The sequence below is a fragment of the Haemaphysalis longicornis genome, unplaced genomic scaffold (assembly GCF_048455015.1).
Source record: "Haemaphysalis longicornis isolate Haplotype H1 unplaced genomic scaffold, Haemaphysalis longicornis Haplotype H1 scaffold_5, whole genome shotgun sequence".
Classification (NCBI taxonomy): domain Eukaryota; kingdom Metazoa; phylum Arthropoda; class Arachnida; order Ixodida; family Ixodidae; genus Haemaphysalis; species Haemaphysalis longicornis.
The window spans coordinates 207,307,981-207,380,069 of NW_027526385.1; positions in this window are offsets into that span (position 1 = coordinate 207,307,981).

The following is a 72,089-nucleotide window of genomic DNA, read 5'->3' on the forward strand; positions in this document are numbered from 1 at the left end:
CCTGTAGGGGAGGATGCAAAGCGCGTGAGTTGGGAGACGCGGTGGGTGTCTGGGTGCTCCCGTATAGTGTTGTGTATGCCGAGGTCGAGTAAGCGATGTGTTGGTGCGTAAGGGGGTAGCATCAGTGCATGCCTATACGTCTTCTTGTGGAGGGCATCAAGTGAGTCGAGTTGGGTTCACTCGACTTATGGTATGGTAGCTGGTATGGTAGCTGGTTAATGTATGGTAGCTGGTACAAGATACGGTTGAGTAGAACACTGTTTACGAGACAGAGCCGGTCCTGTTCCGTGATGCCGTGGTGTTTGCTGGCGATCCGTCTAATGAGATGCGTGGCTTGGGTAACGTATTTCTTTACCTGCTGGAGGGTGAGTGCGGGTGATCTGTTCTGTGTTAAGGTGAGGCCTAAGACTCTAAGTTGCTGTGTGTTGGGTATTGGGTCAGAGTGTATAAGAAGTGGTTTGGAGGGGGCTTGCTGCGAGGGGGCGTGAAAGTTGGGAGAGCAGATTTTTGTGCAGAGGACTGGAGCGTTAAAGGTTCGATGTGGTCTAAGACTTGGTTGAGGCCGTGTAGGAGTGTGGTTTCAAAGTGTTGGTTGGAGCCAGAGAGAACCCAGAAGGCAATGTCATCTGCGTAGAGTGTGCTTCGTAGTTTGGGAATGGTGAAGAGTCAGCGGCCAAGTGGGATTAGGGTCAGGTTAAAGAGCGTGGGAGAGGACTGCTGCTTGTGGCGTTCCGCGGTCTGGCATGTGGAAAAGATCAGACTGGACATGGCCCAAGCGGATGGTAGCAGTACCTCGTGTAAGAACGTTATAGGTATAGTGATAGAAGTGTAGGCCTAGGTTTTGGGATGAAACTCTGTGAAGTGTGCTACGTTGTGAGACATTGTCGAAGACTTTTTGAAGGTCCAGAGAAAGAATAGAGCTGTGGTCTTGTTGCGGAGGGTGTTGGTGGAAATCATGATGGTTCTGTATAAGGGCGTCTTGAGTGGATAAGTTGGGTCGAAAGCCGATCATGTTAGGGGGATAGGCGTGAGTGTGTTCAAGGTGTGCATTAATACGACTCAGCAAGATGTGTTCGAAAATGTACGTAGTCCAGGGTTCGATGGAAGTCCGCCTGCTTAGGTGGTAAGTTCTTAATAAAGTTGAGGTCGCCTTTTCTGTGCACAGGAAGGCGACCCACACCGGCCAGTACCTCAACTTTGCCTCCTGCCACCCCGTTGCACACAATACATCTGTTGTTTCCTCCTTGGTAACCCGCGCCAAGCGCATTTGCACCGGGGAGAAGCAACTAGATAGAGAAATAAAGAAGATTCAACAAGAACTACCTCAAAACGGGTACCCGCGGAAATTCTTCAAGTAAATCGAACAGCGAATTTTGCATCCTGCCGAAGATGCACCGAGGCGAACATTCCACTCCAGGGCAGCAATCTCTTACGTGGCCGGCATCAGCAAAGCCCTTTCCAGAGTATTTTTCAATTGTGACTTGCGGGTTGCCCACTTGCACTGCGCAAATCTTCGTGGCAAGCTAGTGAACGTGAAGGACAAGCTCCCGAAAGAAAAGTACCCTGGTGTCATTTCCAGGATCCCCTGAGGCGACTGCGACTGCGTATACATTGGTGAAACTGGAGAGTTCCGGAGACGCCTCAAGCAACACCAGGGTGACGTAAACAAAAAGAACGTCACTGCGAATGCTCTCGCAGAACACGCGGAAGCCCATAATCAACAAATTGACTGGGACAGTACCACGATCATCGCCAAAAAAAGAAACGCAACAACCAGGCTCCTCGGTGGATTACTTTTTATTCAAACGACGTGAGATACCATCAACCGGACAGAGGGCAATATGCCCGGTATCTAATCACGATCATTACGACACACCATTACAGCATGAAAACCGGGCGACGTCTTGCCTAGCCTGATTGCGCACAAGGATTCTGTAGGGGATCGGAAACGTCAATTTTATTCTTATGACTTGGTCAGTGACCACAATTTTATTATGAACTTACCACCTGACGCGACGGACTTCCGTCAAACCCTAGAATACGTACATTACCGGACCATTCATGGACAATACGTCGTCACCAAGATTCGCCGATTCGTGTCGCTAACGTCCTGGACCGAGGCGATCAGGACATACCTGTAATTTAACCTGACGTGCAAAAGGGAGATCTTAACGGCAAAATCACTACGCCTGAAGACGCCCGTTCAGACGACCTATGGCCACCAGATAATTCGGCAAGCGCAGTAGAGGTTGCTGCAGGCAAGAATTTTGGAAGTCCAACAGAAGTTACGGGATCTGGAGATGGAAACATTCTTCGCCCGACGCCGGCTAGAGCACCTGATACCTGGGGAGTTCTGTGACGTACAGATACACGCTAACTGCAGCTCTACTTTTAGTGATCGCGAGTGCAAGAGTTCGAGGCAAAGGCAACTGGAAGCATTACGCCAAAAGGCCACGGAAGAGGGACGGCGGAATGTCATTAACCTCTCCTCGCACGAGCGTACATCAGCCGAGTTGTCCGTCCTACAGCGAAGCCTCAACTTCAACACGCACACTGCACCAGAACCGATGAAGGTAATCAGCGCGGTGGAAAAAGCCATCTGTCAACTCCCGCCAAGCGTGCGGGACGAGGCCACCACTCAGGCAATTGGAGTGCTCTCGAAATGGCGAAAACAAAGGTGGTCCCGCACAGGATTCGAAGCTGCCAAAAAGCGTGTCATACGAAGACTTCAAGACAACAGCGATGTGGTAGTCCTTCAAGCCGAAAAAGGGAACGCCACTGTTCATCTAAGCAGGAGTGACTACAATACAAAAATGATGTCTCTGCTGAACGACGGCCCAACGTACGTGGATTTGCCAAAGGACACGACAACAAGCGTGCAAAGTAAGCTTCAAAGGGTTGTTGCTGAACTTTTCAAGCTAGTGCCTCCTGAACAAAAGAACCTCTATTACCGACTTCTATGCCCCAATGATTCAGCCCCTGCAATTTATGGCGTACCTAACATACACAAGCAAGGATGTCCTCTCCTCCCAATAGTAGACTTTACAAGGTCGCCACTCTACCGCATTTCTGGATACCTGCACCAAGTGCTGATTCCGGTAGCGGGTAAAATATCGACGCGCATCCAAAAAGGATGCGACTTGTTGAGAGAGTGCGACATGTTACCTTGAGTCCCGACGGCGCTATGGTGTCCTTTGACGTCGCAGTCCTTTTACCAGCGTCCCTCTCGACCTTGCTGTGACCGCTTGCCGGGATGTTTTGAACCGTGACACCACACTCGCCGACCGCACCCCCTTTGACGTGCGTAGCTGTGCAAGCTGCTGGACTTGTAATTGAGCAACACGTACTTCACGTATTTCAACAAATTCTGCAAGCAGGCCAGCGGCACGGCGATAGGAGCTTCAATATCGGTAACTACAGCTAACCTTGTGATGGAGGCCATAGAAGAAAAAGCTCTGAGTTCTTTCACGCCCACCCCAAAAGTTTTCTACCGTTACGTGGACGATTGCTTTTGTGTACTCCGAAAGGATGACGTTACAACATTTCAGCAATTCTTGAATTCTGGGGAACCCAGTTCCAGTTCACTGTTGAACAAGAAGAAAATGAACGCCTGCTCTTTCTTGACGTAATCGTGAGGCACACAGATAATGGACCCGCCTTTTCTGTGCACAGGAAGGCGACCCACACATTCAAGTACCTCAACTTTGCCTACTTCCTCCACGTTGGCCACAAGACATCTGTTGTTTCCTCCTTGGTAGCCGCGCAAAGCGCATTTGCACAGTGGAGAAGCAACCAGATAGAGTACTAAAGAAGATTCAACAAGAAATATCTCAGAACGGGTACCCGCGGAAATTCATCAAGCAAATCGAACAGCGAATTTTGCATCCTGCCGAAGATGCACCGAGGCGAACATTTCACTCCAGGGCGGCAATCCATTACGTCGCTGGCGTTAGCGAAGCCCTTTCCAGGGTATTTTCCAATCATGATTGGGGGTTGCCCACGTGCCCTGCGCAAAACTTCGTGGCAAGCTAGTGAACGTGAAGGACAAGCGCCGAAAAGAAAACTACCCGTGTGTCATTTACGAGATCCCGTGTGGCGACTGCGTCTGCGTATACGTTGGTGAAACTAGAAAGTTCCCGAGACGCCTCAAAGAACACCAGGGTGACGTAAACAAAAGGAACTTTACTGCGAATGCTCTCGCAGAACACGCGGAAGCCCATAATTACCAAATTGACTGGGACAGTGCCACAATCATCGCCAAAGAAAGAAACGCAACAACCAGGCTCCTCGTTGAATCACTTTGTATTCAAACGACGTCAGATACAATAAACCGGACAGAGGGCAATATGCCCCGTATCTACGCACGATCATTACGACGCATCTTGACAGCATAAAAACCGCGACGAAGTCTTGCCTCACCTGACTGTGAACAAGGATTCTGTAGGAGATACGAAACATCAATTTTATTCTTTTGACTTGGTCAGTGACCGCAATATTATTACGAACTTACCACCTGACCAGGCGGACTTCCGTTGAACCTTGGACTACGTACATTATCGGACCATTCATGGACAAGACGTCGTCACCGCGATTCGTCGATTCGTGTCGCTAACTTCTAGGACCAAGGCGTTCAAGACACACCTGGAATTTAACCTGACGGGCAAAAGGGAGAACGCCAAAATCATTACGCCTGAAGATGCCGGTTCAGACAACCTATGACCACCAGATAATTCGGCAAGCGCCGCGGAGGTTGCTGGAGGCAAGAATTTTGGAAGTCCGACTGAAGTTACGGGATCTTGAGACGGAATTATTCTTCGCCCAACGCAAGCTAGAGCACCTGATACCTTAGGAGTTCTGTGACGTACAGCTACACGCTAACTTGAGCTCAATTTGTAGGGAGTGCGAATACAAGAGTTCGCAGCAGAGGAAGCTGGAAGCGTTACGCCCAAAGGCCACGAAAGAGGGACGGCGCAACGTCGTGAACCTCTCCATGTACGAGCTTACCTCAGCCGAGTTGTCCGTCCAACAGCGAGGCCTGAACTTCAACACGGACACTGTACCAGACCCGATGAAGGTAATCAGAGCGGTGGAAAAGGCCGTCTGTCAACTCCCGCCAAGCCTGCGGTACGAGGCTCACACTCAGGCAATAGGAGATCTCTCAAAATGGCGAAAACAAAGGTGGTCCCGCAAAAGATACAAAGCTGCCTAAAAGCATACCATAAAAAGCCAACAGAGATGTGGTATTCCTTCCAGCCGACCAAGGGAACGCCACCTTGCTTCTAAGTAGGAGTGACTACAATACAAAAATGTCTCTACTGAACGACGGCCCAACGTACGTGGGTTTGCCCAAGAACACGACAACGAGCGTGCAAAGTGAGCTTCAAGGGCTTCTTGCTGAACTTTTCAAGCTAGTGCCTTCTGAACAAAAAAAGAAGCTCCATTACCGACTTCTATGCACCAACGGTTAAGAACCCGCCATTTATGGCGTACCTAAGATACACAAGCAAGGATGTCCTCTCCGCCCAAAAGTAGACTTTACAAGGTCGCACTGTACTGCCTTTCTGGATACCTGCACCATTGCTGAGTGCCGTTGCGGGTAAAACATCGATGCACATTCTAAACGGTTCCTACTTTGATGAGAGTGTGCGACATGTGACCTTGAGTCCCGAAGAAGTTATGGTGTCCTTTGATGTGACATCCCTCTTTACCAGCGTCCCTGTCGACCTTGCAGTGCCCTCTTGCCGAGATGTTTTGAACCGTGACAGCACACTCGCCGACCGCACCCCCTTTGACATTGCCTGAGCTCTGCAAGCTGCTCGACGTCTGTTTGAGCAACACGTACTTCACGTATTGCAATTATTTTACAAGCAGGCCCGCGGCACGGCGATGGGAGATTCAATATCGGTAACTACAGCAACCTCGTGATGGAGGCCATAGAAGAAAAAGCACTGAGTACTTTCACGCCCGCCCCAAAAGTTTTCTACCGTTACGTGGACGATTGCTTTTGTGTTCTCCGAAAGGGTGACGTTACAACATTTCAGCAATGCTTGAATTCCGTGGAACCCAGTATCCAGTTCACTGTTGAACAAGAAGAAAATGAATGCCTGCCCTTTCTTGACGTTCTCGTGAGGCGCACAGATAATGGACTCGCCTTTTCTGTGCACAGGAAGGCGACCCACACATTCAAGTACCTCAACTTTGCCTACTTCCTCCACGTTGGCCACAAGACATCTGTTGTTTCCTCCTTGGTAGCCGCGCAAAGCGCATTTGCACAGTGGAGAAGCAACCAGATAGAGTACTAAAGAAGATTCAACAAGAAATATCTCAGAACGGGTACCCGCGGAAATTCATCAAGCAAATCGAACAGCGAATTTTGCATCCTGCCGAAGATGCACCGAGGCGAACATTTCACTCCAGGGCGGCAATCCATTACGTCGCTGGCGTTAGCGAAGCCCTTTCCAGGGTATTTTCCAATCATGATTGGGGGTTGCCCACGTGCCCTGCGCAAAACTTCGTGGCAAGCTAGTGAACGTGAAGGACAAGCGCCGAAAAGAAAACTACCCGTGTGTCATTTACGAGATCCCGTGTGGCGACTGCGTCTGCGTATACGTTGGTGAAACTAGAAAGTTCCCGAGACGCCTCAAAGAACACCAGGGTGACGTAAACAAAAGGAACTTTACTGCGAATGCTCTCGCAGAACACGCGGAAGCCCATAATTACCAAATTGACTGGGACAGTGCCACAATCATCGCCAAAGAAAGAAACGCAACAACCAGGCTCCTCGTTGAATCACTTTGTATTCAAACGACGTCAGATACAATAAACCGGACAGAGGGCAATATGCCCCGTATCTACGCACGATCATTACGACGCATCTTGACAGCATAAAAACCGCGACGAAGTCTTGCCTCACCTGACTGTGAACAAGGATTCTGTAGGAGATACGAAACATCAATTTTATTCTTTTGACTTGGTCAGTGACCGCAATATTATTACGAACTTACCACCTGACCAGGCGGACTTCCGTTGAACCTTGGACTACGTACATTATCGGACCATTCATGGACAAGACGTCGTCACCGCGATTCGTCGATTCGTGTCGCTAACTTCTAGGACCAAGGCGTTCAAGACACACCTGGAATTTAACCTGACGGGCAAAAGGGAGAACGCCAAAATCATTACGCCTGAAGATGCCGGTTCAGACAACCTATGACCACCAGATAATTCGGCAAGCGCCGCGGAGGTTGCTGGAGGCAAGAATTTTGGAAGTCCGACTGAAGTTACGGGATCTTGAGACGGAATTATTCTTCGCCCAACGCAAGCTAGAGCACCTGATACCTTAGGAGTTCTGTGACGTACAGCTACACGCTAACTTGAGCTCAATTTGTAGGGAGTGCGAATACAAGAGTTCGCAGCAGAGGAAGCTGGAAGCGTTACGCCCAAAGGCCACGAAAGAGGGACGGCGCAACGTCGTGAACCTCTCCATGTACGAGCTTACCTCAGCCGAGTTGTCCGTCCAACAGCGAGGCCTGAACTTCAACACGGACACTGTACCAGACCCGATGAAGGTAATCAGAGCGGTGGAAAAGGCCGTCTGTCAACTCCCGCCAAGCGTGCGGTACGAGGCTCACACTCAGGCAATAGGAGATCTCTCAAAATGGCGAAAACAAAGGTGGTCCCGCAAAAGATACAAAGCTGCCTAAAAGCATACCATAAAAAGCCAACAGAGATGTGGTATTCCTTCCAGCCGACCAAGGGAACGCCACCTTGCTTCTAAGTAGGAGTGACTACAATACAAAAATGTCTCTACTGAACGACGGCCCAACGTACGTGGGTTTGCCCAAGAACACGACAACGAGCGTGCAAAGTGAGCTTCAAGGGCTTCTTGCTGAACTTTTCAAGCTAGTGCCTTCTGAACAAAAAAAGAAGCTCCATTACCGACTTCTATGCACCAACGGTTAAGAACCCGCCATTTATGGCGTACCTAAGATACACAAGCAAGGATGTCCTCTCCGCCCAAAAGTAGACTTTACAAGGTCGCACTGTACTGCCTTTCTGGATACCTGCACCATTGCTGAGTGCCGTTGCGGGTAAAACATCGATGCACATTCTAAACGGTTCCTACTTTGATGAGAGTGTGCGACATGTGACCTTGAGTCCCGAAGAAGTTATGGTGTCCTTTGATGTGACATCCCTCTTTACCAGCGTCCCTGTCGACCTTGCAGTGCCCTCTTGCCGAGATGTTTTGAACCGTGACAGCACACTCGCCGACCGCACCCCCTTTGACATTGCCTGAGCTCTGCAAGCTGCTCGACGTCTGTTTGAGCAACACGTACTTCACGTATTGCAATTATTTTACAAGCAGGCCCGCGGCACGGCGATGGGAGATTCAATATCGGTAACTACAGCAACCTCGTGATGGAGGCCATAGAAGAAAAAGCACTGAGTACTTTCACGCCCGCCCCAAAAGTTTTCTACCGTTACGTGGACGATTGCTTTTGTGTTCTCCGAAAGGGTGACGTTACAACATTTCAGCAATGCTTGAATTCCGTGGAACCCAGTATCCAGTTCACTGTTGAACAAGAAGAAAATGAATGCCTGCCCTTTCTTGACGTTCTCGTGAGGCGCACAGATAATGGACTCGCCTTTTCTGTGCAGGAAGGCGACCCACACAGGCCAGTACCTGAACTTTGCCTCCTGCCACTCCATCGGCCACTACACATCTGTTGTTTCCTCCTTGGTAACCCGCGCCAAGCGCACTTGCACCAGGGAGAACCAACTAGATAGAGAAATAAAGAAGATTCAACAAGAAGTATCTCGGAACGGGTACCCGCGGAAATTCATCAAGCAAATCAAACAGCGAATTTCGCATCCTGCGTAAGATGCTCTGAGACGAACATTCCACTTAAGGGCGGCAATTCTTTACGTCGCCGGCGTCAGCGAAGGCCTTTCCAGGGAATTTTCCAATTATGACTTGCGGGTTGCCCACGTGCCCTGCGCAAAACTTCGTTGCAAGCAAGTGAACGTGAAGGACAAGCTGCCGAAAGAAAAGTACCCTGGTGTCATTTACAAGACCCCGTGTGGTGACTGTGACTGGGTATACGTTGGTGAAACTGGAAAGTTCCCGAGACGCCTCAAAGGACACCAGCGTGACGTACACAAAAAGAACGTCACGGCGAATGCTCTCGCAGAAAGCGCGGAAATCTATAATCACCAAATTGACTGGGACAGTGCCACAATCATCGCCAAAGAAAAAAACGCCACAACCAGGCTCCTCTTTGAATCATTTTTATTCAAACGACGTCAGAAACCTTCAACCGGACACAGGGCAATATGCCCGGTATCTACGCACGATTATTACGACGAATCATGACAGCATGAAAACCGCGACGACGTCTTGCCTCGCTTCATTGTGAACAAGGATTCCGTAAGTGATCCGAAACATCAATTTTATTCTTTTGGCTTTGTCAGTGACCGCAATTTTATTATGAACGTGTTCGTAAAGTTTGCCGAGGCAGGAGTTGAGGGAAATAGGGCGGAGGTTGCGTATGGAGGGTTTTTTTTCCAGGGTTTGGAAGGAGGGTGATTTTGGAGTGTTTCCAGGTAAGGGGGAGGGTGTGGATAAGCCAGTGTTGGTTAAAGAGTTGCACAAGGTGTTCGAGAGCCTTCTCATCTAGATGTCGTAAGAGGGCGTTAGTGATGTCAGTGATTACATTTGACGGCTTGGATCGCCTCATGTAGCTCTGCAAACGGGATAGGGGCATCGAGCTGTGGATATGGGTTGCCAGTGTATTGTAGGGAACCAACAGGGTGTGCTGAGGGCGGTGGGATGTACATGGAGCGGAGGCTGTCGCATAGGGCAGTGGGTGAGAGTCAGTATTGCTATCAGTTCAGTGGTTTAGTTCCGAGTTTGGGTCTTAGTAGAGCGCGGGTAGAGTAAGGCACGGAGGATGTACCAAACTTTCTTTGTGGAGAGCTGGCCTCGCATTTCGTCGCGAATGTTATTCCATTTCTATCTGCCTAAGGTGAGTGCGTGTGCTTCGATCTTTGTATGGACGGTTTGTAGTTTAGGCGAAGGTTGCGTCGGTATTTGTTTCCGCCAGCTATCCTATATGCTGGTGTAAGCCTCCCTAAAGTTACGGAGGTGGGAGTCTACATATTGCCCTGGAGGAGCAGGGTCGATGCTTTTTGTTGCCAATTGTTTAGCTGATAAAAGGTGGGTCGCCCATTGTTCTAGGTCGGAGTCGGAGGTGGTAGTTGGCTGGAGGGGGCATTCAGTACTGAAGAGATCCCAATCTGTGCATATACGTGGTGGGAGGGGGGGCGTTGTGGTGATGCCGTTAAGGGTAAGAGATGTGCTTATAATATAATGATCGCTGCCGAGTGTGTCTGGTGTCCTGGAGGTATGATGGGTGAGTTTTCCAGTGCTAAACGTGAGGTCGGGAGTCGTGTCGCGCTGGGCACTGTTGCCAATGCGTGTGGGGGATGAAGGGTCGGTTCTGGAGGGTGAGTTCAAGGGTGTGGCCAAGTTTAGATAGTAAACGACCTTTGTGAGTCGTGTGAGAGTAACCCCACTCCACACTAGGGGTGTTGAAGTCGCCTACAATTATGAGAGGGCCATGTTTAGCGAGAGAAAGGGCTTGGTGGAAGATGTGTTTGAAAGAGATGCGTTTGGATTTAGGGGGGCTGTAGATGTTGAGAACGTGCAGGCATGTGACCGAGGATTTGGGAAGGTGGAGAGTAGTGAGTATGTGCGGGATTGGTGAGGCGAAAGTTTGATGCTTGGTCGCAATATTTCGGTGTAGAAGGGTGGCTATCTGGGGGAAGTCTGGTGGGGAGTGAGATGAATAGTCTTTTAGTTTGGGTGGGTGGTACATTTTCTGTAGTGCCAGAAGGATGTGGTTTGGGTATGTCTGCGATGTGAGCTTGCAGGATGACTCTTTTAGTTCGTAAACCATGGCAGTTCCACTGCCAGATGTGTAGATGATTACAGGACCTGGTCATTTTTGAGAATAGAGGTATGGTGCTGACTGTGAGCATCGCTTGTGTTATGTGTATTGGTGTTGGGACTTGGTTGGGCTATTGGTTGGGCACTCTGATGCGAGGAGGTCGGGTGGGGCTTCCTTGCCAGCTGACCAGCAGGAGGGACACAGAGAGGGCACTGGTGCCCGGTAGGGGCACTGGTTTACTGTGTGTGGCTAGGCACAGTACCCGCCACACCTGAACCGGTTGCGGCAGTGCTTTCCAACATGGCCATTGGTAGCACAAAGCTTGCATGTGGGGTGTTGTGGTGTTGGAAGACCGCGCACGAGACCCAGATTATGGTGAGGTGTGTCAGCTTTTTCAGTTGTCTGTAAAGGGAGATTGAGGTGGCTATTAGCACGATTCGTATTCAGTTCCTAGTTATGTAGACAGAGGTGACGTCAGCGTCATGCGGTGTTCCTTGGAGGCGAATGTTTTGTGTGAGAATTTAGTTTGTGATGTCGGCTGCCGGGAGCCCAACCGGAACGCCAACGATTCGAAACATCGGTTTTTGTGGGGCAGGATGTGCATGCTGTAGCCTTGTGCCCGCGGGTCTTGCTAGATGGATTGTTTTAGGCGAGTAATTCCATCCATGCTTGAGGATGAAACCACCACCGTGCTGCTCGTAACCCTAAGGCCTACATCTACTAACCCCAGTTGTTCTGAGTTGATATTTGTGGTCGAAAGTTAGCTATGGCGTTTGTGTTTACACTTTTCTGGCTGGTTGTATTGATAACCATTGCTGTCGTTGGTCTGGGGGACTGGGGTTGCTTTTAGGATTGTGGATGATGTTTGAGTTTGTTTGTGTAGGTGTTCGAAGGAGTGGGTTGGGCTGTGGGGTTTTGGGTTGGTGCAGGTACAAGGTGTTGGTAACGTGAGGGTTGGGCAGCAGGAAAGATTGAACACGTGGTGGTGGCTGAAAGGCCAAGCGGTGGGAGGGGGTTCTTTGGGAGGCAGGGACGTGAGTCGAAAAGCGGGTTGGTCGGAGTGGGTGGGGTTATTCTGCGGATTTCACGTTGGCATGGCAGGAGTGGGAAGTAGGGGTTGTTTCGGAGGAGTGTTTGAGGGCAGGGTTGAAGAAGGTGATGGGGTGCTAAGAATGTTGTGGGAGGGTTTGAAAGGAACCTGGTAAAGCGGGTGGGCTGGAGGGGTTTGGGGATTAAGGTATTTGGGACGAGAGTGTTTCAGGAGTGGTTTGTTAAGAGACGAGTAGTAGGTCGTCTTTACTACGCGGTGTTACGCCTTCATGCTCAGCAATTTGTAGAGAGAGACCCAACAGGATGCTTTTTGTCTTTTGGGAAGCATCCAGCAGGCGTTTACTTGTCTGTTCCGGGAGGCCATCCCGTTGAGCCGCAATCAGTGCACTCATGAGTTCCGTGTCGCCACCTGATGAGTTCCGTGGCACCACCTGATTTTTGTGTTTTTTTCAGTGTTGTAAGGTTGGCTCTCTACTTGTGCCTTTTTAGGAGGCCGCTACAACTGCTGTGCGCAAGAGTTCGATAGAGAGAAAGCTCGGACTTGATCGTACCTATCCGCACTATGCTTAGATTGACTTTCCGCCTTTCGCATGGCCTCAATTTCAGCTAGCTGTAAAAGGACCAGCGATTTTTGTTTTTCAATTAGTTCTCGCGCCTATTTATTTCGGCTCATTCCTTGAGGACTTGTAATTCGAGGGCTACATCGTCGTACCAGCATTCATGCTCAGCGGGCACCCACTGTGTTAGCTCTTTGCCGCTCAAGCCTAACCGGTCCTCCAGTTCTAATTTCTGTGTCCATTATGCGTACTTAGGACTACTATAAAAAACGGACTAGCCCCACCGTTTCGCAGGCGCCATCTGTTGTCAAGTTGGGCAATATTTGGACAATATTTTGACAATCTTGGAGACTACTTATTTATTTAGGTATTTATTGATTTCTTTGTTTATGGCATTCTACCGACGCTAGGTCCAAGGAGGGTGGGCGATACAACTGAACACATTTCAACAGTAATGCACCACTTTATGACAGCACATTTGTGCTGGCTAAAGGCCATTTCACTCACTCATGATGCGTGAAAAAAAGCAAGCTTGAAAAAGTTAGTTTGTGCAATTTAAGGAGTAAGCGCGTGGGGTTGGCGGAGCCGGGTAACTATTGTTGTTAAGGGCGATACAAACATTGAAGGGTCGAGAGGTAATTGTTATCTACAGGCAGGGGAAGAAAATCAAGTCTTTTTTGCTTTCTTAGAATTTTGAGTAAAGATAAGTTGTTAATTTTTATTATATCGGCGGGTGAGTCAGTTCAGTAAAGTTTGTTGTCTAAAAACTGCAGAGCTTTCTTAACTTCTGTATGCGGATCCCGAACGGCGCATGCGTATTTGAACTTAGGTCTTAATAATGCTACGTAAGCTATAAGTTCAACACTTGGTAGCGCAATTTTAAGCTGTGTTTTAGATAACAAAACTTTCTGAATGCAGAAGAACAAACGTTGTTTAATAAATTCAAACGTCATTTAACTAACCCTGTTTGAAGAGAAAACGTTGTTGAATAAACCAATGCAGTTGAAATAAATAAAGGAGAAACTATTTAAAGAAGACTAGTTTATGTAATAGCCAAAGTCCACGCAGAATGCATGCAGTTACCACACACAAACTAAACAAGGGGGCTGCGACGACGCGGTATAGAAAATAGAAATATTCCCCCAGGCGGAAAAGTAACAATATGGGAAGGAAGGAAGAGGACATAGTACGTGGTTGTTACCCGAACAGGTCGCAGTAGCATTGAAATAAGCAGGGTAGGCCTCGAGGCCGCGGCGGTCAAGCGCGCTTCCAGCTCCCGTTGCCGAGTACGGTACACAGCTCTTTGCGGCGCCCCTGTCGGTCCCCTATGACTGGCGAGACGACACGCTTGCGGAGAGGACCTCCTGGAGGTTGCAGCCGTAGAGGACCTCTTGAGGTACGGCAGGCGTCCGGTCGCCCGACCCCTGCGCCTCCCGCTCACGCTGCACACTTTGACTGTCTTCTCACTTCGGGTTCTCTTTCGGGATCGCTTCTATTTCGGTTTTCCTCGCTGGCAGCTTGCGATTGGCCGGTTCATGAGTGGGGGTGAATGACAGCGCAAGACGCTGATGATGATAGTTGCCTCGGGTTGATTAACCTTTTAATGCCCAATGTTACTCAGGAGCAACAACTCAAAAACTTTTTTTCTCTCTCTTATTTTGTGGTTTCTTCAAACTTAACACCGCCATGTAACAGCCAAATGTTCCTGGACCTTCAAAAATCAAAAAAGGGAGGGCAGCCCGTATTTTTGTGTGCTAAAAAAGTATTGGTTACGCGTGTCAACACTCATCGATCCCCAGGGGCTGATGAAGATGATGGTTAGAGTTTTTGGCGCAAGGCCACCTGAGACAAAGAGCGTCAAACAAAAGTATTTAAAAGAAAATACTGGCACCTAAAGCCAGAATAACAATAAAATCAATTACGGCAATGGTGATAGCTGGTGTATAGGGTCAGTTTTCTTTATGCGGGATAGGAAAAGAGGTTTAAAAACTTAACGTCTGACAAATACTCAAACACACGTTTCACAGAAACCATGCCATCGTCACCCAGAAATAGCCTTGGATGTAGGGGAGTATGTTCTCTGTGGAGTTCTCTGAAGTGCTTGTGTCGTGTTGTGTGAAGTGCCTCGCATGTGATTAGTTTGTGCACTATGTATAGGGCCTCTCCGCACCTGCTGCACTGGGGTCTAGAAGATCCCGTCAGCAGATACGAGTGTGCTGCATGAGTGTGCCCTATCCGCAGCCTACCCAAGGCGACTTCCGTGTGTCTGTTGTGTGAGTCAGCTGTGTACCGTCCCAAGTGGGGCTCTGTTACATGTAGATTGTTGTCTGTTCATTCCAGTGGGTTTGCCATGTTCTGCGCAACTGTTGTCTTATGTGTGGCTTGAGGTCTGTATAAGGTACGGTTTTTATGTCTAGAGTGTTCCTGAGTGCAGAAGCATCGGCCCTCTCATCTGCCAACTTGTTCCCAGCGATTCCAGCGTGTCCTAGCACCCAAAAGAGGAGCAGCTGATGCTTCTGTGTATACACAGACATGATAGTGTTGAATACAAGAATAACTATGTGGGTTTTTTTTGGGTGTATGCGATGATAGTGCGCGAACGACACTCAAGGAATCTGTGTAGATGATTGATTTCGGAATTTGATTTACAAGTATGTTTCGTACAATCAGTAAAATTGTATACTCTTCAGATGAAAAAATTGTTGTGTGCACGCTCATGGTTCTGGCTGAATAAATATTCGGACCATGGGCAGCGCAGTAGACCAGAGTGCAGGATTTAAAAGCGTCACTGTAAAATTCTGGAAGAAGGTATTTCAACTGCAGAGACAGAAAGTGTTGGAGCATTGCAGCTTTAGGTACCCGATTTTTATCAAGTTTTATAAAAGAAACGTCACAGGACACAGGGCGAACTTGCCAAGGCTGTAAAATGTTTGAAATGGATGACCTGTACACATCTAAAATCGAAGCACTAAGATCCGAGGCTCACTCTCTCACTCTAAGTTAAAAGGGCAGAGAAACGGATGTGCGATTTACAAAGAGAACAGATGTGGATCTGTTGTTAGAGACAGGATAAAAATGTCGGTTATTCAGCGATGAAATTTTAAAAGCGCAAAGTAGGTCCATGTACGTCCGTTGGGTCTCAAGGCCCCACATATTACACTCGACATGCAGACTCTCGACAGGGCAAGTGCGAAAAGCACCCGACACAAGCCGTAACCCCAAGTGAAGCACTGAGTCAAGCATTCGCAACGCTCTTTTAGTCGCCGACCCATATACCACACTGCCATGGTGTAAACAATAACCAACCAAAGCAGTATAGAGCGGTAGTAGGAGTTCTTTGACAGCCCATAGGATTGGTGCGAAAGAACCTTAAGGATATTCACTGTTTTCAGACATTTATGTTTAAGTTTCTTGATGTGTGGGATAAATGTGAGTTTGTGGTCGAACACCACACCTAAAAACTTGTGCTCCTTGATCACAGGAAGCGAGACGCCATTAAGAGTTATATCTGGGTCCACATAGACCCCGCGCTGCCTTGAAAACACAACCCAGGAGCTTTTTGCAGGATTCAATTTCAAACCATTCTTCTCTGCCCACCCGGCAAGTTTATTGACGCCAAGCTGGACTTGAAGTTCGCATATTGACATATTACAAATTTAAAACATATCTGCACGTCATCTACATACGTGGAACAGGAGATTGTTGGGGGCAGTGCCTTTCCAAGAGTGTTCATCTTTACTATGGAGAGAGTGCTACTCAACACTCAACCTTGCGGCACGCCAATTTATTGGACGTGAACCTTTAAGAGTGCACAGCCAATTCGTACTCGAAACGTTCTCTCTGAGAAGTAACTAGCAAGGGTGTTCAACATGTTACCCGAAACACCGAATGACTTGAGGTCCATAAGGATCCCATAACGCCAAGCGGTGTCGTAGGCCTTCTCGAGATCAAAACAGACGGTAAACAGCACTGCTTATGCACGAAGGCATCATTTATGCATGAGACATATGGTACCAGTTGATCGTTTGTCGATCGCCCCATCCTGAAGCCTGCCTCGCAGCTCTCGAGAAGACCGTTGTACTCAAGGAAGTACACGAGCCTGCGATTGATCATCTTCTCGAAGAGCTTGCACAGGCAGCTCGTCAAGGCTCTAGGACGGTAGCTTCAGGGAGACAACGGGTCCTTTCGCACATTCAAGAAAGCCACTACTATGGCCTCCCTCCAAGAGTGGGGATTGTGCCCCGAAAGCCATAATTTATTATAAAGATTTAGAAGTGTTTCAAGTGTGTCTGCGTGTAGGTTTTGTATCATTGTATATGTGATGTTGTGTGGGCCTGGAGCTGAGGGTTTAAACGTGCTCAAAGCAGCCCTCAGCTGATGCAGTGAGAACTCTGAATTATAAGAAGATGCTGACCTATTTGTATCTAGTATAGGCTTCTTTTCGGCCCTTTCTTTGTGTTTCACGAAAGTGTTTGTGTAGTGTGCTGAACTGGACACGTGTTGGAAGTGTGCGAGTGTGTCAGCCTGGTCTTCGAGTGTGTCCCCTGTTTATTTATACATACGTCAACCCGTAAGGGCTTTGGCAGGAGTGTGGTACAGGCCAATACAAAACAAACATGGTATAATACTTTGCGAAGGAAAGTAAAATACAAAGTGGCAAGACATGGCAGCACATGGTGGCTGTTGTGCTGACGAGAGGCAGGCTCTGTGTTTGTTGTCCTTTGAGTTCGCGTATTCTTGACCATAGTTTCCTTGTGTCTGTGTATGAGTTTATTGATATTATGAAGGAACGCCAACTCTCTCGTTTTGCCTCACGGCGCACACGTTTTCCTAACGCCTTGGCCTGTTTGAACAAAATAAGGTTACCTTACGTAGGGTACCGACGAAGGACACCCCACGCCTTGTTCTAGGCCTCTAGCGCCCACCTACAGTCCTCATTCCACCACGGCCTCGGGTGGTTGCGCGGGGCACCAGAGGTGTGGGGAATGGACTTTTCGGCAGCAGCAAGAATGTGTGCCGTGAGTAGTTGGGTAGCTTCTTCAACGTGTAGTTGTCCTATGGATGTTTGGTGTAGTTTGGATGTCTGTGTAAATGTATTCCAGTGCGCTTCCTTCATTGAACTTTTATGGGAAGATGGACTGCTCGGGCCTTTATGTATATACGGTAATGAACTGGGAAATGGTCACTACCATATGTGTCCGTGCCCACACCCCACAAAAGACATGGAAAGAGAATTGCAGACTCAATAGGCAAGTCAATATGTGAGTATGTTTTGTGACCTATGTTATGGTATGTAGGCTCTTTATTGTTGAAAAGGCATGCTCCTGCAGATGTAAGGAATTTCTCTATCAGGCGACCTCGGGCGTTCGTTCTGGAGAAGCCCCAAAGACAGTTTTGAGCATTAGGGTCGCCTGTAAGATTGTATGGCTCGGGCAGCTGGTCAACCAGTGCCTCAAAGTCAGAGGTCGTAAGAGCAACATCAGGAGGAATGTATATAGAGCACACCATTATCAACCTAATTAAATTTATTGTGCGGATGGCTACAGCCTCAAGCACTGTGTTCAAGCAGACAGGGTGCCATGTTAAGGATTAGCGGATGATTATGGCCACACCGCCAGAAGAGTGTGTACAGCCAACCCTGTCCTTTCTGTATACCACGTAACTACTCAAGATATTTGTGTGCTTGGAATTCAGATGTATTTTTGGACACACATTAAACATGGCTGGTTGGTATGCAGAATCTCACGCACGTCGTCAAGATTATTTAAAAGGCCTCTGCAGTTCTATCGAACTATGTTTTCTCTCCCATTATGATGTGTTAGAGCTACGGGAGTGTGACTATTATGTAGGGTATTTCGGGGCTTGGACTTTCGGAAGGGGTTTTTTACCTTCTCTGGATGTTTAGATGAAGGGACCCGCTCCTTCCACTGCAAAGCCGACACGAAAGGTGACACATCCACCTCATCATCAGATTTGGATGGGGTACCCAGCATACCGGATCCCCCGAACTTGGCAGCCTTTGCGGTGCCCTTCGTTTTGGCCGCGACGGCCGAGGGCGTAAGAGCACCCCGGGTTGCAAAGGCGGTGCGGCGGAGGTGCGAAATGCTGCGGTTTTCTACGTCTCTATCTCCTCCGTGCCCTCGCGTGTGCTTCGGTCCGGTGGATAGGAGGAAACGGTGGGTGCAGCAGCATCCCCAGCGGCCGTGGATGCCACCACAGCCGCTGCTGGCTCAGCGAGCCGTGCGGAGGCGGGTTGGGCTGCAAAGAGCAACCCAAAGGGGGGGTGGAGGGCGGCGGAGGGCGGGACCAAGTTCGACCCTTGGTACTGGGTTCCCGCCGAAACAAGACGCCACTCCGCCTCGCGGCGAGCAGCGTCGGCGTACCTCCGCAGGGGAACGAGATAAACCTCTTTTGCGCCTCTGGGGAGATGACGTTTTCAGTGACTTTGGTGTTGAATATTTTCTTTTCAAATTGAAACATTACACATTTTCTGGAATAGGCCGCATGTAGACCCTGGGAGTTTACGCAAAGAAATTCTGGAAGATTACAGTTGTCGGACGGGTGGTCGTGCTTGGAGCATTTTTCGTAGGTAAGTCGGCCGCGACAGGAGCTTGAGCCATTTCCGAACCGTTCACAATTGAAACAGCGCCGCGGGTTCGGGATGTACGGCCGGACTGAACGTCGGATGTAACCTGCGTTGATGAATTCTTGACGGGTGTACTTGTCAAAGGTTAGGATGAGGTGCTTTGTCGGTATTCGTTTATCTTCTCGGTGGATGGTTATGCGCCTGACCGCTGTTACGCCCTGACTACGAAGGCCCGCCAGCAGGTCAGCTTCAGGTTCATTTAGTAGGTCATACTCGGAATTCACGCCCAGGGAGCTGTTTAGGCTGCGGTGGGGCGTGATCGGATTGGCAGATCGGCAATGCTGGTTTGAGCAATACGTTTAGTGGCCTGGTCCTGGCTACTGACCTCGACGAGCAGTTCACCGGTTCGATGTTTTTTGGCCTTATACGAGCCTCCAACAATACCGTCAAAAAACTATGAAATTCGAAATACCGACTGTGAAGAAAGAGGTTTTGATTGGTCTACAGATTCCTGCACGATGAAGCGAGGATAGTTGTTCGGCTTCAGAGGAGTGGTGGAAAAGAAACTTCGGTGTGGACCCTTTCTGGGGGCCAACCACGTTTCGGTGGGGGTTTTGAAAATACCATACAGCATATATATAAGCAGTGGACGGGGGTACTTCCTTCGCTCGGGTTACCCTGATACCGAGAGAGGTGCCGCAGCTCCCTGCCTGGTAAACAGACAGAGAGCCCATCCGCCGGAGCTTGACCTGGCCTCCGACAGCCACCGTTTGAGGTTTCTACCCTTCACCTTAAAACACATCGCCAGGGTTGGATCCAGCCTATGTATGGGGGCTCGGGGTTCGCGGTGTCCACAACACCGTCACAAAGATTGCTCAAGGTGCCCCGTGCGGGGAGCCCCGGGGGCTCAATAGGCTCGTGACAGGTAAGCGAAATTTTGTGATTTTGTTGTTATTAGAAATGACAGCGATACAAACTTGATGTTATAATCCTCACTTGAACCACAAATCATGCCGATCAGTGTAGCTTTCTTTTTCAACTGATATATGGGCAGCCAGTGCCCAGTGCTTCCCATTGCCCATTGTGTCCTAGGGTCCATCCTAATTAACTAGGTTTTTTTCTTACTTCATATTTGTAATGTCAGAAGTCCTCTAGGTAATAAAGTTTTCCCATGCTTAAGCAGCATAATAAACTTTTGTTCATCAAAGGGTTAAATTGTACCTCGCAGAGAATTTCTTTGCGTCATTGTCATCGTCGTCTTCTGTTCTCGTTTTCTGTTCTCGTGGTGGCCCTTTTTGTGGTGGAGATTTCTTCCCGTGACAGATATGCGACTCATTATACCTAATTATCAGATTGAAACAATGAAGTGTTGCTCTCACATAGATTGTATATTTCCGAATTTTTGCGAATAATTACTTACTGTGCTACAGTCCTAGGTTATGGGGAAGATTTCTGTTCTTAACATGCGGAGTGAACAGCGTCAAGGGATTTAGGTCTACATTACCCCAAAGATACAGTGAGGCATGTTTGAGAAAAAAACTAATTCTGTAAGTGTTGTCCGACTCTGTTTCAGCATTATGTTTAAAACATTAATTATTAGATCTCAACAAAATAATGTATGCGTTGGTGATGGCTGGATATATTGTGAATTTAAATGCGCTAGCACATAAAAAGCTGTTTGACAAAGTCTTCATTCTGTTTTATATAGGTGTCGTCATTGGGAGATAAATGTGAATCTTTCAAAATGTAATACTGTAAGGCATCAAAAGCAGACATGGCATTGCGGACGATGTTTGATGATGGCGATTGCTGCATTTTAGTGACGCAAGGCCAACTAGGGCAAAGTGTGCCACACACCGATGGTTAGTTACCACAGATTAAAGGGGAGTACGACAATCAAATAGCAACAGAGCTAAAAACAAAAAAAGACAGTGGAGATTGCTGGTGTAGAGGGCCAGGATGCGATTAGGCATGATACGATATGAGATTCAGAAAGTTAACTGCAGATAAATACTTATAAACACATTTGACAGAAAACGTTGGTTCATCGCATAAGCAGTGCGATGGGTGGAGTGGGATTGGTCCTCTGTACATTTATGGAAAGTGTGCGTCGTGTGGTGTGAAGTGCCTTGCATGTGATTGGTATGTGGACTACGGATAGAGCCTCTCCGCACCTGCTGCACGGGGGTCTAGAAGATCCCGTCAGCAGATACGAGTGCGTTGCATGGGTGAGCCCTATCCGCAGCCTAGTCAAGGCGACTTCCGTGTGTCTGTTGTGCGAGTCAGCTGTCTACCGTCCAAAGTGTGGCTTTATTACATGTAGTTTGTTGTCTATGTGTTCCCTCTAGTGTGTTTGCCATGTTCTAGGCAAGTGTTGTCTTATGTGTGGCTTGAATTCTGTATTGGGTTCCGTTGTAATGTCTACATTGTTCCCGTGTGCAGCAGCAACTGCCCCCACGTCTGCAAACTCGTTACCAGAAATCGCATCATGCCATGTGACCCAGCAAAATTGCTGCTCATGCTTTTGGGCAACCACAGACATTACAGTGGTGAACACAAGACTAACTATTTGGTTTTTGGGGGGCTTCTGCGATGATAATGCGCCAACAACACTCTAGAAATCGTTATAGATGACGGCGTTCAGAATTTCATTTTCAAGAATGTGCTGTACGGCATGTAAAATTTAATACGCTTCTGCTGACAAAATGGTTGTGTGTATGCTCATGGTTATGGCTGCACTCACATTTGGACCATAACCAGCACAGGACACTATAGTGGAGGTTTTAGAAGCGTCACTGTAAAATTCTGCCCATGGGTATTTCAACTGCAGAGACAGAAAGTGCTGCAGTATTGCAGCTCTGCGTACCCGATTTGTTTGAAGTTTCATAAAAGAAAAGTCGCAGGACACAGGGCGAACTTTTCAAGGAGGTAAAATGTTTGTAAAAGATAATCTGTACACATCTAAAAACGAAGCACTGAGATCCGAGGCTCTATCTCTCACTCTAAAAGAAAAAGTAAGAGGAACAAATGGGCAATTTACAAACAGCAAATATTTGGATAAATTGCTAAAGACTGGATAAAAAGGATGGTTATTCAACGCTGAAATTTTTAAAGCATAAAGCAAGTCCCTGTACGTTTGTTGGTTCTCAAGGCTTCACATGTTACATTAGAATTACAGTCCTTGGACCGGACAGGTCCGAAAAGCACCCTATGCAAGCCGAAGCCCCAAGTGTTGCACCTGGTCAAGCATTCGGGACGCTGCCTTAGCCGCCGACCGATACCTAGCACAGTCATAGTCCAAACGAGACCCAACCAAAGCAGTATACACGTACAGCAGGAGTTTTTTGTCTGAGCCATAGGATCCGTAGGAGAGAACCTTAACGATATTCATTGTTGTGCGACATTCATGTTTAAGTTCCTTGATGCGGGGAATGAATGCGAGTTTGTGATGAAACACAACACCTAACATCTTTTGCTTCATGTTCACAGGAATCGGCACGTCCTCAAGAGTGATATCTGGGTCCGCGAGCACACGATGCTTCCGGTAGAACACAAGCCAGGAAATTATTTCAGGAATTCTTTTAAAACTGTTCTTGTCAGCCAGCTGGAAAGTTCGTTCACACCAAGCTTGTTGTTTGTTGACATATTACACGCCTTCGGAGATATCTGCACGTCGTATATATACATGGAATAGGAGATTGTAGGTGGCAATACCTTTGCAAGAGGGTTCATCTTAACTATGAAGAGAGTGCAGCTAAACACACCGCCTTGTGGCACGCACTTTTCTTGCTCGCGGACCTTTGAAATTGCACAATCGACTCTCACTCGAAACGTTATCTCCGACACGTAACTAACAAGGGTGTTTAGCATGTTACCAGAAACTTTGAATCACTTGAGGTAACCGAGGATCCCAAATTGCCAAGCGGTGTCATAGGCCTTCTCCAGGTCGAAAAACCCAGTTAAACAATACTGCGTATGCAAGAAGGCATCTTTTTTATATGATTGAAGAGCTACGAGTTGATCGTTCGTGGATGGCGCCACCCTGAAGCCCGCCTGGCAGCTCTCGAGGTGACCATTGTACTCATGGAAGTTGACAAACGTGCGATTTACCATCTTCTCAAGAAGCTTACACAGACAGCTCCTCCGGGCTATAAGACGGTAACTTGAGGGGGATGACGGATCTTTTTCCTCCTACAAGAAAGCCACTGCTATGACCTCCCTCGAAGAGTTTGGAATGTGCCCCGAAAGCTTTTTTTATTATATAGATGTAGAAGTGTTTCAAAGGTGTGTGAATGTGGGTGTTGTATCATTGTATATGTGGTGTTGTCTGGGCCTGCAGCTGATGGTTTACACGTGCTCAAAGTAGCCTTAAGCTCGTGCAGTGAAAATTCTGAGTTATAAGATGTTAACCAATTGTTATGCAGTATAGTTCTTCTTTTCAACCGATTGTTTGTGTTTTATGAAAATGTTTGTGTAGTTTGCTGAACATAATACGTGTTAGAAGCGCGGTTCGAGTGTGTAAGCCTGGTCTTCGAGTGTGTCCCCTGTTGTGGTGCCCATAGGCACCTTATGTGTTTGTTGTCCTTTGAGTTTGCGGATTCTTGTCATTATTCGAGTATCTGTGTATGACTTTATTGATGCTATTAATCAACGCCAACTCTCGCGCTTTGCCTCATGAAGCAAACGTTTTCCGAACGCCCTGGCTCGTTTGAACAAACGGAGGTTACCCAATATGGGTTATCGATGAAGGATACCCTACGCCCTGTTCTTGGCATCTCGCACCCGCCTACAGTCCTCGTTCCACCACGGCCTCCTCTGATTGCGCAGGGCACCAGAGACGTAGGGAGTGGATGCACCTGTCTGTGTAGGACTTCATTGATGTTTTAAGAAACGCCAACTCTCGCGTTTTGCCTCATTGAGGAAACGTTTTCCGATCGCGTTGGCCCTTTTGAACAAAAGGAGATTAGCCAACATGGGTTAGTAACGAAGGATACCCCACGCGTTGTTCTTGGCATCTCGCACCCGCCTACAGTCATCGTTCCACCAAGGCCTCTGATTGCGCAGGGCACCAGAGACGTAGGGAGTGGCCTTTTCACGGCGCCGAGGATGTGCGCCCTGAAGAGTTGGGTAGCTTCTCCAATGTGTACGTTTCTTGTGATTGTACAGTGTAGCTTGGATGTCTCTGTAAATGTATTCCAGTTTTTTCTTGATTTATTGAACCTGTTCTGGGAAGAAGGACTGCATGGGACTTTACCTATATATGTAAGTGAGGTGGGGATGTGGTCACGACCATATGGGTGAGTGCCCACACCCCACTCAAGATATGGAAAGAGAACTGTGCAGCCAATAGCCAAGTCAAGAAATGAGTGTGTATTGTGTCCTATGGCATGGTATGTAGGCTGTTTCTTATTGAAAAGGCATGCCCCAGAGGGTGTTAAAAACGTCTCTATCAGGCGGCCTCGGGCATCCGTGCGAGAAGAGCACTTATGAGAATTGTGTGCATTCGGTCCGCCTGTTTGGATGTATGGTTCAGGCAGCTGGGCGATCACCGCCTCGAATACAGAGGTCGACAGTGCAAGATCAGGAGTGTATATGGAGCATAACGTTATCAAACTATTGAACATTTTTGCGCGAATTGCTAAAGCCTCAAGGACAGTGTTCAAAGTTACAGGGAGACGGGTTGGGCTGGCCGAGGCAACCCACGGGGGATGGTACTGGGTCCCCGCTGAAACGAGACGCCGCTCCGCTGTACCCCCTCTCCCCCCCCCCCCGAGCTGTTTCGGCGTTCCTCCCCAGGGGAAAGAGGGGAACCTCTTATGCACCTCTGTGTAGGTGATGTTTTCCGTGATTCTACAGGTGATGTGGAGCTAGAGCATGGCGATAAGATCCAAGTTGCGGATGTCATAACGTCGGGACCCAATTCCCTCAACAAAAGGTTACCCGAAATTGTGGGGAGGGTGTCTGAGGAAGCTGTTGTCTGACCAAAAGACGAGGACAGAAGCGCACTTGTCGTGCAGGAATACCCCGTTTGAAAAGGCCAACTCTCTGGGCAAACTGTCGCCGTGTGCGTAGCTGACAGTTCGAGCAGCAAATCTACTGCCTCTAAGCTCAAGGTGATACCACCATGCAAAGCGGGGCCGCATTCTACATGGAGTCCTCCCCGTGCATCAGCGTCGGCGACGATCATCTGACTCCAGCGGTCGAACAGAACCCACCCGCCGTCACAAAAGAAGAGACAGTTATCGGGATACCCTGATTCGATGCGTTGCGTAGAGGCGACGCCATGCTCGTGGTAACACGGGCAGCAGCAAATGCGAAGCCAGCAGGTATCCGGAACTCGAAATCGGCGGCCCCTGCGACGGAGCCGCCTTGAAGTGAAAGGAGTGCCGAAGGGCAGGGAAAGAACAATTCACTGAAAACCAGCAATTCAAAATTCGGCAAGCAAATGAACTGCCGAAAGAATAAGCGCAGAGTCAATCTCAAGCGCCGGCGCAAACGTGGGTGCCAGCATTGCACACATCGGGCAGGTGTAAAGAAACACCGGTCAGTTTCTACAGAAGAAAAGCCGAGGGAAGGCCAAGTCGCTAGATCCTCCGATGTTCACCAGAGGTAGGCCCAGATCCTGAAACATATTCGGGGGTACGGTATCACGGTGGACACAGAAGAGTTGGTCGCTTCGCGTGACGTTTGGAAAAGAAGTTCTCCCAAGAGAAAGGGAATTTGCAGCCACGAGTGGCAAACAGATAACACGTGCCCTTTCCTGTTGTAGGAATACGAGGCTCCCCTCGTGCAACCAGCCCAAAGCCTCCTGGCCGCTACTCATCACCGAATTCGACAAGAACCGACAGCTATCTGCCAAAACCAACGTGACAGAACCAAGACGAGACCTCCTCTGACGTCACAACCAAGCAAGAGCCAGCGCAACCAGGACCCTACTTAAACGCTTGGAAGCAGCTCATCTCTGGGATTTGCGGCCACGAGTGGCAAACGGATAACACGTGCCCTTTCCTGTTGTAGGTAAGAAACGTTTGTTCACATTGAGTGCGATTTTAACTAACATATTTTATGAGGCCGTAAATCCCACCGCGAGTGCGTTTACAGTTGGGCCATTGATTTTATGAAGCTTTTGGCCTAACCCGAGTTCTTTGCCCTAGACCAACTCTGCTATTGTCTGTGTGCCTTGCGATGCTGCTGTTATCTGCTGAAGATATCGAAGCAAATCCGGGGCACAAAATTGATGATGTGATCAGACTTCTCAAAGACTGCCACGACGAACCTAAAATGGCTCAGGAAGATATAAAATGGCAGATAGGGAGCATCGACACTCGTGTTAGCGCTATCGAACAAAGCATGAACAATGTGTCTGACGGTAAGGGGAACATCGACGCCGCCGCAGACTCAGTTCAAGAAGTTAAAGTTCAAATTATCAATGCCAACGAAGAGTTCGTAGATCTTGTTGATGATATGAATAACCGCATGCGCAGAAACAATCTTATCATCAAGGGTCTTGACGAGGTCGAACATGAAGACTACGCGGAACCAGAGCGTATGGTTAGGGAATTTTTTTCTAGGCATCCTAAACATGACGTTGGCGACATTGAACGGGCTCATCGCGTAGGCCGCAGTCGACCTGATTTTCATAGACCACTTATTGTGAAATTTTTTAACTTTAAATCAAAAATAGATGCTCTGTGTCTTGGTCCTAAATTAAAAAATCTGAATTCACCAAAAGTATGGCTTGAAGAAGATTTTTCACCAAAGGTTCAGCATTCTAGAATGAAACTGCGTGAATTTGCAAAGGAAAACAAAAAAGACGGAGAACAATATTATGTGCGCTTTACCAAGCTTCACATGGAGTACGCCACATATCGTTATGATCCTTCCACTAGCCAAGTCGTCCAAGTCTCTGGAAAAAATCAGCCTCCCCCTAAATGGCACCCTGTAAACCACACGCGCAGCTCCAAAACGTAGAACCAGTTTCCTTGCTTCTAGCAAACTTCCGCAGTATTTTTCCCAAGCTTGATGCCATCAAAGCTATTATTCACACGTGTTCAGCCGATATCATTATCGGCACAGAACTTGGCTTTCTGATGAAATAGCGTATAAAGATCTTAAGCTTCCATCGACCTTTGCCCTTTTCCGCAAGGACAGGTGCTGCTCTCGTGGAGGCGGCGTACTGATCGCAGTTAAAATAAAATATCGCCCAGCGCTAATTGAAGTTGATTTACCTTTAGAGATGGTCTGGGTCAGTGCTCACATTGACCATACACCCTGTGTTCTGGGCGCCTGATACCGTTCTCCCGACAGTCGCGCAGATTTTGTGGACTTTTTAAATGAAGCAATAGGCGTAATCATAAAGAAATTTCCAAGTAGTGTACTAATTATAGGAGGCGATTTCAACTACCCGGGCATAGATTGGTCCACATATTCCGTCACTACGCAAAATAATCGTCTCGATTACCTCAGTGAAGCAATTCACAGTATCGACTACCATCACCTTGCCCAAATAGTACGTGAACCCACGAGGGGCAATCACCTATTGGATCTCATCCTAACAAATCAACCCGACATTACCAACGCGCACGTTATGGATGAAATAAGTTACCATAAGGCCGTTCACTGCGCGGTATCAATGCCGCTTGTTATCAAAACAGAAACACAAAAACAAATCTTCAACTACCCTCGAGCGGACTTAGAAAGAATGAACCATATGCTACTATCTTTACCGTCGTACTTGAGACTAACTTTCAAGAGCGTACGACGAATGAAAACTGGTGTATCTTTCGTGACAAGTTAAAGATGATAGAGGCAGCTTGCGTGCCCAAAATAGTAATAAGCTGTAGAACGAATGACCCATCCTTTTCTCGTGATGTTAAACGGCTTTTAAACAGGAAAAAAAGACTGTACAGAAAGGCAACTCGATCCAGTGATTATGAAGATTGGCAGAACTATAAGACTGTTTCTACTTTAACTGAACAAGCAATTCGCGAGGCAAAACAAAAGTATTTTAATGTTACGCTCCCAAGTATTATGAAAACCGACCCCCAAAAGTTCTGTAATATCGTGAACCCGAAGGACAAAAACTCGGTACCGGTCCTAAACAACGCCACGGGGGATACCTTATCACCGGAAGATCGCGCCGAAGAATTTAGCCATGCCTTTGCTCAGGTTTACACCGTTGAACTGCATCTCAGTGACTCTTGGACGCCGTCGCAGTCCAACATAGTCAACAGTTTTACACCCATTGTAGCTGCAGCCCATGGCGTGGCATGCGCGATTGACCGACTAGTTTCTAAGACTAGTCCAGGGCCTGACAGCATAACAGCAATGCTACTCAAAATAACTAGCCCTCACTCAGCTTACCTGCTTTCATTATTATTCCAACAATCACTGAACACAGGATGCTTGCCGGACGACTGGAAATTCGCTCACACCCTACCTTTTTTTAAATCCAGCGACAGGTCTGCTCCCATAAACTATAGACCTATTTCACTTACCTCAATCAACTGCAAGTAACTTGAACATATCTTTTTCACGCACGTAGTCACCCACCTTGACCGGAATAACTTCTTCATCAGCAATCAACATGGGTTTAGGAAAGATCATTCATGTCAAACGCAACTTTTTGAGCTGGTTACAGATCTCCACGTTTCACCGCATAAGACCATCTCCACCGATGCAATGTTTATTGATTTGTCGAAGGCTTTCGATCGAGTTTCCCATAAGCGCCTAATGATGAAAATTCAGAACCTTAACCTTGATGAAACATCAACAACTTGGATCGAAAATTTTTTAATAAACAGATGGCAATCTGTAAAATAAATGAGCATGTTTCTAATCCTGTCGGCGTTTCTTCTGGAGTCCCTCAGGGGTAAGTGTTAGGTCCTCTCCTATTTTTAATTTATATCAATGAGATAGTAACTAATATTTCTGCGTCGATTCGCCTATTTGCTTACGACTGTGTGATCTACAGGAAAATATTAACAACAAATGATGCTAGTGCACTTCAGCTTGACGTATCAACATTACATAAATGGTGCCGAAAATGGCAAATGCAAATAAACGTAGAAAAACTAAAAACGTCCGATTTTCTTCCGTAACAAGATCAGATAGTTATAATTATCTAATAAATGACTCCGAAATTCAGACCGTTTCATCTTTTAAATACCTGGGCGTAACATTGACCTCCTACCAAAACTGGGGTCCCCACATAGAAAAAATCACTTTGAAGGCTTTTAAAAAGCTTGGATTGCTTAAACGTCGCCTTCATCTGGCTAATTCTTACACGAAGCTTCAGGCGTATAATACCCTGATTCGCCCTTCTCTCGAATACGCGCAAATGATATGGCATCCTCACTAAGTAGAACCTAATAACACAATTGAATTAGTGCAAAACAAACCCGCTCGATTTATTATGACTTCATACTCGCAATATCTATGCGTTTCTAGCTTAACAGAGCAACTAAATCTTCCCCTCTCACTCTGCGCAGGCAATTTTTAAGGTTATCTTTCTTTCATGCACTGTACCATAACCCATCGGCCTTCGCTCGCAAATTTATCGTTCCGGCACCATATACTTCGGCACGCGTAGATCACGCTTACAGAGTTAATCCCGTTTTTCCCTGCACAAACAATATCAGAATTCTCCTCTTGTATTGGCCATAAACGAATGGAATTATTTACCTGCAAACCTTGCCACACTAACAGACGTTTCCTCTTTTCAAACAGCACTTCTCTACTTTTTAACGACTGAAAGCAGTATCTAACTTTAATTTGATTGCGTCCGTTATGTTGTAAACATATTGGTTCTTGCCTGTACTACATCGTATCGCTTGTTATTGTTTGTTTCATAGTTTTGTTTTGCGTTGTGCTGTGCGATTTCTGAGTGCAAATCTTGTATTATTGTTTTTCTTGCAATTATGTTCACTCGTTGTTATTTTTTATATAATTGTATTATTGGTGTGTTATACCTCAATCCCCCCCAATGTAATGCCCACCCGGGCCATTAGGGTACCTAAATAAATAAAAAAATAAATAAATAAATTAAAATTTCGTTTACGCCATTACGCAAGCCCCAGATAGACACAGGCTAAACATGAAGAATGGGAATTTGAGTACAGGTGTTGTAGGAGTAGAATTTTATGACCGAGTTGAACCTTGACGTCGCGCGCTGTACACTTGAACATAATATTTATTGTATCTCTGTCGTACTGTGCATGAAGATTCTACTTATTTGGTATGTTTGGCTGTACAGTGTATACGGTGTGTATTCACGTACTACGTGCGTTCTGCGTAAAATCTACTTTCACAGTTGTTCAGTACCCATGCTGTGTAATATTAACGTTACTAGTTGTGGCATTCGTGAATTTTGTGTTTGAATCTTATTTTTTGTGAACGGCATATTAGTTACGCTTCTTAAAAATTTCATTGTACCGGCGCATTGTATGTATTTATGGGTACTAAATCACACTCATTGTATCTGAGCCTACTTGACTTAGGCACTAGATTGCAGTCTGTATTGTCCGCAAATTACGCACTTGTAACGACTTTATTCAGAACCTAGTAATGTGCTCTTGTTTGTTCGACATTCGCAGTCATCTCCGAAAGACCGTATTGTTTTGAACTTGTCATTTGCACGGAGGCTGTGTATTTAGGAAAAATCTGTGCCAAACCCCTGCAATGTACGCAAACTATGTACACGTCATTATGTATCATCTAGGACAATTAGTGTCTACTGGATTTTTTGTTAGTGTACACTGTTTTGCTCTCTAACTCCTACGCACGACTTTGTGAGTTTTAGTATTGTTATTGCATAACATTCTGAAACCGGCTCGGTGTGCCACAAACTAGGGCGTACGACGTCCAAAAGTACCGCGAAGCTTTTTAAATTATAGCAAAGCGCCTAATTCTTCTTACAGTCGTCCGATTCATTCAGTTTCGGTTCTATTCGCCCTGTGTAAGCACTGGAACTCTCTCGAACAAAGCGGCGGTAACACCAACCACTCGTCGACTGGACGGCAAAAAAATACCAAAATAAAAGTCTCGCCACTCAGCTTTCACCGAAGCTTCGAATTCTTTCGAGGGGGCGAGTAATAGCTTTGCGAGTGCTAAGGCGCGCCGATGATTGCACACGGGAGAAAGAGAGAAGCTGTGCGCCCGACGGCGGCTGGCGCGTTGTCTGCCGTGCCCTCTATCCATGCCGGCGCCGTTATAAAAAGAGAACCCGCACCGAAGCAAATTAGCTACGTTTGTACGTCGTGATGTGACAACGGCTTCTGACAGTTTGTGCAGCAAACCATCGGAGGCCCGCGAACTGGAGTACTCCACGTACTCCCGGGCCTCAAAGCACTGTGATCGTCTCGGACGGCCTGGCCTACGACGAAGCCACGCTGCACAGGTAGACGTATCGCCTCCGACAGCCGTATATCGTCCGGCCCGGAGAGTGAATAATGTGGGACTATGATCTCTTATATATATCGAACTGTCTTTCTTTAAAATATTTTTACCTGTAATATCCGTTGGTAAAGCTCCTTAATGTCACTTTGTATTTCAACTGTTTCTCGCATTTCTGTTCATGTTAATTTAGTTCTCGCTGACGTTACATGTTCTCCTGCTTGTAGAGTGTTTTGCCTGTCCAAATATGTCTTTCTTTAGTTGATTTGTTCAAGGCGCTCACTCAATCTTACCGCACTCGTCGGCGAAAGCCACGCATCATACGGCCACCCCGTCTGTCACCTATGCCCTGTAGATTTGGTGGGGTTGTTTTATCGCTTGGGACGGCATCCCATATATTCTGACAGCGCACACATTTAGGAAAACGGTGACAACGATAGTATCAGTTGTCTCAACGGTAATAATATTTCCGTAGAGGGGCGACCTTGTTTATTTTCTAGTCTTTCAGAATGACACCAGTGTCCGGAGACTCTTATAATTGATTTGCAAGGTATGACTTGATATTAGTTTGGTGCTTTTAAATATTTTAACTCGTGTGTTATCCGGACGAGGGGCACTCGACAACTTAGTCGATTGTTTTCATGATTCCTTCGCTCGTTACAGTAATAGGTGAAGTTAAACTTTCGAGGTGGATAGGTCGGCAGACGTCGTCCCTCGATGAACCGATGAAGCGATGATTGCTGGCTCATTGGCCGAAGGTAGATAGCCGACAATGCTCTGTTCCAAGCAAACTAAAAATGTACAATACATGCACTTGATTTTCATTAGGTATTTGCAATTTTCAAGCTCATGATCGCATACAAGAGGTCGAGCAAGGATCGCATAGAGCGGGGCGCGCCGTGCTCTCCTCTCTTCTTGTTTCCCTGAAGAAATCAAACTCCTCAGTTTTACCAACAAAATCCCGCCTCACACAAGGGACACCCCAACTAGAGAGCGGGGATGGCTCACTTATTGGCCCCCCTAGGCCACTGATCAGCCACCATGAGAAACAAAAGTAGGTGGATTCGTAAAAGTCACGTGAGGCCCTCTCTCACTCTCAACCAGAAACCCACATGCTTTCAGCAAAACACATAATATAACCGAAACGAAAACCACCCAACTAAAACCCGACCTAACGTCGGGAGTCAGCCCTTGGGCGGCACGTCCTAAAGTATTGTCATACCTTGCACGCCCATGTTTGTGCTCCGCGCCGCCAGCATTCCTTTCCTTTGTAGACACGTGGAGCGCCTAAAATAGCCTAGTCGCCTTCCTATTGGCGCATCCCAGCCGCCGAGTCGCGTGGGTGAGACGTGTGACAACCTGAAAGTTCTGAGCTGTGCAACTATTACAGTCAGAGCGTCTGGTGACCTCTTAATATGTTTGACCCAAGGTTTCACCCCTTGGCTGACATTTAGCTCCCGTCCCGTTCGGGAAGTTCCTGGCGGTAATCACAGCCGTTAAAATGTCAAGGGTTCGCATCCGCCGGCTTCTCCAACAAACGCAAGAAAATCTTTCTACCATAGCTTGCATCGCTTTCAGCTAATATGGAGTGGGCGACACTTTTGTATGCGTCCTCTCTCCGGGCCCTCTAATCGGGTGTACACAAAAGCGCGGAGAATAGGAAAGAAGCCTCTGCGGTTTCTACTTTCAGCCATCGCGCCCAACTTAGCTTGGCCGGCGTGAAAACAAATACCACACAGTAAACAAGCTAAAACCACAAAATAGATATAGTTACCTTGACGTTTTAATTATTAAGTGAGGGGCCAGAACTTGACAGGTGGCATATCTGCAAAGTTTCTAGTAGGCAGAAATTGAATGTTGGAGTCGGCTTCGTGAGTGAAGACTGACGAAAACTAAAATTCATGACTTCGGCACAGTCAGAAGGAGCGACTACCGAACCATCAGGATAATTTAAGGAGACTTTTTTTGTTGGGGTGTTCGGATGATGCATACATCTCCAGAATTTCTGTTTGTTGACGTGATGGAGCAAATCATTATTGAACAATTTTTGTTTTGAATTTTTTGAACAGGTGTACTCTCGGAAGCAAGTGCGATACCTTTCCCACTGAGCAGGGGACTTCACAGATGTGGTTTTTCTGTAAAGGCGTTCTGTTATTTTTTGACAGCTGCCTTAGAGTGTTTGAGTACCAGGGTCTTTCGGCGTCCCCCGGAATGCAGACTGGCGGCACATGTTTCTGAGTGAGAGACAGCATCTTTTTTTTTTTATAGCAGCCAGTTATTGTCCCCCGTTCTGGGAGTGACAGTTTAAGACATGTTTCGCAAAACATTGCTAGTTGTTCATAATTTCACGGACATCTGCGCTTTACTCTAAACCCGGATGCACTTATAGGTTGCCGGGCAGGAATAGAGTGAACAAGTTAAATTGCAGCGACTTCTGGTCACTGACACCCTCGACACATTGAATCATTTCCAAAAGTTCAGTACTTGAAGCTAACACTAAATTGAGTACGTTCAGGCTCTTGTAGCAATGGTAACTGTTTTGATGAAATTAAACATCAGGCAGAAGTCTAGAAAATGTTTGAAAACACGTGTATAAGCGGTCAGAACAATACAATCGATATGTGCGAAATTCAGGTTCCTCCACAGATCAAAATGGGCACGAGGTAAACGGAAGGTTTCTTCTAGCACAACACAGTAAGTTCACGTATAAAATCGTCCTAAGTGTCAGGATGGTCGGTAACAGGCGTTTAGAAAATAGAATTCTTCTGTTGGGAAAAACGAAAATAATGCACATGAGTTCAAGGTAGCAATCTATATAAATGGTTGAGGACGACAAGCTGGGTTTCTTAAGCACCACAACCCCACACGAGCGGCGCCCACGCCTATCTTGTCGCTGAATACTATAGAATGATTTGAGTAAAGTAGTTATCCTGAATGTCTGGGTTAAGCCACGATCCATTGAATATGGTGAGATGTGTACTGTTATCTTGCAGGAGGGCTTCTAGAGTTTCTTTTTTGGGCATAAAGCTCTGGACGTTAGTGAGCAGTACGGTTGTCTTATGAAATTCTGGGATGGCTTCAACATGTTTTCTCAGTAGGTTATGAATAACAGCAGTATTAAGCGCAGGTTGCGACTGCTTTGAGAAATTTGGGCAATAGCATAGGTGGCCCCTTTAAGGTGTATTGTTTCTTATCAATTTTGAGCTTGTCAAAGCGAATTTCGAAACTGCGTTACTTTGCTGGCCGTAAGTGTATGATTTTCATCCGCGTTCATGCGTGCGCACAACACCTTAAAGCAAAAATTATGCGAATGTCGATTGGAACCGTGAGTTGCAGTTTAGTCTAGGGAATTATGAAGGTGCAACTCACAGCTCAAATCGAATGATGGTTGTGGCGCAATGCGGGTGTGACTCGGGGCGCATCTTGTGTGTCATTTCGAGTCCCCGTACTCCGCAGCCTAGCCATCATCCACGGAGTAGAGATTCTGCCATTTTTTGACAAAGATTAGACACAGGTTTCAGTACGTTCATCTCTAATACTAAAATAATCCGGTTTGATTGACGTGGGCCGTTTACAGTGTCGTCGAACTTGTAGGCAAGCTGTTTTAATCAGAAGATAATAAAGCGATTTCTGTGCTTGGTGGGGGGGTTTACGGATGGCATATTTGAGTAGTTTCCCTATTGAAAATGTGGAGTTGATGGAATCCATCAAACATCAACATGGTGGATAATGGTAATGGCATTAATGATGACACGAAAGCAGATGACTGCATGCTGGCAGGGTGATAGATGTCGGCATGATGGTAGACGTCCGCAGCTGACGGCATGCTGGTAGCTGACGGTAGCTGACGGCAATGGTAGCGTCGATGCTGACAGGTTGGGTGACGGTGTGACGGCAGATATGTGAAATTGCACAAAAAAAAATGATGACGAGATGAAAAGGAAAGGTGCTTTGCAATGCTAATTAAAAACTGGTTTCACTTCTTGCAAATAAACTTATAAACCAAGATTTGCAGCAAATAAGTAAGCTTGCGTGACTTGCGTTTTGCTCTGTCGATTCATGTCGTGATCACTTTTCAGCAATCCTGCTACAATGCTCTAGAAACTTATCCAGGATTTTATGAGAGCTTAGAGGTGTGTGCTGGGGTGCTTCCAAATACCACACAAAACGAACTTGGTTTTTACGTTGAATATATTATCATAAATATGAAATATGGTGACAATCTTCGAACAGGTGGGCAGCTGAAAAGAAAAAAAAATTAGTTACACACTAAAGCTTATACAATCCAGATCAACGCAAAACAGATATATACGCACATTTCACATGCGTCTGTAAACATTCTGAGATGGTCACTCCGATGTGGTCCCTTGCTTCTGCCAGTCTTCTTCGCCATAAAAATCGAAATCTGCAGAAAAAGAACATTTTGACCAAAATAAGTGGAAACCATCCTGCTAGGACTCCATTCAGGTCATGGAAGGGTGCTCTTGACCTGCACTGCTCTAAAAAGCACCACATGGTGGCAATCCCTTTCCCGGGAAATGATTATAGTAAGACGCAAGCGCGCATGCATGCAAGCAAGAATTTCAAGAAAACATGCGTAAGCAGCAGGTAGGAAAAAAGGCAAAACACCCTCGTCTAGATGAATTCTACGCTCAAAGCGCAGCCAGTGCATACCCGACGCAAGAAAATGTAGCTTCAGGCGAGTGTGTTGAAGGTTACGTACACAGTAAATTGAAAGGTGAAGAATGCCAGATGACATTTAACCTGGTTGGATGCATTGAAGCGACAAAAAAAACGCACACCGTCTTGAGGTGAAAGTGCTGACTAAACAAACGCTTGCAAGAACTTCACCAAACCTGTGATGAATTTAGAGAAAGTTCAACACTATTAGGACAACCGAAGCCGCACAAAAAGGAGACAGGTGTGCCAAATTTCTCATGGAACAGATTGTCAATAGTGGTAAGGCGTGCTGACTAGGCAGGAACCCACGTTGCGGGAAAATGCTGTGGAAGGCGACTTCTTGCAAAGGTTACGAGCATGTGAGGGGCAGAAAACTGGTGGAGCTGCCGTGTCAAAGCGCACTTAAAATCTCGTCGGACCTTCTGCAGGAGGCTCGAGTAACAAACCTAATAAAGGAACGGCTTCAAGTGGAGGGACAAAGCTTGCGGTCGCTAAAAGAGCCATACTGCAGCCTGATTACTGACGAAATGTCAATGCAGCAAAAAGTAATTTATGGCTGTCAAGTCGACAAAATTTTCAGCCTTGAATCGGATGTGAACCTCGAACCTGCAATGCCACTAAATTAGCCTGCAGGGTTCTTTGGTTTGTCCTGCGGGGGCTTTCCACGGCTCATGTTATCCCCTTAAGGTATTTTTTTACCGGGAACCTCAAGCATGACCGGCTCCGTAACCTGAATTTTAGTGTGCTGAACTCTGTGGAAGAGGCGGGGTTCCTCATTATCCGTATTGCCACAGACAGCCACCAGACAAACAACGCCATGTTTCTAGGCATGTGAGTTGACAACACACGACAGCATGTTGTGCTACATCCAGTGCGGGAAAACGACCCATCGTTCCTGTTGTTTGACCAAACCACCTTCACTTCACTTCACTTTATTTTCTTAAAGACACCACAGGGGGGTGAGAGAGAGAGGGATGTGTAATGGAATGCAGAAAGTTCGAGAATGTTTTGTTCTCAAGGCCCCCTTTAAGATACAACAAAATGTGTGCATTGTGAACCCAGTTCGACTCTTTAGCTGATCGTACATTGAGCTGAACGTGGAAAAAATGAAGCTGTCCCGCGCCACCTTGATATTTTCGCCTGTCGTCATCAGCAGCCCTAAGCTCCTTCAGAAAAAGCCCAAAGCTCACGAACAGGCTTCAGAATCCAAATTCCGGTAAAATAAGCTGAATAGTTCAATCCCATATTAAGGACAATGCATCTACTCCACGTAAATATGTGACTGCAGCCTGTTCAGCAAGGTGTCTCAAGGGAAGCATGACAAAGCGCAGTAATACTGCCGAACCCAGAACTCCTTGCGTGGATGGTTGATTGTGTGGCCACTTTCCGAATTGACACTGCGGCATCACTGATAGCAAGCGACACAGGTGACGCGGCCGAGGGAAAGAAAACTATCGTTCTCACAGGTGGAGAGGAGCATTCGGTGGGCTGCACCAAAAGAGGGAAATCAAGCGGCCGTGTCACTTCGAAATGTCACATCTTGATCAAACTAGTTTTCTCTTTTTTGCTAAGAACTCCCACCTTCGTGATTTTGTTTCAGCAGTGCAATGTACAATGGCAGCAAAGGTTCAGGTTAAACATTACATAAAGACGTTAAATACAATACATCCAAATTCACTGATTCCAAACTCCGAGAGCAATGAATTGCTGACATGAAGAAGCCGACATGCATATATATACACTGCTAATGGAAGACAAAAGCACCTCACTCTCGGTCACGGTCAAATTTGGCAGGTTCTGGTAAAGGCCGATCCACAAGACGGACCAAGTCCACGGTCCAATCGGTCACGTGACGCGACGTCAAGGTGCGGTGTGGTCCGACCCAGAGCAAGGCGCATACACACGGCGGGCCGGCTGAGGGAACCACGAATAGTCGACCGTCTGGACTCGCAAGCTAGAAGGTTTAACACAGGCGCCGTTTGGTCGCGATAACATGTAACGCACCAGCCTGCACGAACCATTTCATCCCCACAATAACAGCCAGCCACATGCCTGCGGGGCGGGCACTCTCACGCAGCCGCCGGCGTCGTTTGCATGAAGGCGACATGACGAGCAGCGACGGCGGCGCGACCCGGGTTGCATACGGCTCGTCACAGCTCGCTGGAACCAAATTCTTTTTTTATAGTGAGGTCCACATGCGTGAAACAATGTGATAATGATGGCTAGCATCGCACTAGTAAGAGACATAGGGGTATCTAGTGAAAGCGCGCATTAAGTATGCGCCGCGATTGTAAGCCTAGCCCGCTGCCTATCAGGACCCTTTGACAGGCCCCTTCAAGCGCTTCGAAACAGCCGCGCTCCCGTGACGTTCTCTACTGGCACAACTGGACCCGCCTCCGCAAACGCGATGCGGCCGCTGTCAGACCACGCTGATTGATGTCGCGGTCCGCCGTCGAGACGGCGGAGCGAAAAGCCTTGACGAATATTTGGACCGCGAAGGCTGCGGTCCTAGCGTGGTCCAACGGTGGTCCGCGCGAACTGGTGACGATCTATCACTTGATGCGCGGACCGCGGTACAAATAATCGTTTTGTTCTGCCGTGCGGATTGACCTTAACTGAATTTCCCAAAAAGCAAGGAAGTTGCATTAGCCTTAATCCTTCAAAGTTCTAAATGCGATATTAGGTGTCGAGCAAGGTGTTTTTCACACTCCAAGTGAGAATATGATAACGTTAAAATACCACATTACCTGGATGTAAGGATGGCCGAAGTGACTATCACAGCATAGTGACAATGTCCACGATCAAGTTTCCAACTCAATTCTCTCTTTGCAAGTAGATGCCGTTCATTATGACCAGTTCGTGTATGCGTAAAAAGGTGCCGAGATGAGCTCTCTCATTGCTACTACGGCAAATTGCCTCCACGATTATGTGCCAAAGTGCTGACTTAAATGATGATAACGTTGCTTTAACAATTAGGGAGTGTCTAGCGTTCCGTCCAGACGAAACGCTAAAAACTGCTAAAGTTCCGTCCAGACTGAACAAAAAATCAAAATCAGGCCTGACTACAGACGTTGTAGTCCCTGATTCGATTCTTGCACCGTTTATTTTCTGTGTGTGGCCATGGTTAGCGTTTTGTAATAGCAAAACTTCACGCCCGCTTTACAATTCACGCGATGAGAGCAGTCGGTCTTGGGTTTTTTACTCAAGCGGCCGAACCGCTTCCCCGCGCTGAAGCGAAGGCCGACATAGCCATCGCCAGTTACGCCCGATCTCCTCTAATTATAACCAGTGATTAATAATTAACAGTGACTCTGGCTAGTCAGATAATGGAAGCGGTTTGGCCGGTTAGGTCAAAATCAAGACCGACTGCTCTCGCTGAAATATTGTGAATTTGGCATCGGGTGGCAGCTTGGAGATCCGTCCGGATTGAGCTAGAGTTAGTCCAATCATCTGTAATTAATATTAATGAATATTAATTATCAGTGATTCTGGCTAGTCAGTGAGCAGCAGCGGTTTGGCCGGTTAGGTAAAAATCAGTGTTTCCTCTGGACGGAACTTTAGTGACAGTTGCCGTTCCGTCTGGACGAAAGACTAGACACACTCTAACAATTATGCTGAAGGAGGCTGCAAAGGCTATGTGATGAACTCCTCAACAAAAATACAAGTGAAGCATTTTTTTTCTAGAGTATCTTCTAGGTGATTGCAGCTTAAACCAGGTTCAATTCTCCTTCCCACGAAGTGCTACAAGCCCACATGATGTGTCGGTGCATGTTTTCAACTGGTACCGTCAATATCATGGCAACCATTTTTTTCTTCAAAACATGCATCTAAGTAGGCATTATTAATGGCCGCGATATCTGAGGGAAGCATCGCGAACCAGATTTAAGGTTGTGCTCACATTGACATCAAACCCATTCAAACGATTTTAAAAAAAAGACACACTTTGGTACAGGCCGAAAATTTTGAAACATGACAATAATGCATTACCGCCAATAATGACAATAGCCAGTGCTTAAAAACATGATTGCGGTGAGAAAGAGGTTATCCTCTTCTGAAAAATTAAAAAAAAACTCAGTGTGTTATAACCACCTAGAAAAAGCTGTTCTCCAATCTATTCTCTAGCAGTATATTTTCTAGAACTATATTTATTTACACCAAGTCATTTGTTTTTACAAAGAGTGTATTCTTTGCTGTTCAATGATGCACACAAGCTACTAGAAAGAGACGGTTGTTTGCGAGGAACAAACCGTTTAGCCAACGTAGCAGTATGATCCTACTTCGCTCAACAAAATCCTACAAACGGCCCAAAAACTAGGACTCTTCGATTTACAGACTCGAATTCACCCCGGATATTCCGCGGGAGTCCGAGGATTCCCCGAAGACATAAGGATACACAAAGAAAAGCGAATGACTGACTGCTTTCAGGGAATCTGCGGCGAGTACGGGAATGTAAATCGAACAGCCCTACTGTTGCTACCCCTCCGGTCGAAAGGCTGATCTATGTTACCCTCAAAATCAGTCGCTGTCAAAAAACATTAGGGCTAAGCGGCGACGCAAACGTCTAACACGAAACGGAACAGCCCTGCCCAGTTAAATACACAAGTAAAGTGCGAAAAGTAGACTAGTCACTCACCCTAAATCACAGGTGGCATATCTTCGTCGAAAGAATAATCCAATGTGTTCAAAACAACCACAACAAAGCATTCGACAAGCGTGTACAGCTCCACCGACTCGCCGGCCAGGAGGAAGGAAAGACAATTGCGTGATGGCGTGGCGATGTTGCTGGATGGAGCAGTAGAGTACTTGGGCCGGGGTTTCGGTTTCGGTTTCGGCCTTTGTTTTTTCGTAACGCAGTTCATACAAGTCGCGAAGTGAACAAAATGCGTTGAAACAAATTCTGGCTTGAACATAGACACATAAAGCAATGTAAATAGAAAGATCAGGTTGCCATACCCAGCGAAAAGTTAAGTTTGTTGGGCTATCCTGTATATAAGCAAGTTGTGGAATAAACCTCCGACATCACTTGGGGGGGGGGGGGGGGAATCACTTTTGGTTAAAAACTACCAAGAATAGGCACATTTTCCGTTTAATAAAAAATCACATCATGCTGTCGGCGGAAAAAAACAAAACAGACACAGACCGACGGAGGATTGACCCACCAACTTTTGCAACAAAAAGCGAGCGCGTTAGCACTGCACCACTGCCACAAACGGAAAGGACGCCCCAACAAGCGGAGTTTATTTGGTTTCTCCAACTAAATCGCCAATGAATGCACAAATATAGTGAGTTTTGTTTACTGCTTCTCGAATATAACCCATTCCGGCGGTCATACCGCTTCTTGGGCACGCACCGGTCTCGAACACGAGGCTCACCTTGAGCGGTGTAGCCAGCAATCTAAAACCTAAGAGAGATATCGCACATCCCCGTTCGCCCCGTCGATTGCCAACGTAGCTATTAGTGAAATGGCATGCGCGCCCGGAATGAAAATTATGTTGTGTAATAATACCGTAATTAGATCTGTCTTAAGGCAGCTGATTACAACTAAGGCGGATCGGCGAAGCGCTTGACCCGTAGTCTGCCGCGTACAATTTAGGCCATGTCACGGACGGTTCTGTCCGCGGGCTGAGCACAGCGAAAATGAACACGTACGGTTTGACCCTGTCGCTGCGAAAAAAAGCTGGCCATGTTGTCAACGTAAGTGTCGGCACTGCCCCCCTTACACCAAAAACGGCGAATAAAGGGCATACAGTTTCACACCAGCCCTTCAAGTTCTGGCTTAAAAACAAGATGCGCTAATCAAAGTAGCTTTTTTCTAATATGTATGCCAAGCTTTCAGCAGCACCTTATCAAAAAGGCAGTTATTGTTTTTTTTTTCTCGAAATTCCCAATGCCACCGCTATGTTTCTGTTATTATAACAGTCGTTCGCTATCGAATGAATTTTGCTTGCTTCCAGCATTCGTTCAGAAAATGATTTTCCATCATCAATACAGCAGTCGAGCTTGCCGTCACGCCCGCATCTGCTGTCATTGCCCAGAGCGCCTATTAGGTTTTCGGCAACACCTTTTCAAAAAGGCAGCTTTTGTAATTTTCTCGCAATGGCAATGCAACCACTATCTTTCTGTTATTACAAGCGCTTCGCTCTCGTATAAATTTCGGCTTTCTGCCGTCATTCATTCAGAAAATGCATTTCCATCATCAATTCAGCAGTCAAGCTTGCCGTCAGGCCAACATTTGCCTCCCTTGGGCCGCAAGCCTGCCAGCATGGAGGAAGGTGGTGAAGACGATGGAAAGTGCTGGCAGGCATGCCACCATGCCTGCCAGCACCTTCACGCGTCCCCTTCTAGCAGCTTCTATTACAGTTTCTTACGTACATCAAGCTTTCCGAGGCGACCATCAAACGCAATCAAACTTTCCCGCAATAAATCTTGAAGGTTGGTTGATGGAATTTTCAACAGGGCAATTGTTTCAGTTTTTTTTTTCAAGCAACTGGACACGAGACGAGAGGTTTCGCATCAGGCTTTCAATGTTAGTATGGGAAGGGCAGATGAATGGAAGTTCATTTTTACAAACAGGATGTTTGAGTTCGAGGCGAGATAACTTTTCTGCCAGGCTTTCTAAAGTAACCGCCCATCAATATATTTGGGTCCCGGGTTCACTTAAACGTCACCCGACATATTTCGAAGTATGTTGGTGAGGTGGCTGGTGTTACAGTATTGGATGAGTGAGTTGTGCAATGATTTCCGACAAACATCAAGCAAATATGTGGGGCACAACACCGCCAACAAACAGGAATCGCTAGAGCGTACACAAAACGCAATGGGTGCATGACCAAACTTGAAGAACAACAAAATTGTGAGGCCATGCGCGCAGCAGTAGTGGGCCCCAGCTGGATGGGGAGAGGGAATGGCTTTTGTAGTCGAGCCGCTGAACCACCCGCTCTGATTTAGCCTTGTGGTTGCCAGACCGGGTAGTGACGAATGAACGACATTGGCGGGCGGGAGAGTGAGCGTTGGGGTTTGACCGACGAAGCGGACCGGGCATGCGTTAGGTTTGAACACGTTAAGCGGCGGAGTGGCAGACCATAACAGGAGGGCCTGCACAAAGAACGAAGCTTTAAGGCCATGCTCGCCGCTTTGGCGTGCTCACACTTCGTTTTTAAGTACATTTTTCTTTTGATATGGTAACATTATTCTTGTAGTTAATAGCATAGGCGGCTTCGCTTACATTTAGGTACAGGTAGTCGAAATTATTAGCTGTGCAATGCATTCTTCAAATTTTTCTTGAGAGATAAACGAACAATGTGAAATGGAAGTGCTTATGTACACCAAAATAACTTTGTAGACGTGTAAGCGTTATATTTCATCTCCAATTACCTGAATAACGCTAACGTGGTTCTGATATATCACTAACCGCTTTACACCAAATTCTGGTAATACTAAAATATTTGGGTATAGTCAACTATTATGAGACAAGAAAAATTTGCTGTAATTTTATATGATAAGAATTTCGACTGATGGATGGATTAGAGTTGACCTTACCTTATACTTTGTTAACAATACTTGTTGTGGCTAGACTGAACCCCAACGAGACAAGCACGATTTTGAGGAGGAACATACCATAGCCAGCTTCTTAAGACCTTGGCTGAAATAAAACATATTATTATAGCAAAAGAGAAAACGGAAGAGGTCAGGGAGCGATGGGTGTTACATAAAAAAATAAGCAACATGGACACAACATTATGTACCTGGTATTGGGGCGCGGTAAGTGGTATCGCATGAAGCAGGAAACAAAAGTTTAAACCCAAGATTGCACTAGAACAGTTTTTGGAATATTTTATAAAGGCGATAGGCAAATGATTCCTTTAAACAGAAAAAACGATGACAAACTTCAAGCCGAAATATTCGGCGTGAAGTTACTTAAGGGGTACGAAATGTCTGTATATTCAAATTAAGATGGCCCAATTTTGATGCCCATTTCAGGAGCAGAGGGCAAGTATATTTTAAAAAGTTCCTAAATTATTACTGGCACATCGTTTTGTGATAGACGATGAGTGTCTTACTAAAATACATGTCCATCCCTCGCAATCGTGACGCGTGCAGTGCACGTGGCCGCGATTGCAGCAGTTGCTCTGTCAGCGACTCGGAGACAAGAAGTGGCTGGCGTCAAAACTTTGCGCAGGCGGGAGCGAAGTTGCGCACTCATCACGGACACCTGCGCCCCTGTACCTATCAGTGCAGTCACAGAGACACCGTCAACTCTACGTCTAACGAGTTCTTTTCGGCAGGCAGCGTTGTTAAAGGATTTTGGGGTCGTCGGGAAAATGCAGTGGTACCTCTGGGGGCTGCATCGTCTAGTTTTCCTGGTTCGAGCGTGGGTATGGCGAGAAAGAGCGGCGGGACGAACGGGACTGACGCGTCTGCGGTGAGGGCGAGTGACCGGACGAGCGACTGTCGGTAGAATTCGAGAAGTTGGGTGGTGGCATCTGGCGGCGGGTTTAGAAGTGTCGATTTCCCTCGTTGGTGTACCGGGAGAAGTTGGTCAGGCGCTATTGGAACGAGCGGTTATGGCAGTAGCGGGCGACGTGGCCGGCTCGGGAGCAGTTGAAGCAAATTGGCAGGTCATCGGGCTTCCTCCATTCATGTGGGTTGCGGTACCGGAAGCGCGGCAGTATATTGTCGCGTCTAGGCACTCGAAATGAAGGAACAGGGTGACCATTTGGATGAGTGACGGCGCAAATAGGCTGCAATCCGAGATGAATGAGCTCGTCGTGTACAACGGCTTGTATGAAAGATACAGCATTCACATTGGAGGGTTGTTGGTTAGGATGAACCCCGGCTGGAGCCATGGCCTCAAGTTCACGACGCACTATTCTCGTCACATTTTCGGAAGTCGGTGCTGTTCCTGTGGGAGGGAACTGAGCTGGTGTTGGCAATACGCTGTCGGAGCACGACGAGGTCGCAGCCGTGTTCGGAAGTCGTGTGAAATGTTGAACGATGCGACGGCTTTTCGCCTGCCCAAAGCGGCGACATTCGCCAATATTACCGTCTACTTTGTCACAGTTCTTAAAAACCAGGAGGTTGAACGCGTCGTCTGCTATCCCCTTCAAAACGTGTCGCACTTTGTCTTCCTCGGACATTTGTCCGTCAACGTTTTGACAAACGGCCAGTACGTCGAGGATGTACGCGACGTAGGACTCAGTGGGGCTCTGCACGCGAGAAGCGAGATTGGTTTTTGCTGTGAGCTGCCCACTAGTGGACATCCCGACAATGGCTTTGAGGTCTCCTTTGAGAACGCCCGAGCTGGTGAGGCGTGCCTCGTTCATGAGAAACCATGTTTGGGCCGTACCTTTGAGGCAAAAAGACAGGTTGGCGAGCATAATGGTCTGATCCCAGCGGTTGTGGCCACTGACGCGCTCGTACATCATCATCCAGTCTTCCACATCCTCGTCAGCCCTGCCATTGAAGAAGGGAGGGCCCCGGGGGTGCGACAAAATGATCTGTGGGCTTGTCAAAGGGGCAGTAGCCGCTGGGGCCTCGCTAAGATGCGGGGTTGTCATGGCTGCAGTAGCCGCTGGGTGGTCCGAGCGAAGCTCGGTGAACGAAATTTGGCGACCGCTGCGAAGCTCCGTCTTCTCAGGAGTACCCCACACCTTCACCACAAGATGTTACCAGGCGAGGATGCCGTAGAAAATTGATTTGCAATACTCAAAACGCAGGAGGCTGGGTGCCGCTGGTACACACTGAGGGAAGCACAACCATCACCCCTCGTCCTGTTCTTCCACGGGAACCCGTCGCACAATCCCCGTTCGTTAACCCTGTGGCAAATCCCCCCATAACCACATAGTTTGGTATCGCCTGTCGGTGCCTCGTGTAAATATATATATTTATATAAAAAGTATATATATATATATAAGCAGTAAAAGAAAACTTCTAGAGAAGCCAGAAAAAATACTTGAGAAAATGGTGGACGCACGACTAAAAACAAAAACAGTGGTTTACTGACGTTTCGACTGCGGGACCAGTCTTCATCTTGAGTAACATACAACGTTGGAGAACGCACGCTTATGTAGGTGCAGAGGTTGTGCTGCAGTGTACCCTTTTTTTAACAACATTGGCGGGTTTGGGGCGAGGAAACAGGGAAGGGAGGGCATTATACATGTGGCACTATACATGATGACAAACTCTTTTCTAAAAAGCCCAGCCATATTCAACTTCATCCACTACAAAAAAAAAACAAGAAAAAAAAGGTAGGGAGCTGTTCAATTACACTTTTCATACGGATTACACGAATAAATGGATGGTGCAGGGAACGTCTCGACACACGAAATGCAAAGTACACGAACAACAAATACATACAGAACAGAAGCCGCCGGTGACGCATCCATTCCTGAAAACACCAATTACCGGCGGTGTGGGGAATGTCAGGGCACTTTACAAGTTCACAGAAGTCACAGAAGAGCACACGTGCCAGCAACGCAACCAATTATTTAGCCAGGTAGGAAGTAACTAGGTGTGTCCTCCGTGGAAGCAACTATTGAATCGGTAGCCAGTAAGGGTCAACAAGTTTCTGTGTATACAATAAAAGCATGTCACAGCATGATGGAGGCATGCAAAGAAGTGAGTAATGATTGACAGTCCAAGAAGCGGAGGGGTGGGGATCCGCGCAACAGAGAAGAAGATGGTGAGTGACCGCGCGGACGGCGCGTTCGCGATAACGAATTTAACCCCCCAAAGGTGGCTGCCAACCGCGGGAGTGGAGGCGTACTGGGAATGCAGCTACTATTCCGCGAAAAAAAGGGGAGACAGACTAGGGTGGGGAGGGGGGGGTGGGGAAAACGTGTGGTGGCTGACAGTGTTCGGTAGGGCGAATGAAGCAAACAAACAAACAAGAAAAAAAAACGGTGAAAGGAAAACAGTGAAAATGGCTTAGGTACCCACCAAAGACGATAATTTCCCCAAACTCTCATTAATGCCTCAAGATGCGGATTTGAACTTATAAATGAGATACGATTCGCGGATTAGTCGATCATGGTGAGAGCGAAACCCAGATTCTAATATCGTGGCTCTGAGGTGGTCAAAAGAGTGCCCAGGAAGGTTAACGTTTTTTGACAACGGGAGAGATGGCAGAGTTTTGGAATGTGACTTGTGATTATTAAACCTAGATCTGAACGACTTTTGTGTTTGCCCGATGTATTGTAGGTGGCACACCGTACACTCGAGCAAATATACCACATTGGAACTATCACAGTTAAGGTTTCCTTTGATTTTTAGACGAAAATCAGAGGCTGAACTGACCGCGGTATCCGTTGTGGACATGTGCGTGCATATTTGACATCGAGGCTTCCCGCAAGGACTGCATCCGCCGGTCGTTTGAGTCCTTATTTTGGATGAGGTCAGGACATCCCTAATGTTTTTGTTTCTCCTGTACACAACCCGTGGGGGTTCGGGAAAAATATGTTTTAGGCGCTCACTTTGGGTAAGAATGTTATAGTGCTTTTTTAGTATAGACGAGACTTTGGGAACAGATGCGGAATGTGTTAAGAACAAGTTTGTTTGCGGTTTGTCGTGGGAGGTTTTGGTGCCTCTGAGAATGTCTGAGCGATTCAGGTTCGATAGCTGGGACACCCTGTATATATATATATATATATATATATATATTGTAAAGAAGATAGTCACCGAGTCAATGCAACGGACAATCTCCTGTTTGGTGGTATGCGTCAGTGCGAGGACGGTGCAACGGACAATCTTCCGTCTGTAGGCATGCACCAGGGTCAGGGCACTATCATGGTCCAGTTTTGGTCACGCCCTATCGCACCCGCTTGTCTCGTGCTCGCCCTATTCCGACCGGCTGAAACGACCGCTTGGTTTGGCCCAGCTCACCGTCGTACCCTTATCTGCCCTCCCAATAAAGACCATTTTAATATATATATATATATATATATATATATATATATATATATATATATATATATATATATATATATATATATATATATATATATATATATATATATATATATATATCAGCGTACCGAATGGGTAAGTTTCAAGTTCATATACAGAGAAAATGTAGCACTGGCGAGGTAATGGCAACTGAAGGGAGAGTTTGAACAATGGTTTAATGGTTCATCGGCAGTGCAAAAAATGAGAGATGTGGAAGACGAAAAAAGGATAAGAAGAAATCACCGTCACGCAGTACAAACATGAGAAAAAGGAACAAAAAGCAAGAGAACAAAAATAACGGGCGATTTCCTCTTTCTCCACTACTACAGGCGTGAAAGAGAATGGCGAAAACGAGATTTTTCCATGCACGCAGTTCGCATCGGCCTAAAAAGATCGCAAAGAAATTACAGTCACCTGGAACGAACCGAGAAAAAAGAATTGGAAGAAACAAGAAACACAGGGGAAAAATAACGACGTAATTCTCCCTCTCCCCTTTGGCAAGTGTGGTGGAGAGGTGTGAACACAAGATATGCCCTTCCACGCATTTGGAGTGGGAAAAAAGAGATAGCAGAGAATTCACATTCAACTGGTACGGACATAAGTACGAAGTAGGAATAAAAAGTAATTAGAATGAAATTGCTATTTTCAGTGTCCCGTGCCAACTTGATGCAGGAGAGTTGACAAAACATTTGCCCGTATACGCATATGGTGCACATGTGGCCATACACCTCCGTTCTAGGAATCATAGACAGGGGATTGAAACATGAAAGACTACTATTTGGCTTCTCGTGGTGGGAGGGAAGGGTAGCGCATACGAAAGCAGCCAGACAGGCAGTTTCGACAGGAAATGAGTGTACATTCCTCTCGAAAAAGCAGCGAAAAGCAGAAAAATTGAGGGTAAAAATAAAAAAAGAGACGTGGTAAAACAAGTCTAGAAAACAATGACAACACAAGGCAGGTGCACGCACATGACCCCCACTGTGGTCGGCACATGGTACAAGTTCAGGAAAGCCGAGGTGGTCTTTCTTGCTTATGTTTGTACCAGGTGACTGTGATTTGTGTGTTATATTTTTTAATCCCATGCCAAATGCTTGCTAGGGCATATTTTGTTTTCACCCATCTGCTTCCCTGGTTGCCACGGTGGGAAAGGACGATTCCCTTGTTAACCTTTTTCACCTGTGTTTCTTCTTGTGTTTTTCAGTTCTTTTCCCATTTTCTTTCCGCCGGACTTTGCTTTCTTTATAGTCTTTTGTATGCCGATGCCAAATGCGTGCATGGGCATAACTTGTGTTGACCCCTCTCTTTCACCCCTGTTTCCACTCAGAGAAAGATAAATTACCCTGTTAAATTTTTGCTTGATCTGTTCCTTCTTTGGTTCAATTTGCTCTTGTTCGTGGTGCTGGAGTGTGATCTCGTGTTATCCCTTTTTCCGCTCTTCACATGTCTCCTTTTTTTTCCTGCCAACCAACCATGATCCTGTTGCACGAACTCCCCCGTCTCTTGCCCTACCCTCGCCCGTTCTAGATTCTCGATAACTTATAGGAAAAAATTCACCCCACCTCCCGAAGGGAATCGTGAGGAAATGCGAATGCATTTCTTTTGCGCGAGAGTGCGCGGAATTGTGTAATGCTCGAACTGGATTGTATTACACTTCTTGCTCGAGGTACCGTGGCCGGCAGACGTTCCATTTATATATACTTGCGACCGAGCGAACGGGAGAGTGTGGCGAGCGTCGAGAGGAGAAGCACCGAAGCACAGCGCCTACCGTCGCCTACACTCTCCCACACACGCGGGAGCTCCGGCGAGCTACGGCGATGCGAGCGCCCTCACACGCCCGAGCGCGCTCCTCCTCTCCACTCACTCGACGCTGATCCGCCCGCACCACCTGCTCCGGATGCTAGGGGAGAGGAGGAGCGCGTGAGCTCGCAGCTGTTGCTATGGGAGAGGGGGTGAGAGCGGAGAGATAACACCTGCGGGCGCGTGGACGCCGCACGGCGCCTGACATGGCTCGACTAAGAAATGCATTCGCATTTAAAAGTTTCCTTCCTGAAACGTCAGTAAAATATATATTCAGTTTTCTCGTGTGTCCCTGTCTCTACTTACCTTACTGTCTCGGGGTCATTGCGAGTTGTAAGCTTCTATACTGTATATACATATATAGATATATATGTATATTTATATATTTATATATTTAAATATATATGTATATATATGTTTGTGTATTTGTGTGCGTGTGTCAAGACTTGCTGGTACTTATATGTTGTTTTTAGTTGGAGTGCGTCTTCATACTTCTCATTTATACACAGCAGTTCTACCCTGACATATGTTTACACACTGTATCTACGTATATATATAGCCGTGTTTGCCGTCGAGATAAACCGTGCTGTTATCTTTGTTTTCGCAATACAGTGTAATGTTGTGCTTGTGACCGTGCTGTTTGCCATGCATGCGGCGCAGGTCTAGTAGATCCATTAGAGGATTTTAACCTTTTCTTCATACAACTTTGAGCGGTAAATTTAATCGAATTGATTTAAATTGAGTTGAAGAAAACCTCTGAAAATAGAGAGGAGAATGTGGTTGGTCATTCAACCACATAACAAAGTTGTAAAGACAGAAAGAAAGTTGAGACAAAATGCCCACCGGGAGGGATTCGAACCCACGCCCTCCAGAATACGTGTCTTGTGTGATGACCACTCCGCTATCAGCGGGGCTATTTTCCCCTACACTTCATGGCGTATTTATGTTAATGTATTTTTGTTTCCTGCGCTTGGGGTTTGTAGCCAGTGCCACTAGGACTACTCGGGTTGAACAGGACCTTCATTCAAACCCACGGGCCGTGACTCGAGCGTCTATGACACGTCCACAGTGGTAAACCTGCGTCGAAACCTCTTAAGATACCTTTTGCACCAAGACTGCCAGATCTGAGACCCTCGCTATGCATGTAGCGAATCAGAATTGGCAGTGAGGGGCTCGTGGAAAATAAGGCAGAAAAACATTCGCTATAGCGACGCAGCAAAGCCAATAATTTGTTCCGTTCTTCTTGCGATAGCGCCGGATTCACGTCGAAGGGCTGCGAGAGCTTGAAGGTTTCTACGGGTGTGCGTTCAAAGTCGGCGACCGCGATCACGTAACTTGGTTCTTCCGTTTCTTCGAGCAATGCAATTGAAGCGCACGTGTTGAAATGCTGGTACTCCTCGGTGAAATTAGTAACCAAAATGTTTGACTGGTGTTCCTTGAAGCGCGCAATGCCTCTTGCGACCGACACACCACGGTTGAGAAGCACCCTTTGATCAGCGTCTACGATACCGTCGTCTTTAGGAGCAGCTTCTTCACAGTAGACTGCGACCATCAAGCTTGCGCGGGGTGGCAGGATAACATGATCATCGGCAATCCTTATAGCAGCACGTCGTTCGGGGTTCTGTTCCGGCGTCATAGAGTGATTGGGGGAAAAGGTTATTGACTTGGTCTGCAGATCGATTATTGCACCGTTGTCCATCAAAAAGTCTATTCCAAGAATTACGTCGCGAGAGCAGATAGGCAGAATGGCGAACGCCGCAGGGTACGTTGTGCCGTCTATGGTGACGCGCGATGTGCACGTTCCACTTGGCGTCACGAGGTGGGCTCCTGCTGTACGTATGTGCGGACCGTCCCTTCTCGTCATAAATTTCTTCAGTTTAAACGCAAATGGTCCGCTCATTACCGAATAGTCAGCTCCCGTGTCTACGAGTGCGACAACGTCAAAGCCGTTGATGGACACCTTAACGTCAGATGCAGTCTTCCTCGAGTTCCGGGTTCATTGGGGCGTCGCATCTCTGCTTGTACGTGTTGACGGTAGGCACTGTGCATCGTCGTTGTCGTCGTCTTCTCAGCGGACGTCTCGGTTAGGTCGGGTACGCGTCGCGCCGTGTAGCTGTCGTCTTGTACAGGTGTCTCGTCAGGGCTAGGTCGGGTCATTGGGATGAGGGTATGCCGTGAAGCACTGTCTTCGGCGCATCCTTGCGTCGTTGGAGGGTTTCCAGTTTTTCGCCGTAGAGCATCTTCACCTCCAGAAGTTGCTGCTTTTAGTTTCCCCCGCGTGGGCTGGGGGACCTTCCACGTGCGGAATCAGCCTTGCTACAGTGGTTAGGCGACTGGTATGGGTAGGGCGACGGCGATCGGTGTGAGCGGGCTGGTCCTCGGTTGGTGTTGGACAGGTATTCGTCGATCTTAGTAGGGCGCTGGCCAGGTCGGGGGCGTGGTGTGTCGACGGAGAAACCACCCAGTCCGAGTCTCCTGTACGGGCAGCGACGATAGGTGTGATTGGCCTCTCCGCAATGGTAGCACAGCGGACGATGATCTGGCGTTCGCCAAACGTCAGTCTTCCTCGGCGTCTGGGTTTGGGCTGTGTGCAGCGGTACGGTCGATGGCGGCGACAGTGGGGACGGTGGCGAGTTTGGGGACGGCGGCGAGAGTTGACGGTGGTACGGTAGAGCTTCTTGTAGACGGGTTGGAGCAGGGCGGGGTTGATGAACAGCCGCAGAGTAGGTCATCGCCTGTGGCTCGCGGGTTGCCTCGGATGGCATAAAATGCCCAAAGCGTGTTGAACCTCTTCGCGGATGACGTCAGCCAGGGAAGCCACTTGAGGTTGCGGCGTCGTCGGAAAAAGCTTCCGAAGCTCCTCCCTGACCACTGCTCGGATGGTCTCACGCAGTGTGTCGGAGCTTGTAGCCCCGGCACCGATCGTCTCGGAAACCAGCACGTTGACCGAGCGATCGTACTGCCTCGTTCAAACTTCCAGCGTCTTCTCCATCACGGCTGCCTCAGACGCGAATTCGGCCACTGTATTGGGAGGATTTCAGACAAGGCAAGCAAAAAGCTCCTGCTTTACCCCTCGCCAGACAAACCTTAGTTTCTTTTCTTCTGTCATCTCCGGATCCGCACGTCGAAACAACCTCTTCATCTCCTCAACAAAGATCACTACCCCTTCGTTGGGGTGCTGCGTTCGAGTTTCAAGTAAAAGCGCTGCGCGTTCTTTTCTGACCACGCTAGTGAAGGTATTAGTGAACTCGCTTTTGAACTGAGCCCAGTTTGTCAAGGTGCTCTCGTGGTTTTCGAACCAAGTGCGAGCCGAATTTTCCACGTAAAAGGAAACCTGCCGGAACGTTTCTGCGTCGTCCCACCTGTTGAATTTCCGGACGCGTTCCAGTTTCTCAAACCATTCTTCTGGGTCTTCGGCGGGGGCTTCACGGAATAATGGCGGTTCCCGTGGCTGCTGCAGAACGACAGGAGGATTGGCTTGGTTGAGCCTGGTGCTGGTTGCGACGTCTTTCTTCTTCGTCTTCTCTGGTAGTAGACCGAACTCGGGTGGTAAATCTTGCAGGCGGGGGCTGGCTCTTGTTGGACTGGTTGGGCGGCTTCTAGAGGTTGTAGTGGGCATGAAGGGTGCGTACTTCGCACCACCACCACCAGATGTCACGAAGACAAGGACGATGCAGTTGTCTTGAATGAGAACACGTTTATTGGAGCGAACTTGTGGTCCCCTAACAACTCAAAAGAATACAGAGGCGGCGAAGCAGCGGTCAACAAAGTGACTTGCACAGGCCAGTGTCGTCGAATCGAATGCTCCGGCGTCCGCACTGCAGGCGTTTTATCTTTCGGCGCGCGTGGTTCTCGAAACGTCGATTCATATCGAGAATATAGTAGATCCAAGGAGATTATTCTGGGCTGTTCACGTTAGATCGGAATGCTATCCCCATCACAACAGATAACACATGCGGCACAGAAAGAAAGAATGGAACACGCGCTTCCCTTGGCGCAGAGATAACACAGACCGGCGCAGCCGGGCGGTAAAAGGAAAACACAAATAAACAAACCCAATGTATGGTTCCCGGCAGTATATATATATATATATATATATTTATATATATATATATATATATATATATATATATATATATATATATATATGTATATATATATATATATATATATATATATATAGAAGGTAAGTAGACACAGAGATGCACGAGAAAAACATTTAAAACATAAAAATAAAAGTTTACTGACATTCAGGACGAGGAATTTCTTTCTTAACAGCATAGATTATGGTAGTTTTGGGGTTATACATATACAGAAAATATAGCAAGGGCGAAGGGAGGGCACGGGGTGGGAGAGATTGCACTGTGGGATTTTGGTTGCTTCACAGCAAAAAAGTGAGAGATGTGGAAGAGGGGAAAAATATTAAAAAGTATAGCAGGAACCCTCAGTCACGTGGTATACATGAGAAAAAAAGAAAAAAAGAAAAAAACTAAACAATGCACAAAAACAACAAAAAAACAACGAAAAAATAATTTTTACAAGGTAATTTTCTTTTTTCTCCCGTGGCAACAAGGGTGAAAGAAGGGTCAAAACAACATATGCCCGTACACGTATATCGTCTAGAAGAGATGTCCATGCTCCCAAAAGGCAAACATACCCAAACAAACCCGTTGTAATAATCAGGGCCACAGGATTGAAACATGAGAGTGTTATACTTGGCTTGTGTTGGTGGGAGGCAAGGGTCGCGCCCAAAATCAGTAAGGAAAGAACTTTCGACAGGAAATGAGTGGGCATTCGTATACAAAGAGCAGAAGGAGAAAAGGAGTCAAGAAAAAAAGAAAAGAAAAAAATTTACACCGTCTCCCAGAAGGGCACTCGGTGGTGATGCAAACAAGAATTGTTGGAGTCCATTCAGCTAACCGAACGGCGCAGCGTGTCTCAACCGAAGCAGCAACTGAGTAAGCGGTGCGCGGACTGGACTTATTATTTAGAGCAGATAGAGTGGAGAGGAGGGGATGAGAGAGAAGACGCGCGTGCGCGCTTATCGCGCAGAGGGCGGGGAGAGGGGACAGAAAGAGCAGCGCCTGCGCTATCGAGAGAATTGGTAGTCTCCGTCAGTGTTCGTGAGGTAAAGGTTTCTGACGTTGGTACACCGGCTGGGAGCAACGTACACGCCCTCGGCTTCGCAGCTTTGTTTTCTCCTTCGTCGTCTTCAGCGGTTCCCCTACGGGAAGATGGATGGTGGTTGAACGCGAAGCTATTTCGTGATTGATTCTTTGGTTGGGTAGTCCCTACGGCCATCCTGCATCAATCATCATCAGAGGCGCTGCGTAAGGTGCCCGGACACGGGACATCTCCCGAGCAAGAGACGCTAACAAACTCCTCTCGAGTTTTTAGTTCGTCGTTTCCGTTGACGTTCAACTTCACGTGCCTTTGTTGTATCAGTAGCTTCTTAACATAGTTTTGATGAGTGAAGAACATAGGCCGCGTTCGTAGCATTTGCTACTTTCTCGGTTTTGTAGCGCAGTGAGAAGAGCGCCGCGTACCTCTCGTTGCGGCCAGAGAGTCGTGGGATCGAAACCGGGTGCCGCTAACTACTTCTTTTTTAATAGCGTAGGGGTAGAGGTGCGGACAACAGATGGACGCCAGACATAGCCCCGAGCAAGACATGCTTCGCATCTACAAAGTCGAAAAACAGTCATGAAAAGAAAGATAATACAAGGCAGGTGCACTCGTATGACGCGGCGCCGGGCGGTACACATCTGGTCGGCAAATGGCACAAGTTCAGAGAACGCCAAGGCGGACAGCAACGAATATTAGAAACCAGCAATAGAAAAGGGACAGGAAAGCATTCACACACTGTCGCCTGCACAAATCGATGACAAGGTGAGAGTATCAAAGGTAACAATGGTATCGAAGCCTTCTACTCAGACCGTAACTTCCCGACTTGGCGGTCAAATTTTTTCTAATGAAGCTATGTACCAAAAAAAACCGGCGCTAGCAGAAAACTATAACCATATTCGGGGTGTCGCCATCTGATAGGAGAGTATTTTCAAGGAAAAGAAATAAACAGGCATAAAAGGCATAACACTGCCTGAGAAGTGTTGCCGAAATTGTATTTGGAGGAAAGACACGTCAATTTCCCATAACATTCATTGAGGCCAAACGACGCTGACCTTAACTTATAGATAAAGTAGAACTCACGAACTTCGCGATCGTGATGCGTTTTAAAACTAGAATCGAAAATTGTGGCCTTGAATTGTACAAAAGAATGACCAGGAGTTTAACATGCTTTTATAGAGGCAAAGAAGTTCAGGTTGTTGCATAAGAGCGGTGATTGTTAAACCTCAAACGAAACGGTGTTTGTGTCTGGCAGATGTTTTGTTTGCCGCAGACGGTGCATTCGAGCAGGTATAAGACGTTGGAAGAATCACAGGTAAAGTTCCTTTTTACTATAACCTATAGTTTCAAGCTGTGCTGGCGGTCCGCTGTTTGGTGGTTATTGGTGGGCATACCTTAAACCCTGGTTTGTTACAAGGCATGCAACCAGTAGTCTGTGGTCGGCTGATCCCGGATTTGGTAAAAAGGTTCCCCCAAATTTTTGCTGCGTCTAAACCAACGCGAAGCGGCTCGGGAAATATTCTTTTAGGCGTTCGATTTGACCAAGGCTATTGTGGTGTTTCCTTAGTTAGGATGCAGCTTTCGAGAAGAGGGCGGATGGGTGAAAACGAGGTTTGTTTGTGGATTGGGTTTTGAAGCTTTTTTAAGGAGAATTTCGGTGCGGTTCAACTGATTAGCTCATGTAATCGGGTCACCGATCACCTGCTCTGGGTATTTTTGCTTCAAGAGCGGGGTTTTAGGTTATCTCCAAATAAACTTGAAATCCACCTGGCTTGTACAGATTCGCCTATAACGGTGACATTGGCTTTAAAGTATTGCAGTCTTGCAGTGCCTGACATGGCGGCTGTGGAAGTGCCAATACTGGCGCGTGTCCGTTGGTTTTCTATAGAGAAGTCTGAAGCCTGTCCTGAGAAACTGTGACTGTTACATCAAGGAAATGGATGCTGTGCGTGGAGCAGGAATGAGAGAGCGAGATAGTAGGATGCGCACGGGTAAAAGGTTCAATCTACGCAAGAAGATCCATTTAACTGTGCGGCCATATCACGAATTAATCTATATTCCTTTTGTAGTACACTGGCTTCTAATTTTGGGTTGCGAGGAAGTATGTCTTTTCAGATCCCCTAAACATATTCGCGTAGTTGGGCCCGATTTTGATTCCCGTTGACGTTCCCCTTACTTGCACGTAATTGACATCATCAAACTCAAAATTGTTAAGCTCAAAGAAAATGTGAAGGAAAATTTCAAGGGTGAGAAAATCGACAGGTTTGTCACCCGCCGACCGCTCATATGCACATGATACAGCGGTGATTCCATCCGCATGTGAATGTTAGTGTAAACCGACAAGCCATCCAGGGTAACAAGTAAACAGTTCAAAATTTCAATCTTCATGATATCTGAGAGAAAATTATTTGTAAATATAATGAAGGACAGAAAGCGGGGGGGGGGGAATGTCGCGAATGAGAGAGTCATCATAGCGCGAGAGATTCTTGGTGACAGTACCAATGCCTCAAATAATGGGTTGTCCTGGGTTAGTTTTATGAGTCTTAGGAAAAAGGTAGCAGCTACCGACTACTGGGCTTAAGGGGATCATAGAACGGGCAGTTGTTTCAGTTATTTCCTGATTTTGAGCCGGCTCAGTGCGTTTACCGTTAAAAATTAGCTTATAATCATTAGTGTGCTCAGTATGGCATAATTTGCAGAACGTAAATTACTATAGTTGTCTATGAGCCTCATTGTCATAGCTTTGTCGAGGATCACGATGGCGCCTCCTTTATCTGCCGGTTTGAATACTATTTTAGGGCAACCAGCGAGTTCTTTCAATGCTTTTTTTCCTTGTTTTGATGTTATGGGGGAAAAAGATTTGCTTTTGGTATGTGGCTCCTTAATCGCGATGAACGGCTTTATTGTACATGTCGAGGCATGTATCGCGCTGCGTGCGAAGTGTCTGGTGCTTACAGCTAGGTAATGCAGATCGGGATTCAGCGGTTTAAGGACGTCATGGAAGGGCCCTCGCAGTCTTATATTCCTGGCGAAGTTATCCAATTCGTTAAAAAGGGGAAATTCATCAAAACCGATTGTTGCCAGGCAAAAATTCTAACCTTTTGACAGGGCGCTCAATACTAGAGAGGTTCATAATATTGCCAGTAAGAGTTTGTTTATTCTTGATAGCCTGGGGAGAGTTGATAAAAGGGGTAAATATATTAGGGTTTGCGTTGGCAGACTGATTATATCGGAGCTAATGTCAGGTTTTTATTCGTCAGTATTTGGCGCGTAATCGCGTAAAATCGATTTTTATGTGAATTTTTAGGTAATGGACAGCCATTAGTATTGAGGATAACTTTATTCTTACGGGTGTGGTCATTGCTAGGAATATTATCTCGGGAAAAGTTACGGAATTTTTGTTTCGGATGTTCGGATGCCTTTTTCGATTCGTAGCCGCGCACAAGGCCTGGTTCTCTTTCGCTTAGCTCCTTACAAAGAATTTCTAATTCCTGGCGGAGAGAATGGGACATAGTCTCGTAGTGATTTAGAATATTCTGCGTTAATTACAAGGATGCGTTGTCTAGTACCTGTTGCAACTTCCTGATGTCAAAGCCTAACCCTCAACAAATGGGAGCTACCTCAGCAGACCAATACTGCTAAAGTGTGGAAACTTGCAATTGGGAACGTATGCGTTTTTCAGTAATTTTTTTTTCATCTTAAATACTGTTTTGATACCGGTTAGGAGGCTGCATTAGGCTGTTTTCCGTGCCCTAGTCAGTTTCTCGGACTTTCTTGCGGAGGTTTTACGGGACATGGGCTATTTTTGGGGATTCCGAAGACTGCGTATTCGCTGCTGGCGTTTTCAAGTGGCTCGGTTGTGGTTGGGGTTCCGGTGGCCGCTGTCGATCCGAGGGCAGGCGGGGCAGGCTCGGGGCACGGCGCACTCTTGGGGTTGGGCTGCAGGAGATACGTCAGTGCTCCGTGGCTGTGGCCTCAGGAGAACGTACTGGTGGCAGGCAGCGGCGGGCGTCCTTGGAAACTGGGTGTAAGTCCCTCGTGCTCACCGGAAGGTCTGTGGCCACGGTGGTCGCGGCGGCATGCGAGGCTGGCCGGTTGGCAAGTGGGTCCGGGGATGTCATGAACGGCGCTGGGCTGGAGGGGAGTAGAGACAGCGGTGGGAAGTTACTATCGTTTCAGGACATTGGGGGAGGGGGGGTGGACTTACGTAGGGGATAACTACCTAAGTACTCTTAAAGTACTCTTAACTACTGAAAACAAAGAGGATAACTACTTAAGTACTAAAGAGGAGCAACTTAAGGTTAAGGGAAAGCGAAACGCATCCATAAAGGAGTAATGAAAGGGGAGAATAATGCCCGCCAGGTGGGATCCGAACCTACGACCTCCAGAATACCAATCTGGTGCGATATATATATATATATATATATATATATATATATATATATATATATATATATATATATATATATATATATATATATATATATATATATATATATATATATATATATATATATATATATATATATATATATATATATATATATATATATATATATATATATATATATTTTACCTATTTTCAAGATACTGCAGGCATGAAGCCCAAGCCGGAGTGGTACAGGCAATAAACAGGAAAAAAAGAACATGAAAAGGCATCAAGCCTAACATCACATACATAGAACAACCATATAAGCGGGATTACATGACTTACATTTTGCAAAAAAAGGGGGGGAAGAGACACATGGCACTGAAGTAAAGCAATGCAACAACACAATGAAACAGTAGATAAGACAACAGCAAATCATTTTCACGTCCCCATGAAGACATGCGCGTCGATAGAATCTGTCGAAAGAAGGGCGGCAAGTGGTAGCGTGTTCCACTCACTGATCGTGCGTGGAAAAAACGAAAATTTGAAAAGATTAGTTTTGGCGAAATATGGAGTTAAGGCAAGATCATGTGAAATACGACCGCGCCATGTTGCCAGGATACTAATGTAGTGTGTATAAATATATATATATATATATATATATATATATATATATATATATATATATATATATATATATATATATATATATATATATATATATATAGAAAATACGGGTTGGCAGTTAAGAAAACCTCGGAAATAAAAGGGGTGGTTGTGGTGCGTGACGAATGGGTGAAGAATGGGTTAGCTTAAGAGCGTTCAACGCTGGTCGACCACTCTCGACATGTCGTAGACGGTCGCGTCACGGCCCGGGGGTTAAAAAGTAGGTCCCCTTCACCCCGAGTAGTCCGAGTGTCGCTGGCTACCACCCCCAAGTGCAGTAAACAAAATTACATTATCATAAATACCCGAGAAAGTGCTGGGGAAACAGCCCCGCCTTTAGCGTAGTGGTTGTCGCACCACACCGGTATTCTGGAGGTTGTGGGTTCGTATCCCACCCGGCGGGCATTTTTGGACCACTTTATTTTCGACTCAAAAAATTCTTCATCTCTTTCTATGACCCACCACAACCTCCCCTTTGCTTTCCGAGGTTTTCTTGACTGCCAGCCCTTATTTTCTGTCTTATTTCACGGAGCCCCTCATTTCCCATTTTCTGATTTGCTATATATATATATATATATATATATATATATATATATATATATACATATATATACAAGAGAAGAAAAACTTCGAACAAGGTAAAAACACGATTGTTGCCTACGTTTCAGCAAAGAGAAGTTTTTCTTCTCTTGTGTTCTCTACCATCTTCAAAGTTCTACTACTCCCTATATATATTTATATATATGACAGAGGAAAGTAGACCAGCAGACTTAAGGCAGGGCAGCGTTTATTCCGGTGGTGTTTCCCGAGCAGGCTGCAGAACCAACGTACTCTCATGATAATTAGGATTGCGCGACGCGAGGGATACGATGATGACACCAAACTGTGCGTGGGGGAAACGATGCTGATGATAGTGTGTTCAGGCACAATAGAAAGAATGACCACTCAAGCAATCAGTGCAAAGACAGAGTCGAAACGGCGTGTTTATTGCGAGAGGCAACTGAGAATACCAGCCCGAGGAATGATGATGTGGAAGGGTATAAGAAATAGATGAGGTGCAACACGGTGATGATAACAGTCGTGTGAAGCAGATGGAGTGCAAGGTGGATACGGGACGAGGGACTCCATAAGGACACATATCAAGGTTGCAGTCGTCATTGCCAGTGCTATTCGGCTGTTTCCGAGATATTTAATAGTGCCGAACGACGTGTGTTTGTCATGTTTCTTTAATACAGTGCCATATAGGCGAAATTATATGTCGAGAAAAAATCCGCCGTTTTTCCGGGAGCGGCAGTCGAACCCACATCTCCGCATACAGCGTGCGGTGCGTTATTTAAAAAAACATGACAAACACACGTCATTCGGCACTATTAAATATCTCGGAAACAGCAGAATAGCACTGGCAAAGACGACTGCAACCTTGATATATATATATATATATATATATATATATATATATATATATATATATATATATATATATATATGTATATATATATATATATATATATATATATATATATATATATATATATATATATATATATATATATATATATATTGCTTATTCTTGTGCCACGGGCATAGCCCGGCGGAAGGGATGCTCTCCATTTTCGACATATTTCCCTCTCCTTCTCACCGGTTTCCACAAAACCATACTAGAAATGTGGTGCAAATGTATGTGGCAGCAAAATCATGTAACTGTACTGGGATGAAGCATGTCCTATTGCCGTTACGACAAACAACAAATACGAATTGAGAGGAAACCTTCCTCGATTTTTCCCCTGATTCATTCATGAAAAAAGGAGGGTAGTTACCTGGCTTTGGGATCAAGATAGAAGGCAAAGGAGGAAAGACATTTTGGTGCGGCCCTCTTTTCAGGGACCGATCACGTTTGAGGGGGGGGGTTGAAAATATCATAAACCATAGTATGAAAGCAGGGAGATGGGTGTACTTTCTTCGTCAGCCTCAGCCTGATAGCTGAAGAGGTCCCGGAGCTCCGTGCCTGGTAGACAGACTGGAAGCCCATCCACCAGAGCTTGACCTAGCCTACGACGGCCACCGTTAGAAGTTTCTACCCCTCACCTTAAAAACACATCCCCACGGTTGCATCCAGCTTGTGTATGGGGGCTCGGGGTCCACGGTGTCGCAAACACCGTAACCAACAACACTCAAAGTGCACCGTGCGGGGTATGAGACACGTTTGCTGTATTCTCCGAGTAAAAGCACGCCAGAATATATTCTCTCCTAAATAGTCACGTTCTTCATCCAGTAACGAGAATATATTGACCTCTCCCGTTGTGTCCAGTAAATAGGCCAACAGCAACAACAATCAGGACACAGACATCTGCAGTGATTTGGAGAAAATACAGTTAGCATGTAACCGTGTTTTGAGAACGCTGGATAAAACCAGTGGGAAAATATCTGAGGTGTAATATATGAGACTGTCTGCAGAACGCTGCATGAGAATACTTGACCATTTCACAGAACGCAGGCAAATTTTCCTATTTAACTTTACCCTGCTTGCTTCATGTAGATAAATATAGAACTCATGCGTAGACGTACAAGTGGTTGTTTTGTGATTTCGGGACTAGCGTCACTTGGTGAATGAAATAGAAATATACGCTGCGTTTTTGCAAACCAAAATGTTTGACAGGGCAGCGCGGCCATCTTTTTGAATATCCGTCCTGTGTCGGTTGTTAAATTAAACCTGATGATGATACCACTCATTATGTTTATCTGCTTTATAGAGCGTCAATGACGTGCGCGATGCTTTCAACGATGCTACGCGCATAACAAACAATTATCCCCTTCCAACACGCTTCACTATATAGGCGTTTGAGTGTATACACAAGGGATTGGGGGAAACAAATATAATCAAACGCTTTTCATGCTCCCCATAGACCCAGCGTATCTGCGTTGCCAAGTTGACATCTATTCGATGCGCGATATTCACGGAGAAGAACTTCAGGTACTAGTTGTAGACCTAGTTGTAGAAGACCTAGTTGTAGACTAGTTGTGGTACTAGTTGTAGAAGAAGCACAAGCAAAAAAGTTTGTTCAAACATGTACTTTTAAAAGGAACACAAGAATAATGCTGGGAGATTTAGCTTAGGATGGGCGTTAGTTGCGCAAGATTCTGGATATTAGTGGAGCAGTTATATGTTACGGCGCAAGTTCGTGCAGACTCCTGCGGATCATCGGTTATTACACTGACAAAAGTTGATTGCTGATTGGCGAGAACAGTAAACGGGACCCTATCTGTGATGAAAGTTTTAATATAGGATATAGTTGCGAAATGTTTAGTCTAGGAAAAGCCAGGAAGGGTTTTGTAAAGCCAAGGTATATTACGTCCATGTAAAGGAGGAGCCCAACTTGAATGGGAGTTCGGTGGTAAATTCGCCAAGGTGCGTCTTGCGCGAACGTCGGCGCAGAACCAGTGCTGGCTATGAAAAAACCCGGAATTTATGTCCAAATGGGTCGCGATGTGAGAGGAGATTGTGTTTTCCTGCAGCTTGCAAGCGATGCATGTTAGTAAAATTAGAGGATTGTCACAACCTCGGACGTACGACGTCCAAAAGTACCGCGTAGCTTTTTCATAATGTTGTACAGCGCCTAATGCTTGTTACAGTCGTCCGATTCATTCACTTTTGGTATTCGCCCCGAGAGAACACGGGCACTCTCTCGAACGAAGGGGCGGTAACGCCGACCGCTCGCAGAATCTCCGGTAACATACCAAAATAAAAGCTCCGCCACTCAGCTTTTACCGAAGTTTGGAGTTCTTTCGACGGGGCAAGGGTTGCTTTGCCAGTGCTAAGGCCCGCCAATGTTTCCAGAAGGCAGAAAGAGGGAAGTTGTGCGCCCGATTGCGGCTCTCTTTGCTTGCGCAGTTATAAAAATAGATTCCGCGCCGAAGCAAATTAGCTACGTTTGTACGCCGTGGTGTGACAACGCGTTCTGCCAGTTTGTGCACCACACCATTGCCGCCCGGGCCTTGGAGTACTCCAACGTTCCCCTCGGGCATCGAAACACATTGTTCGTCTCGGACGGCCTGGCCTACGACGAAGACACGCCTCACAGGTAGCCGTATCGCCTCCGACAGTGGTGCATCGTCCGGCCCGGTCGGTGAACATGGTGGGACTCGGTCTCTGATATGAATCGAAGTGTCTTTTAATTATTTTTTACCTTGTAATATTTGTTTGTAAAGCTCCTTACTGCACACTTTGTATTTAAAGTGTGTCTCGTATTTGCATTACTTCTAAGTTATCCCTCGCTTACGATACATAACCTCGTACTTGCACAGTCTTTTGCATGTCCAAATGCAGGTCTTCATTTTGTTGATTCTTTGAAGGCTCTTACTCATTCTTACCGTTCTGGTCGGCAAAAGCCGCCCATCAGACAGCCACCCCCTTCGTCACTTGTGCCCTTTAGATTCGGTGGTTCGGTGGGGTTGTTTGCTCGCTTGAGTTGACTCCCCATATCTTCTGAAAGGGCACACAATTAGGAAAACGGTGACAATTGTGGCGTCCACGGGAGGACGTCTGATGTAAGCGTTAGAAAGAGAAAGAGCCTGGAACTCTTGCGGCATAAATTGCCACTGTATTTATGAGTTGGTGCTCTCATTACTTTCTCTGTGTAGATATACCATACTAGAGGCTAGAGTATTGTGACGACACGGCTATACATTTGCAAACATGGATTTAGAGAAAAGTGCAGCGTTTAACTGCCAGCTGGACCTACTATGGGGCCGAACTACAAAAGTGCGTTGCGCGTAAAAAAAGAAGAAAATGAGAAAGCTGAGAGAGCAAAACAGGGAGCATGACAAGAGGCTGAGAAAGCAAGACAGGCAAAACGCGAAAAGGCTGAGAGCGCTGAAAGAGAAAGAGAGGAAGAATTTCAGAGACAACTTCAGCTGGAGTGAGCTAAATTGCAGCGGGAAGAGAAAGCCCGCCATGCAGAAGCCGAAAGGGAGCGAGTTAAATTGGAGCGTGAGGAGAAAGCACGCAAAGCTGAGCTCGAGATTCTAAAAAAACAAACTAATATACGATGGTTGAAGGCGGATACGTCATCAGATGAGTAAAATGCGAGAGAAAAGAATAGCGGACTAAGCACTAGAACTGAGGAGGCAAACGAAGGCCAGCATATCTCTGGAAGGGAAGAGGAGGATTTATCCGCGATCAGCAAGGAGGAAACACCTCCAGATATAAGCGAAAGCGCACCAGTTCAGACATTGAAGAACGATGATCCCACAGATGATTCGGGGTCTGAGGATGGCGATAACATCCCAGTTGTGGATGTCATATCGTCGGGGCCCAATGCCCTAGACGAAAGTAACCCGAAAGTGTGGGGAAGGGTGTCTGAGGAAGCTGTAATCTTTCCGAAAAAAAAAGGGACAGAAGCGCACCTATTGTGCAGGAAGACCCCGTTTGAGAAGGCCAACTCGCTGGGCAAACTGTCACCGTGTGCGTAGGTGGCAGTTGAAGCAGCAAATCCACCGACTCTAAGCAGGAAAACGAAGGTCGGCTCAACCGGCTGGTTGTTCTTGCTGCTCTGGAGTTATTCTTCGTTTTGTACTTGTTCCTCTTTGCTGTGACTGAAATCCTTCACGCTGCATTCTTACAAGCACGCAGCGACTTCACAAGGGCGGACGCCCCGTGTCAAACGGCTTCAGCGAAGCTTCGTGCGGACTCTGCAGCTCAGCAATGTGCCGTCACCGCCTGCGATTCATGCTGCCATAATGGACAGAACCAACCAGGGCCTGGCCGCTACAAGCGGACCCTACCAAGGTACTCCTGCAGTTTCGCATGAATCGACTCTCGATAATACCTGGAAAGCCCGTCAGCTCCTAAAAAGCGTGCTACTGACCAAGAGACCGCAGATTGGAACGTTTGCTCTGACGCTACTGACATGGAAGTAAACCAAGGCGACTTTACCCTTGTCACAAAGCGAGCCTCCGGGATTCCCGTTATCTTTAAACCAACTGAAGGTTATAGTTTGTGGAAAGCCAACCCCAACGTATTGGCGTCAGAAGTCGTGGCGACGGCACAAGTAAAAGTTTTAACACATCGCCTGACCAAGGACGGTTGGCTTATTGTGACCGTCTCGTCCCTAGCTGCAGCGAACCGACTTCTACATGTCTCCACCCTTGCTGGTGTACCAGTCGAGGTGCGCGTGCCACGATCGTACATGGTAACGTGTGGGAAAATCCTAGGTGTGCCCCTTGAGTACACCTAGGTGTGCCCCTTGAGAACTGAAGGAGTTATCTCTGCCCGTCGGCAAGTCACCTACATACGAGATGAAAATCAAGTCATTGCTGCGACCCGCCGACGCTCAGTCATGTTGGAATTCAAGCCAGGTTCCCCTCTGCCAGCTGGGGTGTTTCTTGGCTTTAACAGCTTCCCCGTAGAAGAGTACACTAATTCTGCTACACAGTGCTTCAGGCGCCAGAAGCACGGTCACATCGCCAGGAACTGCAGAGGAAAACTTCGCTGCAAAATATGCTCTGGGGACCACCCACACAAGGACTGTACGTCGCGCAATCAACCCCGATGCGCAAATTGTGGCGGCCCGCATCCCGCGTCGTATGGAGCTTGCCCGAAGAAAAAGGCAGCTACCCTTGCACGCAGTGTCGAGCAAGTACAAGGGAAAGCTCCTTCCCGACGTGAGCCACGATCAAACCCAGAAGTTGTGTTTTCACCTGCGATTGTGCCTTCAAATGACCCTCCGCTTGAGGGCGAAGTTCCCACAAGCAAGTCCTACGCGCAGGCCATACGGGATCATCAAACAACCGCAATTAATGATGCCGCAGCTGATGTACGCTCACAGGACGCAGACTCCCCCTCAACTCGACGTCCCCGTAGGGAACGTGGACAGCTGGCAGCTCAGCCCGCGCAGCCTGACATTAGTGGCATACTCGTCCCCGTGCTTTTTGCGGCAATCAGGGCACTGCTGCGCGCCAACCCCTCCTATGGCCATATCCCCGAGGTAAAAGCGGTACTGTCTTTGGAACCTTTCGTGGCCTCCACATCATCATCTTCGCGGCATCGTTCTGGAGCCCAACAAAGTTGATGGCATCGGAGACCCACCGCCTGAAACCGCTTATTAACGCAAATCTCAAAAGTTGTACAATTTTCCAATGGAATGCACGTGGCCTACGCTCGAAACTAGCTGATTTTCGCCAGCTTGTGCGGACATATCAATTTCCGTTCATTATTATATCTGAATCTCGAGCTGAGGAAAATTTTAAGTTAAAAAATTATCAATTGCTTCATTCGCAGCGCTTAAACAGCTCAAGTCGACTTTTTATTGCCGCCTGTCATGATTTGCCAGTAGCAAGCGTTGCTGTGCCTGCTCATGAATCCGAAGGATACGTCTGCGCGAAAACCAGAATTGGTACACAGTGCTTCACTCTAATTGCTGCTTACATAGAGCCAAGCAACCGCTTTGACGCCTCGCGGCTAGAAAATATTATTACTGGCACGTCCCCGCCTTATCTAATTTGTGGTGACTTTAATGCGCATCATGTGATCTGGGGCAGCGCACATACAAATTCCCGGGGAGCGCGGCTAGCCGAGCTGCTGATCAAGTACTCTGTTCAGCCGCTTAACGACGGCAACATCACTTACATGAAAAGCGAGAAAATGAGCAGCTGCATTGACGTCTCTTTTATTTCAAGCAGCGGAGCTGCGAAATTCTTCTGGTGCACAGACCTGGAATCAAGGGGAAGCGACAAGTACCCAGTTTTGCTTTCTTACCTTGACAAAGACGCGCTCCGAGAAGGAGCGAAGGTCAAGTGCACTAACTGGGAGGCCTATGAAGAGAGCTTGGGCCATAGCATTACAGCATCAACTAGCGATGACGACATAATTTCTATAATTGCTCGCTGCCTGCGGGAGTCAACGCGTGTTATGAGAAGGCCTACAAATGTCAGAAATGATGAGGAGTATGAGAGGCTACGAGCCATCTGCAGGCGTGCAGAGTGCAAGGCGCGACGTACCAAAACTTTGGAAGACATGGAGCACGCACGTAGGGCGCAGAGACACGTGAAGCGCCATTTAGAAAAGTTAAACAGGCAGCGATGGCTAGAGTTTTGCGCTAAATTGGATGTTCGCAAGCCTTTTTCGCACATCTGGCGTGTAGTAAAGGGCATGCGTAACAACATCTCGCAACTGCGCCCATTCAGCGCGCGGTCATTGCATGAGAATATTTCTCATAGAGAAGCAGATGAAGAATATTGCAAGCTGCTGTCCGCCACCACATCCGCTAGGACGCGCCCACAGTTCAATTATTTTCCTCCCCCTCCAGCTGCTGTGCCTGCGTTAGATCACCCGTTCTCGATCCAAGAACTTAATGCAGCATTTTCCGATGTCAAAAAACGCTCTTCTCCTGGTTACGATGAAAATACTTATGAGGCTATTTCGCATTTATCACACCACTCTCGATTGCGTCTCTTGGAGTAATATAACGCTACGTGGCTGCATGGAATCCTTCCTCCTGATTGGAAGCTAGCGAAGATTCCTTCCGTTCTGAAGCCTGGCAATACACCGACACGTCATGACTCTTTTCGACCGATTGCCCTACTCAGTTGCATTGGAAAATAAATGGAAAAAGTGATATTCAAAAGAATGAATTGGTATGTCGAAACCAGGAAACTTTACCCCCTGAAATGAACGGCTTTCGATAGAATCGATCGGCCATTGACAACATAATTGCACTCGTATCATCTTTAGAAGAAGAGCTAAATTCTGGCCATATCCCAACTGCAGTGTTTTTAGACATCAAGTCAGCATTTGACTCGGTTTACCATGATGCTATCCTAGCATCTCTTATTCCACTCGGCTTAGGAGGGAGGCTATATGCATGGATTGCGAACTATCTCGACGGACGGAAACTTTTTATGTGCACAGAAGAAGGCCCCACACCATGCTACGACGTAAATACAGGCGTCCCTCAAGGAGCAGTTTTAAGCCCGCTGCTGTTTACTCTTACGTTTATTCACCTTAAACGCCTTCTTCCCCGGGGTGTCAAAGTAACACTCTATGCGTATGATATCTGTGTTTGGAGTGCTTCAAGATCGCGTCGGATCACACAGCAGAAGCTGCAGAAGGCTCTTTCAAGAATAGCGGCATACCTGCCGCCGAGAGGACTACATCTTTCCTCCGAAAAAATTGTTGCAATGGCATTCACCCGCAAGAGAATGGACCGATACCCTCTCATCCTCAGTGGCCGGCCTCTGCATTACGTACGCACCCAAAGATACCTTGGCATTGTCATAGACAAAAACCTCTCCCGGTCCCCGGAAGTAAAAAGATTACGCACGCGAATTTTAGCAGCATCCCAAATTATTGGATATCTTTGTGGCACTCGCTGGGGCAGGAATTGTCGCTCTGCGGTGCTCCTCTTCAAGGCATATGTTGATGGTATCTTGCGCTATAGCCTTCCCGTCCTGCAGACACTGTGCCCGACTAGTAGAAAACAGCTGGAAGCAGCAAGGAACAACTGTCTGAGGAAGTGCCTTGGCCTCCCTGCAGGCTCGTCATGTTGTGGGACCCTTGCAGAAGCTGGCTGCCTGCCCATGGATGTGTTACGGCTTCAAGAGACGCTACGAAATTACTTGAGGTACAGACTACATGCCAAAACCCATTTCCTGGCTCGCATTGCGGATCACGACGCTTCCAGCTTTGGACGAACAATAAGGGCAATTGATGCTTCCCTGCCAAATCAAGCACCGCAGACCATGCCACTGGGTTTTCCGCCTTGCAGTTTGTCACCTGTTACCACAAAACATTATATACCTGGAATTGATTAAAAAAAGCGCACATCCCAAACTGTCCTACTTCAGATTACACTTGCCCATATTCAAAAATTTTACTCCGCAACGACCGATATTTTTACAGATGGATCGGCAACATCTGAGCGCAGTTCTTCAGGAGTTTTTATTCCGTCAGCTAACAAATCACTGTCATGCCGGCTTGAGCGAGCGACTTCGTCCACGCTAGCTGAACTTTATGGAATAAAAGAAGCCATCCGGTACATACTTCCTCAGCCACCGACGCACTGGACCATATTTACAGACTCGAAAGCCGCCCTACAAAACCTCCGACGTGCTAGCTGCTTCAGCATCCACGACCACATCCAGCGCGAAGTAAAATACCTGCACCATCTCGCTTACGCTGCTGGCCATCGCGTAACTTTATAGTGGCTCCCTGGCCACTGTGGTGTCCTAGGAAATCAGAGAGCAGATGAGGCTGCACGCAGGGGCCTAGAAATGAAAAAAAAAGAAAGATTTTCTTTACAAAAAATGATGCCTCAACTATGACCAAGGCCCTAGCTCTGGCCGAAAGAAACCGCTTATGGACCCTTCCGGAACATCATCATGATTTTCTGTACTCGATTGACCCACAGATAAAACTGAGGCTGCCAGAACGACTACCTCTCCGGCGGGAAACACTGTTTCATAGACTGCGACTTATTGTGCCGTTCACTAATGCCTACTTACATCGCATACGCCAAAGTACATTGCCCACATTGCGACAACTGTGGCACCCCTGAAACCGTCGAGCATGTTCTGCTAGAATGCTCGGCCTACATTGACGCAAGGAGTCGGTTAGAGCAAAGGCTCACATCTCTTCACCCTGGACCAATTACGCTGAGCCTGCTACTTGAACCATGGCATTCTCCGTCATCTGAACGGAAAGTCCTGGAGGCGTTGTTTGGGTATCTTGAAGATATTGGCGTCACCGAGACTTTATAGCCCCCCTTAAGCGGTCAGTCTATGCTACGCCGCATGTCCCTTTATATGACCCTCTCTTTTTTCCCCTCTTTCACCTACTACTCTTCTTTTTACTACTCATCTGTCTTTTCCCCGTTCCCCTTCCTGCAGAGTAGCATGTCGACGTACGCGTGTTGGCAAACCTCTCTGCCTTTCCTTCTTTAATAAAGAGCTTCTCTCTCTCTCTCTCTCCGACTCTAAGCTCAAGGTTGAGACCGCCGCGCAAAGCGGTGCCGCACTCCACATAGAGGGCTCACGGTACATCAGCGTCGGCGACGATACTCTGACTCCAGCGGTCAAACAGAACACACCCGCCGTCACAAAAAAGAGCCAATTATTGGGATACCCCGATTAGATGCGTCGCATGGAGGCGAAGTCATGCTAGTGGTAACACGAGGACTAGCAAAAGCGAAGCCAGCTCGTATCCGGCACTCAAAATCGGCGGCCCCTGCGACGGAGCCGCCTCGAAGTGAAAGGAGTGTTGAAGGGCTGGGAAAGAAAAATGCACTGAAATCCGGCAATTCAAAATTCGGCAAGCAAAAAAACTGCCGAAAGGATAAGCGCAGAGTTGATCTCGAGCGCAAGCGCAAACGTTCGTGCCGGCATTGCAGACATCGGGCAGGTGTAAAAAACACCGGTGAGTTTCTACAGGAGAAAAGCCGAGGGAAGGCCAAGTCGCCAGATGCTCCGATGTTCGCCAGAGGAAGGGCCAGGTCCTGAAGCATTTTCGTGGGCCCGGTATCACGGCGGACGCAGAAGAGTGGGTCGCTTCGCGTGACATTTGAAGAGAATTCCGCAGACGCCGTTACGCCAGCCCCCGATAGACACGGGCTAAACATGAAGAATGCGAATTGGAGTATGCATGTGTTGTAGGAGTAAAATTTTATGACCGAGTTTAATCTTGCCGTCGTGTACTGTCGTCTTGAACATTGTAATTATTGTTTCTCGGTCGTATTGTAAGCGAAGCTTGTACTTATTCTCTCACTTTGGCTGTACAGTGTATACGGTGTGTATTCACGTACTACATGCGCTCTGCGTAAATTCTACTTTCACTGTTGTTCAGTACCCATGCTGTGCAATATCAACGTTATTCGTTGTGGCATTCGTGAATATTGCGTTTTAATCTTATTGTTTGTGAACGCCATATTAGTTAGTGTTCTTAAGAATTTTAGTTTACCGGCGCATTAAGTATTTATTGGTACTAAATC